Source organism: Trichechus manatus, unplaced genomic scaffold (genome assembly GCF_000243295.1).
Source record: "Trichechus manatus latirostris isolate Lorelei unplaced genomic scaffold, TriManLat1.0 scaffold00025, whole genome shotgun sequence".
Taxonomy (NCBI): domain Eukaryota; kingdom Metazoa; phylum Chordata; class Mammalia; order Sirenia; family Trichechidae; genus Trichechus; species Trichechus manatus.
Window position 1 is genome coordinate 456,806 of NW_004443961.1, and position 71,448 is coordinate 528,253.

Below are 71,448 nucleotides of genomic sequence, written 5' to 3' on the forward strand. Positions count from 1 at the left end.
CCACCTCCCTTGGGACCCTTCCTTTCCATTGCTGCCCTGGACCCTGAAGGTATTCGAATTTGTGGCCTGGGTTCCCGACCTTTGTCATCTTCTGATAAAGACTGCACGTTCATTTGCGTGCAATGACTTTTTCTGCTGGAACCCACCTTTCTACAGGCACTCAGGATCAGATATAAACTACTTTAGCAAAAGATTTACCAAAACTGCTTTATAAAAGAAGCTGTGTTCTTACTGGAACACAGCATTTCTGAAATAAAATTTAGCAGATTTTTTTTTTTTTTTTTTGCAGTGATCAAGGAAACAACATTCAGATTCTTTTCCTTGGTTTAATTCTTTAGAAAAAGTCTTTTCACATTAATACTTAGTTTGGATTATAATAATGTGACTAAATAATACCAGAATTTTCTCAAAACTACAGAGAATAAAATTTCTCTATTAAAGCAAATGATAAAACAAGCCTAAGGAGGTTGTGGGGATGATGGAAGTATTCCAAAACTGGATTGTGGTGATGATTTGCATGACTGTATAAATTTGCTAAAAACTCAACTAACTGTACCCTTAAAATGAGTGAATTTTATGGTAGGTAAATTATATCTCAGTAGAGCTGTTTCTAAAAAAAAGACCAAAAAAAAGGAAAAAATAGGCTCCACTCAGATCTCTTATCCCTTAGAGGTGGCGTTGGGCAAAGTCATTTGGAGTCTTTGGACTCGATACTTCACAGCATCTGGCGCTTGAACCTTTGTTCTGAGTTTGTTATTCCTCTTTGCGTCCGCTTGTTTATTTGGTATGAAACAAGCCCAAATGAGTCCCAGGGTGTCAAAAAGTTTAATCTTTGGAGCTTCACACAGAAAAATGTCTGTCCTAAGATAATCATTTTTCAATCATCCAGCCATAGTGAGAGGAGGGTGGGCTGAGAAGGTAAGTGGCATGAGGTAGGGGTGTTTGGGATTAAGATGAACCAGCCAAGCTAGACAAATCCAGTAGCTTCTTGTAAAACTCTGCTGTCTCCACGCAGCTGTCCCTGGTTTGAATATTACAAAGCCGCCTGTTGAAAGTCCTCCCTCATCACCAATGACCTCTGTGCTATTGTTTAGAACTGGCTTTGCTTGTTTGCCCTCTGATGAGGCCAGTAGATCTTGTTCCTCTATGGCCCGGTGACCCAATGTATTCAGACAGAGGTGAAGAAAGGGTTAAAAATAACTTTGCAGTTTATGGTCTTTTTTTTTTTTTTTTTTTTTGAGGTGACAAATTTAAACCCTCAGAAGGACATAAATGCCTCTTACTAATTTTTAAAAACAGAAACAAAAAGTTGCCCCAAGATATTGTCACCCAAAACAGAATGCATTTGTTTGGGGGAACTCATTCTGCATCTGAAATCATGTGATCCAGTTTGGACAAAAAGTTTAAGGGAATAGGGAGAAAAAAAAAAAGGCTTGGGTTTGTGATTGACAAGTGGTGAGTGTTTTTAGCCTTCAGATTGCATGTTGCATTAAATGAGAATAAACCAAGAGAAGGAACCGCGCGTCTCTAGCCCACCCTGGGTTCGGTGTAAGACTGAATCATTTCCTTCGTAAACCGGCTGCTGTTCTAATGGGGCCTTACAGGAGTCAGCAGGAAGCAGGAGGGAACGTTCGCTGCCTTCTCATCTAAGTTCATCTAGAATGAGCAGGTTTACAGCTGCGTTTTGGGGTTAGTGTATCATGGGCCTAAAGAGCGTGCAGGTAGTTTGAAGAACTGGAAGAGGATGAGCAAGGTATGTCTTTGCTGCTTTTTTTTTTAAGATTCTTCCTGGCAGTTTGGTTCCTTGGTCTTTTTTGCTGTCTCACGGACGGACACCAAGAGTGCTGGAATTAAACCTCGTGGCCAGCAGGCTGTAGGTTGGTCAGGAAATTCCAAATGGGTATAAATAAATTCTCCGCAACAGCTCTTGGGCGCTTGGCCTGCTCATGTGTGCAGTCTCTCTGATGCCCAGGGAAGCATGCCTGGGGCTGAATTTCCTGCTTGCTGAAAATCACAGTTATTTTGTTTCTGGGTGGGTAAGAAAGCCTGAAAAAAGAGAGAGGGGAGGGCGGTACGCGTGGGCTGGGGTGGGTGAACAGAAACTCAAGCTCTGTGTGATGAAAAATATTTACTTTTATTACAAGCTGGGGAGCCTGACTTGGGATGGGACTTCTGGTTCAGTGAAAATTTCAACTTTAGCATAAAGATGTCATTGTTGTCCGAGTGAGAGGTTGTACCTATGTGCAAAGCTTCGCAGTTTTGAGTTTATGGGTTACTTAAATTCCAGAACGTCCTTTCTGGTTGCTAAATCTTTGGCTATTTGTTTTCATCTCTGTTTTTCTAGAGGGGAGCTGCTCAGTATGCTTTAAAGCGGGTTTCTTTTTCTTGTATAAATACTATAAAACAAAATAAGGGCTGGGTTTCCTATGAATACTATAGCTATTTCCCCCACTCCCCCCCCCAAAAAAACGAACAAAAACTGTACTGTTTTGTTAGAAAAGCCCTTTCTGTCCCAGAGTCCTAGCTTGTGCCACATCTCTGCTGTTCACGAAATTGCCCTTTGAACTCCCACATTTCCTAGGCATGCTTACAGCGTGCTATTTTGGGAGAAAGTTTGGGAAAAGCATTGAGTCCCCAAGCTAGTTCTCTCTGTACACGCACGACACATTCGGGCTGCATTTCAACAGTCATTCTGTGCATTAGGCGGTAGACAGTGGGAAAGAGCAGCACGCCCTAGGCTGCAGGAGAGCAAGCACTGTAGAGCGTGGGGCATCTTGGCTATTTCAGGACAGGCTCTTGGGGGTGAAGAGTTGCTGCGGCTTGTAGTTGGGGCTGAGAGCTGGAGAAGAGGGCCATTGTAACCCCCAAGGCCTCTCTATCCATCACATGCCTTCTTAATACAGTATGCCCTTTATTAAGACATAGCCCACTCCACTCCCAGAACAATCAGCCTTTCCTTGTTCTGCCCCCTCAATCCCTCACCTGCAGCTGGCTTCTGGCTTCTGGACTCTTAGGACATGCCCACATTAGAACTGATAATACAGCCAGACGGAAACTGCATTTGAAGATGGTCAGGTTGTGCCAGGAGTCCTGGGTGGTGCAAATGGTTAACACACTGGGCTGCTAACTGAAAGCTTTGTGGTTCGAGTTCACCCAGAGGCGCCTCAGGAGAAAGGCCTAGTGATCTACTTCCGAAAATTCAGCCACTGAAAACCATATGGAGCGCAGTTCTACTCTTGACACACAGGGTCGCCGTAAGTCGGGGTGGGCTCAATAGCACCTTTCTTTTTGTCGGTTGTGCCAGGTGTTAGGCTGTACCTGGGAAGGTGCTGCCAGATGGGACGAGCAGAGGGCAAGGCATGGAGCACTGTCTGCTGGAGCTCATCTGGGCTAGCATGGCTGTACTGGGCTTCTTTTCATCACTTGCTCACATGGCGTGTGATGTTATGAAATTTTGTGTAAAATACAGTCAAAGAAGCATAGGCTGGAAGCGACCCTTGGAAGTCGTCGAGTCCTCCCCACGCCCTCATTTTGCACAAGCAAGCCTCGCTGATGCATCATGCTGCCTACTGTTTGTCTACCAACGAGGAAACAGTCACAAGTGCTGTTCTTATTTTATGGTAACCGTGACTTCTGGCGCCACCGTGTCTGTCAGAGTAAACTGCTCCATAGCATTTTCAGTGGTTGTGACCTTTAGGAAGTAGATCGCCAGGTGTTTCTTCCAAGGTGCCTCTGGGTGGATTTGAACCTCCAACCTTTCAGTTAGCAGCTGAGTGCGTTAACCATTTGCACCACCCAGGGACTCCAGTTTGTTTTGTGATCCCTCCCCCCCAGTTCAGGCAGACCTTCTGGATGGTGGCCACGGCTGTGCTCCATGGTTCTGTAGGGTGCTGTCTCTGCAACACGCGTTAGAGTCCTCTGCTTCATTAGAGGCAGAGATATGAGGTTGTTCAGAAAAATCAGCGCATATCTTCATCTTCTTATCGTGAGAGGGAAATATTTTCACTTGCTCATAATATACTGTTGAAGGCTGAGGAAGGTTTGTCTGTGTTGGCTTTTGTTTTGTTTTACCTTTAGCACTGAGAGCTCTTTCCCAGGCGTGATTGTTGCTGGGCTAGAGCTTCCCCCTCCCAGCCCTGATAGGCATGCACACACATGGGCACACATACCCACACACATGTACACAGGCGCGCACACGTACACAGGCACACGTGTGCACGCACACACATGCACACATACACTGGTACACATACATATGCACACATGCGCAGGCATACATGCATGCACACATAGGCACACATGTGCATACATACACAAGCGCACATATGCTTGCACGCATACAGAGGCACATCCTCTCCAGGGCCCAGCCAGCATCTTCTGACCCACTCTAGGAGGCAGAAATCCTGAAAACAAATCTCAAGATCTTCTCCAACTCAAACTTGATTTTGAACAAGTATCATGAACACCTCAAAACCTGGCTTTATAGTGGGAAACAAAAGTGGGGTGGTCCTTACCTCACATTTTTAGTCCCCACGGTTCTCATCTTCTACCCACCCACCCCCGTTGGTCAGTGTGTCGTACTGTGGGGGCTTGTTTGTTGCTGTGATGCTGGAAGCTATGCCTCCAGTATGTCAAATACCAGCAGGGTTACCCATGGTGGACAGTCTTCAGCGGAGCTTCCAAACTAAGACAGACTAGGAAGAAAGGGTTGGCAACCTAGTTCCGAAAATTAGCCAGTGAAAATCGCATGGATCACAAGGGAATATTGTCCCAGTGCTTCCTTTGGATTCATCAGTAGATTCATACCTAGAGGAGGACATCGTGTTTGCTGAAGTGGAAGGGCCCTCGGTGAGATGGATTGGCAACGTAGCTGCAGCGATGCACTTGAGCATACCAGCCATCATGACGATAGTGCCTGACTGGGCAGCGTTCATTCTGTTTGCATGGGGTTGCCGGGAATTGGAGCCCACTTGACGGCAGCTATCTGTATATCTGTTCCCGTAAATTGTTCCTCCGTTTCAAATACTGAGCGAGTCTGCTCTTAGCGTCTTAGTGTGCTGAATCAGAGCCTGAATTCCCCAGATGTCCTCTGTCCTTCCTTCCTGCCGTCACTCATACCACATCTGCCCCAGCTTAGGTTCCCTGACTGTAATGACCTCCAGAAAAGGAAATCCCATAGTGTTTCTCTGCATTGAGTCATCCATCGGCTTAAAGAGAAACATGTTCTTTTTAAACAGCAGAATGAGCGGATAGAAGGAGCCTCGGAGGATGAGGCCAGGGGTGTGAAGCTCAGCCCGGGGCAGCTGAGAAACAGGGTGCCAGGCTTTCTAGTGTCCTCCTCGTACTGGGGGAGAGGATGGCTAAAGTGCTGGCCAGCTCCAGGTTCTCAGTATCTCAGCGAGTAAATGAAACTCAAACGGTGCGAAGAATTTATGCTACCAAGGGGAAGATGCATCAGACTCAAACAATCCATAGAAAACCCAGTGGAGGACGTGAGAGAGTTTTAATACGCCTTCTAGCACCTAGCCAGAGCAATCTTATTAAAATGGAAATCAGATTGCTTTGTTCTCTGCTTAAAACCAAAAAACCAAAGCCTTGCAGTTGAGTTGATTCTGACTCATAGCGGCCCTATGCGACAGAGTAGAACTGCCCCATAGGGTGTCCAAGGCTGTAATCTTTACAGAAGCAGAGTACCACATCTTTCTACTGTGGAGTAGCTGGTGGGTTTGAACCGCCAGCCTTTTGATTAGTAGCCAAGTGCTTAACCACTGCACAACCAGGGCTTATTTCCTATTTAAAACCCTTCAATTCCTTCCAGTTGTACATAAGCCCCCACAATCCTCTGAAGGATTCCCAGGCCCTGTTTGATTGGGGCTAGATCAGACTGGGCCCTTTCTTTATCAAGCAAAGTCAGCTCCTCAGTTCTGAAAAATGACAGGTTTTGCACATGCTGTTTCCTCTGCCTAGAGCTTTGCACATTCCCTTCCCCCTAAATTCACCCCCCACACACACACACTCTACCTGGTGGACTCTTCAAATACCGTTCCCAGGGATAGACTCCCTCCCGCTGGCCTGGGTGCGGCCCTCTGCCCTGCCCCAGTGTGTTGTTGTTCTAGTTGCTATTGGAGTGGATTACACCTCAGCGTTCAACTACTAGCCAAAGGGTTGGTGGTTCGAACCCACCCAGGGGTGCCTCAGAAGCCAGGCCCAGCAATCTCCTTCCAAAAGGTTACAGCCTTGAAAACCCTATGGAACGCGGTTCTGCTTCGCACACATGGGGTCGCCATGAGTGCCCTAATGTCCCTGCAGTGTTTTACTTTGATAGCACTTATCAGTCATTTATTTATCTGTGAAATCACTTGTCTGTCTTCTATAGTTTGTAAGTTCCACCCAGCCAGGCTCTGTGCCTGATTTACTTCACTCTTAGCCGTGTTTTTCACATGTTGTTTTCATTGTTGTTAGGTGCCGTCAAGTCGGTTCTGACTCATAGCGACCCTTTGTAGAACAGAACGAAACATTGCCCGGCCCTGCACCACCCTCACAATCATTGTTATGCTTGAGCCCTTTGTTGCAGCCACTGGGTCAGTCCATCTCATTGAGGGTCTTCCTCTTTTTCGCTTACCCTCTTCTTTACTAAGCATGAGGTCCTTCTCCAGGGACTCGTCCCTCCTGATAACACGTCCAAAGTATGTGAGACGAAGTCTCGCCATCCTTGCTTCTAAGGAGCACTCTGGCTGTACTTCTTCCAAGACAGATTTGTTCGTTCTTCTGGTAGTCCGAGGTATATTCAGTATTCTTTGCCAACACCATAATTCAAAGGCATCAGTTCTTCTTCGGTCTTCCTTATTCATTGTCCAGCTTTCGCATGCATATGAGGCAGTTGAAAACACCATGGCTTGGGTCAGGTGCACCTTAGTCCTCAATGTGACATCTTTGCTTTTTAACACTTTAAAGAGATCTTTTGCAACAGATTTGCCCGATGCAATGCATTGTTTGATTTTTTGACTGCTGCTTCCATGGGTGTTGATTGTGGATCCAAGTAAAATGAAATCCTTGACAACTTAATAACTACTGAATGAAAGGACAAATCCATCTTTCCGTCTGACAGCTGCGCCTGCCCTAGATCACCGTTCCCTTCATGGGGTGTGGAACTAGTTAGACTCGGAATATGGAGCTAGTATAGAAAGGGGTAGCGATGAGAGACAGCAGAAGAGCTAGAGATAGTGAGCAGATTTCCCATCTCTGGGAACAAGGGAAGAAGGTAGAGATGAAGTCAGCTGTGAGAGGAAGTCTGAAGATTTAGGAGGAGAAGCCAAAAGGAGTTACGAATGTGAGAAGCACCAGCACGTTATAACTTGGCCGCAGAAACAAACGCAGCCTGTAAAATTGCCGTCGTGCCACCTGTGACGTGTCAGCTGCCTGTTGTTTCCCCTGAACTCCAGGCACACGCTTCTGCTTGCTCAGTGCTGCCGTTTTATTTACATGAAGTATTCGGGCAGTTGTTTCAAACATCCACAACCTGAAAAGTCTTGGTGAAATTGAGGTCGGTGGTACAGGGATTCAGGCTTCCTAAAACCAAAACCAAGCTCGTTGTCATCAAGTTGATTTTTGGCAAGTGGTAGTGACCCCATGTGTGTCAGAGTAGAACTGTGCTCTGCAGGGTTTTTAACAGCCGTGATCTTTTGTAATTAGATCACCAGGCTTTTCTTCCAGGGTGCCTCTGGGCGGGCTCGAACCTCCAACCTTTTGCTTAGCAGCTGAGTGCATTAACTGTTTGTACCACCTGTGAGTGCATTAACTGTTTGTACCACCTGCATATTATTTCAGTCTTCCTAGAACAGGCCCTACCTAACGCCTGACGGGCACCCGTCCTGTGTTGAATGAATGAATGGATATGTTAGCTGGGAGGGAAAATGAGCAGGTCTTAAAATAACTCTGGTAAAACACAGGAATAAGATAAAATCTCATATGGCATACATTTGGGGGGAAAAAACAGAACAAAGAACACCTACATTATTGTCCTTTTTCAGTTACTGTTGAGTGTTCTCTAGCAAATGGTATTTTCTCACCCAGATTTGGAATAGGGAAGCTCCTGGAAGGTAAAGAGCTTAATGCTGACAGAGTCCTCAGGAGAACCTTCCCGTTCAACCTGTTCAGAGGGACGCTGTTCCACTGCCCTGTCTTCTTTATCCCACTGTTCCATGCCTGGGAAGGCTGGTTTGCTAGCTCAATTACTTTCATACTCTGAGTAATTAGAATCATGAGAATTGTTCTCTCGCCCCAAGTTCATCCTACTCGTTTTCTTTCCTGCCTCAAGGACTTCGCTGAGTTGGAATCTTTTGACTGCCACAAACAGCAGGATGCTTGCACACTGCAGCTTTAACTGTGGGAATCTGTGATAATTATGTGCTTCTCTGGGCCTGACTCAGCTCTTTCAGCAAAATCTCCATGCTTCATGTAAGAAACAACGATACGTTAGTGAGAATTAGTGAAATTCTTCGCTTTCAACAGTCAGGTAGAAGGCAGGTTTTGCCCGGTTCAGTCATGGCCAGCAAAGCAAGACCCAAATTTTTAACATATGGGTGAATCAGAACGGGAAAAATTATGGGTGGAAGCCCTGCTGCAAACTTAATCTCCCTCTTAGAAAACAAGGGCAGCATTCCCGTTGCATAGCAACCAAATCTCTTGACTGGCAGATTCAGAAACAGCAGTGTCCCCCCTCAAAGACGGAAGCTGACCTCACCGCTTTGAATGTGTGTCGCTCTCCACAGTCCTGGCAATAATTCAGTCTTACCCATCAGGTTCCTGAAAGGGCTCACTACACCTCTTCTGAATCTTCTATTCCAAGGCTTCAACCTGTAATTCTTCCCATTCCCGTTATCATTCCTCTTTACCCAAATTTTTAAAATGCAGGTCTGTTCTGATTTCGCTTCATCTGCCATGACTGAACCAGTTTGAACTGACTTGAATTCCTGGGTAGAAGATCTGGTGAAGAAAACCTCATCAACAGTGTGTGAAAGTTGTGGCACCTGGGTACGATTATTTATCATGGCACCATTAGTTAGTACTTGGGCCTCAAGTGAGCAGTGAAACCAGAACAAAGAAGTCAGTGTATCCTAATTAATAGATAAAGTCAGAATGTCAACAGTTTGTCCATATAAAAGGCCAGCGGGGTACAGTATTTTAGAAACCTCCAGTGCTTTTTGCTCACAGCTTACATGGTGGAGTACATAGAGAAGTACTCAGTGCCCGGCAGTAAAGAGATGCTCTTTATTTTATCATAATTTTTTTAATTGTGCTTTAAATGCAAGTTTACAGTTCAAGTTAGTTTCTCATATAAAAATTTATACACACACTGCTATGTGACCCTAGTTGCTCTCCCCATGCTGTGACAGCACACTCCTCCTTTCCACCCCAGAGTTCCTGTGTTCATTTAACCAGCTCCTGACCCTCTCTGCCTTCTCATCTTACTTCTGGACAAGCACACTCTTCACAAGTATCATTTTATGTCTTATAGTCCAGTCTAATCTTTGTCTCAAGAGTTGACTTTGGGAATGGTTTTAGTTTTGGGCTAACAGAAAGTCCAGGGGCCGTATCTTCCAGGGTCCCTCCAGTCTCAGTCAGACCATTAAGTCTGGACTTTTTATTAGAATTTGAGTTCTGCACCCCACTTTTCTCCTGCTCCATCAGGGACTCTCTGTCGTGTTCCCTGTCAGGGCGGTCATTGGTGGTAGCCGGGCACCATCTAGTTCTTCTGGTCTCAGGCTGATAAAGTCTCTGGTTTACGTGGCCCTTTCTGTCTCTTGAGCTAATACTTTCCTTGTGTCCATGGTGTTCTTCATTCTCCTTTACTCCAGGTGGGTTGGGACCAATTGATGCATCTTAGATGGCTGCTCGCTAGCTTTTAAGACCCCAGACGCCACTCACCAAAGTGGGATGCAGAACCTTTTCTTAATAACCTTTGTTATGCCAATTGACCTAGATGTCCCCTGAAACCATGGTCCCCAGACCCCTGCCCCTGCTACTCTGTCCCTTGAAGAGTTTGGTTGTATTCAGGAAACTTCTTAGCTTTTGGTTTAGCCCAGTTGTGCTGACTTCCCCTGTAGTGTGGGTTGTCCTTCCCTTCACCTAAGATAATTCCTGTCTACTATCTAGTTAGTGAATAACCCTCTCTCTCCCTCTCCACCTTCATAACCATCAAAGAATGTTTTCTTCTGTGTTTAAACCTTTTCTTGAGTTCTTATAATAGTGGTCTTATACAATATTTGTCCTTATGCGACTGATTTCGCTAAGCATAAGGCCTTCCGATTCCTCTGTGTTATGAGATGTTTCATGGATTCATCGTTATTCTTTATTGTTGTGTAGTATTCCATTGTGTGACTATACCATAATTTATTTATCCATTTGTCTGTTGATAGACACCTAAGTTGTTTCCATATTTTTGCTGTTGAAACAGTGCTGCAATGAACAAAGGTGTGCGTATATCTATTCGTGTGACAGCTGTTATTTCTCTAGGATATATTACAATGAGTGGGGTTGCTAGATCATATGGTACTTCTATTTCTAGCTTTTTAAGGAAGCACCAAATCGATTTCCAGAGCGGTTGTACCATTTTACATTCCCACCAACAGTGTCTGAGTGTTCCAGTCTCTCCAAAACCTCTCCAACATTTATTATTTTGTGTTTTTTGGATTAATGCTAGCCTTGTTGGGGTGAGATGGTATCTCATTGTAGTTTTGATTTGCATTTCTCTAATGACTAATGATCGTGAGCATTTTCTTGTGTACCTGTTAGCTGCCTGAATGTCTTCTTTGGTGAAGTGCCTGTTCATATTTTTGCCCATTTTTTAATGGGGTTATTTGTCTTTTTGTATTTTATCATAATTTTTTTTAATTTAATGTAAGTTGAGGTAGAGAAACAATTTTTTTTCACATGTGTAACTAATTGTCCCAGTACCACTGATTGACTAGCATACCCTTTCCCCTCTAATTAGTAAGGCCACCTTTATAATAAATTTAAATTAAATGGAAAAAAATAGTACCCTGTGCTCGCACATGAAAAAGTGATGTTTGTGTCACCCTGTCCTTGAGCACGATGTTACGCTACACTGAGAATTGGAAAACTTCAAGACCACAGCTTAGGTGGCCAAAGTCTCAGTGACTGGATATGAATCATTCCTCTGCACGTTGTCTCTAGCACAGAGCTGCTCGATCTCGGCGCTGTTGACATTTGGGGCCAGATAATTCTTTGTCATGGCAGCCGTCCTGTGCATTGTAGGATGTTGAGCAGCATCTATGGCCTCTGCCCACTAGATGCCAATAGCACCCCACCCCCTCCAGTTGTGACAACCAAAAAATGTCTCCAGGCATTGCCAAGTGTCCCCTCATGGCACAGTCACCCCGGGTTGAGAACCACAGCTAGCAGGCTAGTAGTCCCAGACTAGTTTCCTATCATTTACCTTCTGTCTCCTAGTGAGTACATTCATTTATTTTTTCTTTTCTAATTTTATTTCATTGTGCTTTAGGTGAAAGTTTACTGAGCAAATTAGTTACTCATTCAAAAATTTATACACATATCATTTGATGACATTGGTTGCAATCCCTGCAATGTGTCAGCACTGTCCCCTTTTCCACCCCAGGTTCCCCATTTCGTTGTCCAGTTTTCCTGTCCCTTCCTGCCTTCTCATCTTTGTTTTTGGCCAGGTGTTGCCCATTTGGTCTCGTATACTTCGTTGATGTAAGAGTACATTAATTTTTATGTTTCCCCAAGCCAAATATTATTTGGACAGCAAGTTAGTTTCCTTGAAATGTCAAAATCATATAATACCTTATGAATCCAAATGAAATGATTTTTCAAACATCCATGTCTCTGTTTCACTTTGTTATGGCAGAAGAATTGTAAGGAAATTTCGGATTGTTCTTGAGGCCATAAACTGGGCCCCTCTTACGGAGCACTGAGTTTTACAGGCCCTAAATATAGAAAAGGAGTCCCTGGTGGTGCTAACAGTTAACGCGCTCGGCTGCTAACTGAAAGGTTGGAGGTTTGAGTCCACCCAGAGGTGCCTTGGGAGAGAAGCCTCGCGATCTACTTCCGAAAAATCAGCCATCGAAAACACTGCGGAGCACAGTTCTACTCTTGCACACGTGGAGTTGCTATGAGTTGGAGTTGACTCAACGGCAACTGGTTAGCTAAATATAGAAAGAGTAAAATTTACCATCAGTTTGTTGAATTTGGCATGTGAATTTGAGCTGGGCTTAGGGAGTTGTCTTCAATGGATGCTGTCACATTTGATGTTTTGGTACACCAAATTGAGGACTGTATACACTGAGCCGGAAGAAGGAAAGAGGAGCGAGACTCTGTGATCTCTCGGTGTCTAGGAGGTAGGTCAGCTCAGAGATGATACCAGCCTGAGAAGCCATGGCCGTATTAGCGGCCCATCGATTTACCATGATGCACAGGTATAAAATCTGGAGATTCTGACACCGACGTGGTGGCTCTTAGCTTCACTTCTGCCTTGCATTTAATCTTGTTTATTCTCTGCATCTTCACCCCCACTCAACTGTGAGCCTCATGAGGACAGGAACTTTTATCTATTTCATTGACACTCAGGTACCCAGCTCCCAGCACAGCTATATAGTAAACAAGGGGAGATGGATGGATGGGTGGGTGGATGCATGGATGGATGCATGAATGGGTGAATGGGTGGGTGGATGGATGGGTAGACAGATAGAAAGATTAGGTAGGTACAGAGTTATAGTTACCTAGCGTTGGCTGCAACACAAATACTACAAGTGGGTGGCTCTAAAGAACGGGAATTTAGTGTCTCACAGTTTGGGAGGCTAGAGTCTAAATCTGGGCATTGGCTGGATGGGGGGAACGTCCATGTTGGTAGTACCATGCTTTCCTGGGCTTGTCCAGCGACCTTCACCTGGCGTCTCTTTCCCCCCGTGTGCCTCTCTCTGCGTCTCCACTCCCCTTTAGAAGACACCACTCAGAAGGGATTAGGTTTAGGACAAACCCTACTTGACATAACCTCATTAACATAACAAAAGGAAAACCCCATTTCCAAACAGGGTCCCATTTACAGGTGCAGCAGGCTAAGACATCGTCATTTTGGGGGAGACACAATGCAATCTATAACATAGATATTATTAATATGCATTTATTATTGATATCGATTATAAATGTAAGTTGAACGCATGAATAACTTTTTATCTGGCCCACACTCATGCTTGATTTTAGCTGGTCCTTGGGGATTTAATCTCTTTCCCTCCCTCCGTCTAATCCACACACGTCCGGACAGTCTTCGTTGGCACCTCCTCGCCCTGGCACAGGGCCCGGTGTGTGACCCAACAGTGACTAAGGGGAAATGGTTCCGCCGCCCCGGGAGCTGGCTCTGGGGGCCTCTTTGTCCTCATTCAGCCAGCAGCCGGCCCTCTGTCCGTCCAATCTCATCTTCTCTTGGGCTGTACTGACAGCCGCTACCAGGGCTCTTCCCTGCCTAGCCCTCCTTCCCCTTCACTGATTCATCCCTTGCCCTGTCCTCCAGCTTGTCTCCTTCAGGAACCTGCCCCTGCTCAACTCCGTCTACTCACTGGTCACACACTGTCACGCTGTTCCCGTTGCTAATACGCCTTTGTGAACGCTCTCGGTTTGTGTTAGGGTTAGGGTGTTGGGCATGTGTCTCCCAGCGAGACTCTCTCTCCTCGTTTTCTCTTATAAATTCTTCCTCCTCTTCCTTCCACTGAGTAGAAGCATTTTCTACACCTAATCAAGCCTCCTTAAATGCTGCATAATGAAGGCGTAGGTGGTACCAGGAGCGGTCCCACCACTGCCCTTCCAGACATTGAGAAAATTCTTGTGAACACCAGGGACAGCCCTCAAGTCTGGGATATTTTCGTTGGAAAGCTGTTCCTTTCAAGATTCCAGTTGCAGATGCAGCCTGTGGGTTTTGACTGCGTGAGAGCAGGCATGGTTGCATTGCTCAGAAAAGGCCTTTCGGTTAGTCAGGATTCTCCTTAGCACCCACTTTGAGAGTTTTTAAACTGTTGCTGTTATACTTCCTTGGAGCCTGGTGGCACAGCGGTGAAGCGTTCAGCTACTAACCAAAAGACTGACAGTTCAAATCCACCAGCTGCTCCTTGGAAACCCTACGAGGCAGTTCTACTCTGTCCTAGGGGGTCGCTATGAGTCCTAGTTGGAATCGACTCAATGGCACCATTTTCTTTTTGGTTTTTGGTTTTATTATACTTCCTTAGTTATTCTTAAACTGACCAGTTTTTTATAGTGAAAAAGTTTGTAGCATCTCCCTGCTTTATTATTTAGTATTTCTTCTGTTCAAGAACTAGTCTTAATTTTTTGAGGGGGGGAGGGGGTTGTGGAGGAGACTTGTACCCATTAGAATTCAGTGTAGCTGTTAGTAGCAGAGACCCAAAACAAACAACAGCTAAAGCAGAACAGAGGTGTATTTCTCTTTCATGTAGAAGTATAGAGAGAACCTCTCCCGGATTGGTTTGGAAGTTTTGATCCGTGAAGCCCTTAGAGGCCCAGGTGCCCCCATCTCCAGAGTGTGACCTCATGGTCCAAGATAGCAGCTAGCGTTCCATTCATCGCCTCTGCATTCCAGGCAGTAGGATGGAGGAAGGAAGAATGAAGGTCAGATAGCTATTCCTTCCTTACCAAATTTCTGTTTTGTTTTTTTTTAAATTTTGGTGCCATGTGTTTTCAGTCTTGGAATGCATGCTTGCTAATTGAGTGTGTTTAAATTTTTGGTTGGTAATATAGATTTTGATAAATATGATCTGGTACTATTGGTAATACCAATAAGGCGAGTGGCAGTCTGGCTCCACCGATCTGTGGTATGACAATATACCAATAAGAGCTAGATGTGTAATTTACTGCGAATGCCTTTCCATTACGTTACATGGGGAACCTCTGGTTTTCCAAATATGACACAGAAAAATCAAAACAAACCCATCAGGGCTCCCTAACTATCACACAGAAAAACCGTAATTATGCTTGCAAGCCTTATCTCACAGAAATAAAGGACAAAAGGCAAATGTTTACAAAACTAACACATCCAGGAAGCATCACCTAACAGAATGCTCAACCTACACAACAATGAGGCTCCAACTCCGGTCTGCTGAGCTGCACGCATTTCTAAAGACCCCACTTTGACACATGCGTTAGAACCAGAATACACCTTACCTCTGAGGTGCAGAGGCATAAAAAGTGGCTGGTATACCGTTAAACCAATAGTAACTAAAGAGTTAAGGAAGGACTTAAAACTCCTGGGAGAAGCTACATGACCTGTTCTTACAGTTATGACCCTACTATCAATAAAGGAAGCTGGGGAAACATAGCCTTTCTATTTGCCCAGCTAAAAATAGGGGGTTCTGTTAGCATGGAGGAGCTGCTGGGTAGAGCAGTTAACACACTCGCCTGCTAACTGAAAGGTTTGAGGTTCGAGTCCACCCCAAGGCGCCTCTGAAGAAAGACCTGGCAGTTTACTTCGGAAAAATCAGCCATTGAAAACCCTGTGGAGCACAGTTCTACTCTGAGGCACGTGGGGTCGCCATGAGTCAGAACTGACTCCACAGCAACCAGTTTCTGGTTTGTTAGCATCAAAGAACGGGAGGACGATTATTGAGACCATCTAGCTGTTTTTTCACGACTGCCTCCATTTCCCCCCGCCACATTAACTCTCTCAGATCTTATTTCAATGCATTCCACTTGCCTTCCAGACAGTGACTTCTTGTAGTCATATTTTTTGAAAGACTAATAACTGTGTGTCATAAAATTATATAAAACACAGAGAACAAAATGAAAACCACCCATAATTCCTCTACCTAAAGATAACTACTGAAAAGCATCATGCAGGAAACACTAATATAAAATGAGCACCTTGTGTCTGCAGACCTTGAGATTCTTTTCAAAGTTCAGGATATCATACGTTCAAGTATTTATTCCTTCAGGAAACATTTTGAAACATCTGCGTTGTCCCCAGCATCATCTTGTGAATGGGTACGTGGTTGGGAGGGCACGGTGATGAAGAGAATTTTAAACTCAGCTTTCAGCTCTCAAGATGCTTTTATTCAAGCCCAGGGAGACATACAGGAAGCAGCTGGAAAATGTAACTGGGCCCCCTAAGTGGCATATGTATGTTAGAGTGTGTAAAAGTGCAGTAGAAAGCAGGAGATAAAAAATAATGGCCCTGGATGTCTTTATTTAGTTGTAGAATATACCACCGACAGCTGTTTGTAAAGCTTACACCTTGACAACACACTTGCTCTTTCTGTTGATGGAGAATGAAACTTGGATTACAAATCCTCAGGATAGTCTGGTGTATAACTCAGGGGTCAGGGAACCTCAGCCAGGTTCGGAATGGATCTGGTGCAAGCAGTATTAGGAAATACTAAAGCCCGACATGGTTAGATTCAAACCTTTACCCATGCCCAGCTTTGAGAGTCCAAAGTTCATTTGGAGATAATTCAGGGGACCTAAACCTTTTATGATCTCTGTGAGTTGAACTTCAGAAAGAACTAAGGGTGGCCAGTTAATTTTGGCTGTAAAGTGTGATGTGTTTTGCCATGCCCTAAATCCTGAAATTTTATCAGTTCATTTCATTTTTCAAACATTTTTTTGAAGGGAAAAGGAGAACCAAAAACCTTTCCTATAGAAAATGCTTAACTATAAGGTTAAGTGGGAGAGGCAGCTGTGAAGAAATACACAGAGAAACCTCAAAGGAGTTATGCCCGAATATTAACATTTGGTGCGAGGTGGTGAGATTCTGAGTGACTTTTTTTCTTCTTTGGTTCTGAAAATAGTTCTGAACATGGCACTTTTTTTTTTTTTTTAAAGTATGCACTGCTTTTGTAACTGGGGGTGGAGAAGTTTTCTTATTTGGTGGTTTATTTGGTTTGGTTTTTAAGACTGAAAGAAGACTTTCACCAACGGCAAAGCTCCGTCGAGGTTAATCCTACAGGATAACTGCTTGTTAGCAGCCATGTTGAGAAGAGTGGGTCGCGTGCTCTCCACCAGTGGGTCCTGCCGGGGCCTTTTCAGAACCTGCGAGAACACTGGGGCCAATTGTGTCCCTGGGCTTCGTTAGGTGACCCAGGGCCAAGGCCACTTAGCTTTCCACACCAGAACACAAAGTCTTTCATGAAGAAGTGACTCGTACAGGAGAGACAGGGCCCCTCTGTGGCGGCGTTTAAATTGCTGGCCTTATTTTCACTCCTGGCAACAGCGCACTGGAGCACACGCGTTTTCAAAAGAGCCCGGCTTCCTGTTTTCATTAAGTAAACAGGGAATGCCGAACAGCTGACTGTGCCGGGGGTGGTGTAACCCAAGCCGCAGGGGGACTCCATTGGTGAATGCTCGGCCTATGGTGTGTGTGCGTGGCCTGGCTGACATGAATGTTGAACCTCCTTTCCTTATGGGGCGAGGAACGCGGGCATCCGAGGCCGAGCACTGGTGCGGCGAGCTCGCGGGGTGCAGCGCAGCAGGGCGGACTGGCCGCAGGCTCCTGGTAGGTGCGCAGGCGGGCGAGTACGCGGCGCTGGCAGGCGGGCGGGCGAGTGAGTGGCGCAGGCCGGCGGGGAGTGGAAGAGTGCAGGGCCTCAGCACTGCTGCCTGAATTCCCCTGTGGCCCGGGAGAGGCCCGGGAAGAAATGCTGTGAGCCCAGCAGCCTCTGTACTGCAGAGACCTGGTTGGTCCAGAGGGGTCTACTGTAGACTCCCGGCTCACAAGCACAGCCCACGGCCCAGAGACCTGTCTGCCTCCGTCTGTTACCCGAGCCTGCAGTTTCTCTTTGATTATGGAACTCCATACAGCCCTGGAAACAGGTCTGGCTGCATACTTTGAGTGAGCGTTTTCTCCAAGTGGAGTTGAAAACTTAAAGCAAGAGAGAAAGAAAGACAAGTTTCGTTAGCTTGAGTGCTCATTTGCCGGCCAGGCACTCCTGCTGGGGGCACTCATTCTTGGGGTAGAGTGCGTCTTGCAAATAGAGTTCTATTGCCACGTGTTTGGGAATTAAAATCTAGTGCTTAATTTCTACCTGCTAGAGCAGTTTAGGAGCCCTGGTGGTGTAGTAGCTAAGAGCTTGGCTGCTAACCGAAAGGTCAGCAGTTTGAATCCACCAGCTGCTCCTTGGAAACTCTGGGGCAGCTCTGCTGTGCCCTATAGGGTCACTGTCATTCAGAATTGACTCGATGGCAACAAGTTTATTTTCTGTTTGTTTAGAGCAATTTAATAATGTTTTAAATCCAGACCCAATGAGTATGTAACCCTTTTGTTCCCCTGTTTGGCGATGTTCTTTTAGTACTTTTCATTGCAGCATTGAAGAGGAAAGTGACTGGATGGAGGCAAAACTCTTAACATTTATTCAAAGTATTTGCTCTGTCAGGTGTTAACTGTTCAGCTTGGGAGTTGGGAGGGCAGGCAGGAGACCCACGACCTTGACAGCGATCACATGGGTTTGTATACCTAGGATAAGGGACAGAGGGGGTACAGGTGACTTACATTTTCTCTGGTTGCTTTTATGTCCTTTCCAGAGCTCTAAAAAATGTAAAGCTTGTTGGTATGACTCTAGGAAAACACATTGCTTGATCCTACAATTTCAGCCAAAAAGCCTTGCTTTTCAGTTTTGAAAGGCATTGCTCAGGTCAGCAGCAAGGTCTATGTTTTGAAGAATCCTTCTGTTTTCGTTGTATAAATGTTTGCTTTGGCCAGAAGTAGCGTTTACCAAATGCCACATACCCAATGGTCAAAGTCTAGGTTGGCCCTTGCTTTCATTCTCCTTTGCATCTGTTTTGATTCCTCCTGAATAAAAAGCAAGGCGTGTTTGTGGGATAGTGAATGTTTTGTCCAAATAAGTCAAAGAGGAGGAGACTTTTTTTCAAGTTGGGAAAGGTTTTTGGTTGTTGTTGTTTTTAAACAGGGAGATAAATTGAGAAATGGATGATACAGATAGAGTTGAAGTCTGTCCTCTGGCTGTGTTGTTAACACCCATGCTGCCAGGGTTAATCATTCAGTGTCCTCTGTGTCACCCGCTGTCTCAGCAAGGAAGGTGTGGAGGCAAGTTGTGATCTTGCACTTAGGCACTAGGGGGCGCTTGGCTGCTGTTTAGAAAGAGCAGGCGCTGGAGAACTCTCGCCTCCCAGGGTTCTTGGTTCTGCTGCCGACTTGCTCTGTAAGACTTAACCTTTTGTGCTCAGACTTCACTTTGTAAAATAGGAATCAACGTCTACTACCCACGTTCAAGGGACTGCAGAGAACCAAAGCAATGACGTATTTGAAAAGGCTTCCAGGTCTTTTTAATGCATTCTTTAAAAAAAATTGAACTATTTAGTAAAAACTTACTATGTATTTGGCGCTTTAAAATCACTGTATCATTGCGTTCTTTTAACAACTTTATGAGTTAAGTACTTGTATTTTCCATTTTTCTTAGCAAGAAGTTGAAGTTCAGAGAGGTTTATTAACTCGCTCATCTAGCTGGTAAGTTGCAGATCCAGGATAAGAACGTAGGTCTGTCAGACTCTTAAAGTCATGCCAGCTTGCCACACTGCACCCTGCACACATGTTCGTTTTCACCGCTGTGTATATCACATGGCGTTATAATATTCTCTCCTCTCTCTCTCTCTTAGGAAAAGCAGGTGATGTTCTGAATGGAGACCATGACAAGGAAGAGAAAGACCCTTATTTTGTGGAGACCCCCTATGGTTATCAGCTAGACTTAGACTTTCTCAAATACGTGGATGACATACAGAAGGGAAACACCATCAAGAAACTGAACATCCAGAAGAAGCGGAAGCCGTCTGCACAATGCCCAGGAGCCAGGGCCACACCCGGTCAGCAAGGCGTGTGGACCTCTACTGAGTCCCTCTCCTCCTCCAACAGTGACGAGAACAAGCAGTGCCCCACCTTCCTCCTAGCCAGAAGCCAAGTGACGTCAACTCCAATCCCAAGGCCACCTGCTCCTCTGGAGACCTCTCCCACCTTCCTTACCATCCCAGAAAGTCGACAGCTGCCACCTCCCTCACCCCAGCTTCCAAAGCACAACCTTCATGTCACCAAGACACTGATGGAGACCCGGCGAAGACTCGAGCAGGAGAGGGTCACCATGCAGGGGGCACCGGGGGAGTTCCGAAGGCCCAGGCTGGCCAGCTTTGGAGGCATGGGCTCCACGAGCTCCCTCTCCTCCTGTGTAGGTTCCGGAAGTTACAATCCTGCTGTGCACCAGCTTCAGAATGGATTCCAAGGCAATGGGGACTACAGCAGCTATGCACCGGCTGCAGCCACCACTTCCTCCATGGGGGGCTCCATTCGCCACAGCCCACTGAGTTCGGGGGTCTCCACGCCGGTCACCAACGTGAGCCCCATCCACCTGCAGCACATTCGGGAGCAGATGGCCATCGCCCTGAAACGTCTGAAGGAGCTGGAGGAGCAAGTGCGGACCATCCCCGTGCTCCAGGTCAAGATCTCCGTCTTGCAAGAGGAGAAGAGGCAGCTGGCCTCCCAGCTGAAAAGCCAGAGGGCTGCCCCCCAGAACGACGTCTGCGGTCTGCGGAAGCGGTCCTACAGTGCTGGCAACGCCTCCCAGCTGGAGCAGTTGTCCCAGGCCCGGAGGAGCGGCGGGGAGCTGTACATTGACTACGAGGAGGAAGAGATGGAGGGCGTGGAGCAGAGCACGCAGAGGCTGAAGGAGTTCCGGCAGCTCACGGCAGACATGCAGGCCCTGGAGCAGAAGATCCAGGACAGCAGCTACGAGGCCTCCTCGGGGCTCAGGGAGAATGGGGAGTGCCAGCCTCAAGAGAGGCGGTCTGTGGCGGTGGGTGCCGACGAGAACATGGACGACATCATTGTGTACCGCAGGGGCTCCGGGTCCCGGAAGGATGTGGCTGTCGGGACAGTCACTGAGACGAGGAATTCTGGGGTCAGCGTGACAGAGGCCATGTTAGGAACGACCACGGAGGCCGACAGAGAAATTGAGTTGCAGCAGCAGACTATAGACGCCTTAAAGGAGAAGATCTACCGCCTGGAGGTGCAGCTTAGAGAAACCACCCATGACCGGGAAATGACGAAACTGAAGCAAGAACTGCAGGCCGCCGGATCGAGGAAAAAAGTTGACAAAGCCGTGCTGGCCCAGCCTCTTGTCTTCAGCAAGATGGTGGAGGCTGTGGTGCAGAGAAGAGACCAAATGGTGGGCAGCCACGTGGACATGGTGGACACCTGTGTCGGGACCGCTGTGCCAACACATAGCGTGGGCGTCTCCTGCCAGCCTGATTGTAAAAGCGTCGTCGTGGGGCCTGAGCTGCCCATGAGTCGGTGGGTTGTTAAGGAGAGGGTGGATGTGCACGACCGATGTGCTGGGAGGTCTGTGGAGACATGTGACAAGAGCGTGGGTGTGGACGTCAGTGTCTGTGAGACAGGCAGCAACACAGAGGAGTCTGTGAACGACCTGACACTCCTCAAGATGAACTGGAGTGTCAAAGACGTGCGGTCTATTGGTTGTGGAGATTGTTCCGTAGATGTGACGGTTTGCTCACCGAAGGAGTACACCTCCCGGAGCGTGAACACGGAGGCTGTTGGCCAGATGGAAGCTGCAGTCATGGCGGTGCCTCATACCACAAGCCAGCACACCAGTACGGTTTGGGAACAGGTAGACCAGTTCACCAACACCGAGATGGCCACCCTTGTAGAATCCTGCACCAACACCAGCCTGAGCACTCTGGACAAGCAGACCAGCACCCGGAGCGTGGAGATGCGGACGGTGGCCATAGGAGAGGGCCGTGTCAGGGACATCATCTCCTCCCCTAAGATGCGATCCATTGGTGTTGGAACGTTGCTTTCTGGCAGTTCTGGGTTTGACAAGCCATCGGCTGTGAAGACCAAAGATTCAGGGGTTGGGCAGGTGAATGTTAACGACAACTATCTGGTTGGTCTCAGAATGAGGAGCATAGCTTGTGGGCCCCCACAGTTGACCGTGGGGTCGGCAGGCAGCAGGAGGAGTGTTGGTGTTGGGGACGAGCCTGTGGGAGAGCTCAGGGAGACCTTCCAGCCCCGGGCTCCCTCTGGAATGATGGCTGGCTTGGACCACTACATCGAGCAGATCCAAAAGCTGCTGGCAGAACAGCAGACGCTGCTGGCTGAGAACTATGGTGAACTTGCGGAAGCCTTTGGGGAGCCTCACTCACAGATTGGTTCCCTCAACTCACAGCTCATCAGCACCCTGTCGTCCATCAATTCCGTCATGAAGTCGGCAAGCTCTGAGGAGCCGCGGAGCCCCAGCTTCCAGAAGACCAGTCTGGGTAAAACCACAGGTAGGCCACACTCTGAGGGACCTAGGGGTGGGGAAGGGCAGGGACAGAGTATTTCCAGGAGTTAAGGGTTTTTTTAAAGAACCATTTTTTGGAACCATGGAGAAAGTTTTAGAGCAGTAAACGGTAGAGTGAAGACCAAGAATCAAAATCCGTAAGCCACTCTTCTGATTCCCATTACCTGGGGGCTTCGGTGGCATCTAGCTGAGGGTTAAGGCTGGAAGAAGAAAAGTCAGCTAGCTTTGGATGGCCGAGAGGTGGTCTTCTGCCCTGCTGGTTTGATACGCTGCTTTATGCTGCGTCTTCTGGTTACTGAGTTGCTCACGTTATACTGGACTGCCTGAAAGAAAGTCTACACTGTACCTACTATTGTTGTTGAAGCTAACAATGTCTCACTGATTAGCTTCAATTTAAAGACAAGCAAGGGTGAACAGGAATCTCAGTGAATAAGGGGAGGGATGAGAAAGACAAAAATATAAGTGCCTATTATGTTAACAAGAAGCCCTGGTGGCACAGTGGTTAAAGCTCTTGGCCGCTAACCAAAAGGTCAGCGGTTTGAACCCACCAGCCGCTCCAAGGGAGAAAGATGTGGCAGTCTGCTTCTGTAAAGATTTACCGCCTTGGAAACCCTATGAGGCAGTTCTACTCCGTCCTGTAGGGTCGCTAGGAGTCGGAACTGACTCAACAGCTGTGGGTTTGGTTTGGGTGTATTGTTAGTTGCCGTTGAGTGAGCTCTGACTCACAGCGACCTGGTGGACAACAGAACGACGAAACATTGCCCAGTCCTATGCCACCTTCACCGTCGTTGGTACACTCAAGTCCATTGTGGCAGCCACTGTGGATGTTGAGCGCCTTCCAACCTAGGGGGCTCATCTCCCAGCACTACATCAGACAGTATTCTGTTGTGACCCATAGAGTTTTCATTGGTTAATTTTCAGAAGTGAATCACCAGGTCTTCCTAGTCTATCTTAGTCTGAAAGTTCTGCTGAAACCTGTTCACCGTGGGTGACCCTGCTGGTATTTGACATACTGGTGGCATAGCTTCCAGCATCACAGCAACACACAAGCCACCACAGCATGACAGACTGACAGACGGGTAGTGGGGAAAACTGTATGATGTAGTTAATCTTCTCTAGTGAGCCTCCCTAAAGTTACACTTTCCTCGTTATCGGTTGTACTGTGTCTCGAATGGTGACGTGTAAGGTCACCCTAGGACTGGAGGCAGACCAGCTGGTCTCCAGTCCTGGCTCTCCGCCTCTCACTAAGCAGTGTGACCAGGGACGTCACCTTCTTTACACTTCACTTGTACAATGGAGGCGTGAGTAGCTCCCAGCCGCAAGCTTGTGTGTGAACGGCATGTGTTCATCACTGGCCCTCTGTAAGCACCGGCTCCTGTCTGTTCTGATTGGTGGTGGCAGTAGCAGCTTGTCAAGTGTGGTTTCTCTTGTTAACATGCGAAACTCTGCTGTGAGATTTGGGAAACCTACCAAAAATACACACACACGCACACACACACACACACACGCACACACACACACACACACACTTTCCACTCTGGCCAAATGCTTCTTGAAAAATGTATGCAAATGTGTCATATAACTAGCGTGCATTAAAATAATCTCATGTGAATATATGCAGTATAGACTGAAGTGTCAGTAAGCTGTTACCAGAATGTCCAAGTCTTCCTGTTTCTCTTTGTAGTGTGAGAGGGTGCTGATTAAAATGGACGGAAATAGACTGTTTTTATATCTTCCTAGGTTTCCACTTTAAACCTGAATTCGTATCAGTTTTTAGTAACTGTGTGCGGGGGGATAGATCGTTTATTATGGGAGGAAAACACGCCACGGCAGCTGATGTGTAGGTTCTGGCCTTTGAGAATCAAAGGGCTCTAGTAAATGTACGGGGACCCATCTGAGAATAAACAGGATTAAAATGCCATGTGGACTGAAGCGAAGTCTTACTTAAGTAACTAATAATATGTCTGCTTCTACATCCTTTTGAAAATCATGATGTCAGATGTTGGAGTCAAAATAAAATTCTTGAATACCTCCAGGCCCAGATGCACAGGGATTCATCCATCCTAAAAGTGCTGTCCTCCCAGCCTTCCTCCTGCCTCCCCAGACTGGGGTTTCTATTTCACATTCCTGCCAAAAACGTTCAGCTGTAACATTGCAGTAATCTGTAGCACACCCTGACGTGGCTGTGTGACAAGGTTTTTGGGTCTATTTCCAGCCTGCCTGACATTCCTCACACCCTGCAAATGTACACCTAATTAATCAGCTAAATGCCTGAGACCTCCCGCATCTGTGAACAAAAGAATACGTATTTTTACTAGCACTAATTCAGTCACGAGGCACTGGTGGTTCAGTGGTGAAATTCTCACCTTCCATTGGGAGACCTGGGTTCGATTTCCGGGCAATGCACCTCTTGTGCAGCCACCAGCCATCTGTCATTGGAGGCTTGTTTGTTGCTATGATGCTGAACAAGTTTCAGCAGAGCTTCCAGACTAAAATGGACTAGGAAGAAAGGCATGGCGATCTACTTTCAAAAATCAGCCAATGAAAACCCCATAGATCACAATGGTCCAACCAGGAACCAATAATGGGGATGGTGCAGGTCTGGGGGGTGTTTGTTCTGTTGTGCACGGGGTCGCCATGAGTTAGGGCCGACTCAGCTGCAGCAAACAACAACAGTTTAGCCACAGCGGCCACTCCTTTCAGAGCATGCAGAAATGACTCAACAGAAGTATCTCTGTAGTTCACATCACATTTCTATTTCAGTCATTATGTTTTAAAGTTCTCATGAGGCAGGAACTAGGTTAAGAACTCTCCTCAGGGTTTTAAATTTTTGTTTTCTGGTGTTTGTTAGAAGAGCTGAAAATGAAAGCAGCTTGATATAGTCAGGGTTTTAGGCGTAGACTGGCAATGCCTGGGAGCTGTGCAGAGTGGAGAAAGCACCAAGATTGCTGTGCCCCCACATAACATAGAATATTGTTCATATGCAGGCTCAAATCCATTCCTGTACCGAAGGGTGTACTCAAGTACACTTTCTCCTCACTTATAGACTACATCAGTGTCTTAGTTATCTAGTGCTGCTGTAACAGAAATACCACAAGTTGATGGCTTCACAAAGAGAAATTTATTCTTTCACAGTTTAGGAGGCTAGAAGTCCAAATTCAGGCACCAGCTCCAGGGGAAGGCTTTCTCTCTCTGTCAGCTCTGGAGGAAGGTCCTTGTCATCAGTCTTCCCCTAGTCTAGGAGTTTCTCTGCACAGGGACCCTGGTTCCAAAGGATGTGCTATTCTCCTGGCTCTTATTTCTTGGTAGTATGAGGTCCCCACGCCTCTGCTTGCTTCTGTTTTATATATCTCAAAAGAGGTTGATGTAAGACACAGCCTAGTCTTGTAGACTGAGTTTTGCCTCATTAACATAACTGCCTCTAATCCTGCCTCATTAACATCATAGCGGTGGGATTTATAACACATCAGATGACAAAATGGTGGACAGTCACACAATACTGGAAATCATGGCCTAGCCAAGTAGACACACATTTTGGGGGGACACAGTTCAATCCGTGGCAATCATTATCTGACATTTCACATTTATGTCAATAGTAAAAAATCTGCTATCCGACTATTTGGTGCATTAACTACGTGTGTCTGGCAGTAACGAATGCCGAGGTGCGAGGTGAGTGGAGTAACGCTGGCTGTGATGGTTCAGGTTATATGTGAACTCGGCTGGGCCATGAGTCTCAGTGGCTTGGCAGTTATGTAATTATGTAATTTGGCAGTTCTGTCGTGATGTAGTCATCCTCCATTTTCTGATAATGACCTGGTCTTTGGAACCTAACCATTAATAAGTGAGGAGAGGGCGTATAGAAATTTCAAACTTAATTTCTTCCCTAAATAAAACGTTAGGGAGTTTGCATTTGACACCTACCAAAACACAGCATATAAATAATCTCGTGTTTAATATAAATAACTTAGTAATTTAATATAAAGAAGTCATTAAGTGTGGGCTCCCAAGCCAGATAAAACCATTTGCCATTAAGTCGACTCCGACTTATGGTGACCCCATGTGTGTCAGAGTAAATCTGTGCTCCATAGGATTTTCAATGGCTAATTTTTCGCGAGGACCTGGCCATTCCTCCAAGACACCTCTGGGTGAACTTGAACCTCCAACCTTTCAGTTAGCAGCCAAGCACGTTAGCCATAACCATTAGCACCACCCCCAGGGACTCCAAAGCCAGAAGGATGGGTTCACATTCCTTCTGTAGCACCAGGACAAGGTACTTAAGCTCATTGTGTCTGTTTCCTCACAGGCTGTGGTGGAGACTGTGAGTCGATGTGAATAAAGCAATCGGCGTGGTCAACGGCAGAGTACAACTGCTCAGCCAAGGCTGGCACATTGTGACTTTCCAGAACTTCAGAGGCGCAAATGTAGCTAGAGAACAAATGGCCAAACAGAATTTGTACAAACGGTCCTTTGTTTTCAATCCCAATTTTTCAGAATTTTGATAAATGGTTCTCCCCCCAAAGATTATGCCTCCCCAGCTAACAGTGTTATTAAGATAAAGAAATAGATAAAAATGAGAAAGCACAAAATGGAGTAGATACTCAGTCATTTAGAGTCAGCATCAAAGCTGAAAAGCAAAGTCAGATTTAATTAAGTGTTGTTGTTAGTTGCTGTTGAGTGGATTCTGACGCATGACGACCCCATGTGTGCAGTGTAGAACTGTGGCCCGGAGGATTTTCAAGTCTGTGACCTTCTGGAAGCAGATTGTCAGGCCTTTCTTCTGAGGTGCCTTTGGGCGGGTTCAAACCGCCAGCATATCGGCTGGTGGTCACATGCTTCACCATTTGCGCCCCCCAGGGACTCCTTAATGGAGTCTGTTAGTGCTCAGTCCATAGAATTCTGTTTATTTTTCCCGAGGGTTGAAGTTGGATGGTATTACTTTAGTATGTGAAAGAGCGTTATTTTTAACAGCATCACAATGCCTAAATCTGCTATTCAGTTTCTAAAAATTATAACTAGAGTATGTGCTTGTAACAGATGGACGGTTCAGAAGAGCATAAAATAAAAAGGAAAAGCCTCTTTCACGCAGCCATTGATGCCTCACCTGTGTTTGGCGTGTGCACGTGTGCTTGTGTGTGGCTCTGTATTATAGAGACATGTTTTTTTCCCAAACAAAAAATTGAATCAAAACTTACATAATCTACATGTATTTATTTCCACATAAAATGTCACAGACATTTTTCCAGGATTTGAGAGACAGTGTCACAGCATCGATACAGCTGGAGTTTGGTGGTGACCAAAGACGTTCCAAAAAGTGTTTTTAAATTCTTGGCAGGGTGAGCTTAGGAGCCGTGGGTGGCGCAAATGCTTAAGTACTCAGCTACTAATCGAAAGGTTGGCGTCTGAATCCACCCAGAGGCGCCTCAGAAGAAAGGCCTGGCAATTTACTTCTGAAAAATCATCCATTGAAAATCCTGTGGAACACAGTTCTACTCTGACACACACGGGGGCGCCATGAGTCAGAAGCAGCTTGAGGGCAACTTTTTTTGGTTTTTTTGTAATGTGAGTTTAATATACTTACTATTTTCTTTCATAGGATAAAGACTTAATAAGTTTCTGTTCTAACAAAAACCTTAGGGAGAAAATACATACTTTTTTTTTTACTGCAAAACAATTGGATTAGTTTAAGGAGTAAGTTAGTGTTTCTTTTCTTTCCTCCCCCCGCCCCCTTTCTGGAGAGAAGGGAGGAGGAGAGAAGTCTAGACAAATGACTTGTAGTTACAAATATGTAACTTACAAACGTCTCTGAGCACATACAAACAAAACCATCTATAACAGTGGAATTTAACTGCCTGCCCCATGATTTATAGGAAATGCATCTGTTACCCTTAAACACAAACAAAAGAACTGCTTTTTAAATCAGCTTCCACGTTTGCACTCGCAGCTGTCTTGGGTTTGTTAAAAAGGCTTATGAGCTTAAAGTCATTCCCATAATTGTGAAAGCAAGTTTGCAGACAGAGACCTGAGCCAAAGGGAAGCCTTGTGCAAAGTCTTCACAAATTACCCCTTAGAGTCTTCTGCTAGCTCAAATAATATACCAGTTACTTGGCATAGTAGCCGTTTTTATAATCACAATTTTTTAAAAATAAATGCTAGGAAAGCATCAGAATAATGCTAAACAAAGTGTTTCCGGAACGCTTCAGTCTAGGAAGGCGTCATGCAATGGAAGTCCTACTGACGGGGAAGTCAGGTGCGTGGACTCCTGGTAATGGCCGCACAGGTAACTTGTTCACTTTAGAGAGGCAGGTTCTGGGCTTCTGTTTCCTGAGGTGCAAGTGAGAGGGCTGGCTTTGATTTTTCTCCTTGGGCCCCTTTCAACAGGATTATCCTGTAAAAAAGGAGCCCTGGTGGTGTAGTGGTTAAGCACTCAGCTGCTACCTGAAAGGTTGATGGTTTAAACCCACATGGTAGCTCCTGGGCAGAAAGAGCTGGCAGTGTGCTGGTGTAAGGATTGTTGTTGTTGTTATTTTGTTGTTAGGTGCCATCGAGTCAGTTCCGACTCGTAGTGACCCCACGTACAACAGAACGAAAATCTTCCCAGTCCTGTGCCATCCTCACAGTTGTTGTTATGCTCAAACCCCTTGTTGCAGCCACTGTGTCAGTCCGTCTCATTGAGGGTCTTCCTCTTTTTTGCTGACCCTCTACTTTACCAAGTATAGTGTCCTTCTCCAGGGACTGATCCCTCCTGATAACATGTCTAAAGTATACGAGACGTAGTCTCACCATCCTTGCTTCTAAGGAGCATTCTGGATGTATTTTCTCCAAGACATATTTGTTCGTTCGTTTGGCAGTCTATTTAAGAATTACAGCCTAGAAACCCCTACGAGGCATTTCTGCTCTGCCATGTGGGATCACTATGAGTCGGACTCTACTTGATGGCATCCTGTAAGAGTAACTCTTCCCCAGATACCCATCAGATTCACCTGGGAACTTTTTCCAAATTAATAGGTTTCCTGCCTCCACCCACCACTTCCCAATGAGCTCGCCCAGTTCTGTGTCAGTGAAATCTTGTTGGAATAAACGGCCTTAGGGCAGGGCTTCTTAATCTGGGGTCCATCACTTTATGAACCCTTTTGTGTTTGGGCGTTTTGGGAAGAAAGAGCCCGTAACTTTCATCACAGTCTCAAAAGGGATGGCTGGCCCTCAGAAAAATTTAAAATTATGAATTTAGGAGCTCTGTTACAGACCTTGGGGAAAAGGACTTCAGCCCTGAGAAAATCTTTTCTTCCAAAGACTTAAAGTCTGTCCACCACCTTTACGAGCCCTTGGCACTTGTTTGAAACCCTTGCTTTTAATTCAGTGCTTTATCCTTTTAAAGGGGCACCCACTAAAACCAGTTGCCATCAAGTTGATTCCAGTCATGGTGACTGCACGTGTGTCCAGGTAGAGCTGTGGCTGATTTTTCTGATGTAGATTGCCAGACCTTTCTTCCAAGCCACCTCGGGATGGACGAACTTCCAGTCTTTCAGTTAGCAGATGGGTTTGGTAACCGTTTGCACCACCCAGGCACTTGTACACGGGAACTACCCATTGAGCCCGTTGCCGTCGGAGTCGATCCTGAGTCATACTGACCCTGTAGGACAGAGTAGAACTACCCCATAGGGTTCCAAGGCTGTAATCTTTATGGGAGCAGACTGCCACATCTTTCTCCCATGGAGCGGCTGGGGGGGTTGAACCGCCAACCTTTCAGTTAGCAGCTGAGCACTTTAACCACTGCACCACCAGGGCTCCTAATGGGAACAGTTGAAATGCACACGCACTCTGGAAGAGCTGCAGGCTGACTTTGTCCCTTTCGCTCGGAGCGAATCCTGAAGTACGCAGCTGGTTTCAGCTGAAGCCTGGGACTGGGTAGCTATGGAGATCTGCAACAGCTGTGAGCTCACAGATGCCCAGTCATAAAGGAGGAAGGGAGTCATTGCTGTTGGAAGACAGCTACAGCTGATTATTCTACAATGAGCAGCAAATCTTTCACTCTCCATCAAGGTGTTTAAGGTCTGCTCTGTCCCCATTTTTATTCCTATCAGTTGATAGCTATGTATTTAATGGTGATGCAGTAGTTAAGCTCTCAGCTGCTAACCACAAGGTCAGAGGTTTGAACCCACCAGCCCCTCTGGGAGAAAGATGTGGCAGTCTGCTTCTGTAAAGACCATGGCCTTGGAAACCCTATGGGGCAGTCCTACTCAGTCCTATAGAATCACTATGAGTTGAAATTGACTCAATGGCAACGGGTTTATATGCGAAGTAAGGAGCCCTGGTGGCACAATGGTTAAGCTCTCATCTGCTAACCTAAAGGTGTATGGTTCAAACCCACCAGCCACTCTGTAGGAGAAAAGACCTGGTGATCTGCTCCTATAAAGCTTACAGCCTAGAAAACCCTATGGGGCTGTTCTACTCTGCCACATATGGTCAGATTAGTCGGAATCAACTCAGCAGCACACAGTAACTTATGCAAAGTGGTGTCCCTGGGAACTGAAGGGGTGGAGGTTTAAGTCTACTCAGAGGTACCTTGTAAGAAAGGTCTGGCAATCTACTTCCAAAAGTCAGCCCTTGAAAACCCTGTGGAGCACAGTTCTCTGATGCACATGGGGTCACCATGAGTCAGAGTCAACCTTACTGCAAATGTTTTGTTTTGTTTTAATATACAAAGTGTGGTGTAATGATGGAGAGAAATGTAAAGTGGTCTATACCTTAAAGAACTTGCATCCAGTTGGAAAGCAGGGACATGGACTCCAGAGATGTGAATGATAACCCATGGCTGTATGTGTTAGGTACCAGATAAAGTGCAGCTAGAAAGTGCGGGAAGAGTGCAGCTGCCCTCACGCTCTGGGAGGTCTGGGAGGTGAGCTTAGGGATGCATTGGAGGACTTCCGCTGTCTCTGGAAGAACACAGAGCCATCTACTCCACCAGCTCTCATTAAGCAGGCAGTCAGTGTGGGTTTTCTGGGTCAGGCCTTGGGAGGATGTATAATTAACTGTGAGCAGGGTTGTGGTGAAGGAGAACCTGATCCTCAGTCCACTGTAGCATTTTAATTTCTAAATGAGAGCTCACTCTTAAAGACGTTATGACAACTGTCCGCTGCGTTCCCAGGAAAAGATCACAATGGCCCTGTTGTTAGGAGCCGTCAGGTAGATTCTGATGCATAGTGACCCCACGGGACAGAGTAGACTGCCCCATGGGATTTGTTAGGCTGTCATCTTTACTGGAGTAGATCATCAGCTTTTTCTCCTGCTGAGCCACTGGGTGGGTTTGAACAGGCAATTTTTTGGTAAGCAGCCAAGTGCTTTGCTATTGTACCACCAGGGTTCCAAGCAGTGATTAAACTGCAGCTCTAGAAATTTTAGTTTCTTTTTCCAGTTGAAGTTGACTGCTAGCTGACTGCTGGCGCAGTGGCTAAGCCCTCTGCTATTAAGTGAAAGATCAGTGGTTTGAACCCACCAGCTGCTCAGCGGGAGAAAGCTGTGGCAGCCTGCTTTCCTGAAGATGACAGCCTAGGTGACCCTATGGGGCAGTTCTGCTCTGTCCTGTGGGATCGTTATGAGTCGGAATTGACTCACTGGCAACAGGTTTGACTATGTTGGTGGCCACATACATGGGCGTTCCAGCAGTCTGAGAGTTGAGCCTGGAACAGGAAGGGTTTGTCCTTTCTCCTCCATCAAAGCTCCATACTTTTCTATGTACCAAAAAAGGAGCGACCCTTCATGAAAATCTCTACTGTCTATCCCCCAGCCGACATTTGGGCTTGAAAGGGTGAATTTATGCATAAGCCCTCTTTCTTTACGAAAAATCAGAAGTGTCCTTGTAGAGTTCTTAGCTAAACTTTGGGAAAATATCTATAAACGGTTGCATAGCCTCCATGATGAATCGGAAATTGCCGTCCTACCTATTCTTGACAAGTAAGTTAAGTGTTCTATAAAAAACAAATTGGAATGCCTAACTGAAAATTTGGTATGGTGACATGGTTAGTTAACTGGCCGCGTTGTTCCTAACCGTGTTTTCAGAAAGCCCGTGGCGTAAGAAACAAAAACTTGAGTCAGCACGCCAGAACATTGGAATATGGGAACATAGCATCTTTTAAAATCCATTTAAATATCTTTTCAAAAATCAATTTTCTAACAAATTTAGAAACACATTGCTGTATACCAACAACTAACACCCATTCTAAGGAGCCCTGGGATGCAATGGTTAAGTGCTCGGCTGCCAACTGAAATATCAGTGGTTCAAACCCACCAGGCGCTCCCACGGGAGGAAGACCTGGCAGTCGGCTCCTGTAAAGATTACAGCCCAGAAAACCCTATGGGGCAATTCCACTCTGTCATGTGGGGTTGCTATGAGTCGGAATCGACTTGATGACACCCAACACCACCACCCATTCTAGAAGGATAAACATCACAAAGAACATGGGAGAAGATGAGCTCCTTCACGCTCTTCCAGCTCTGTTATTTACTGAATCATTTTTCTTTTAAAACAGTTTGTTTCTGACATTCCTAAAGTCAAGGACATAAAAAGTTTTTAAGTTAATTTTCATTATAGTTTGCCTTATCTGTTATAATTATCCATATGTTGTGAAATGTGAACATAAGTGCCCCTTAGAGTCAGAATTAATGCATCAAGGGTGCTCGTAATTTCCAGAACACTGAGATATCTGTTACTTGCCATCTTTTATTCATCACTAATCTGGCCAAGTCATACAGTGAGGCTCACGCTCTATTGGCGTTTATGGCAGTTATAAGTTTGAGTTAATGACTGAAGACTTTTCACAGTTGTCTGCTCCCCTGTTCGCCAGTACCCCAGTGTGCCTGTGGAAACCATTGCCCCCGGTGGCCAAGTGAGTTTCTAGGCAAGGGTGCCAGAATTCTGAAGGTGGTTTGTGGTTCTCCTATTGTTTTATCCATCTTGGATGGGTAGCATTTACTCTTTTTTTTTTTTATATTGTGTTTTTGGTGAAGGTTTACACAGCAGTTTAGGTTTCCGTTAAAAAATTTTTACACAAGTTGTTCAGTGACATTGGTTACATTCTTCATAATGTGTGAACATTCTCGTTATTTCCTTCTGTTTGTTCTGTTTTCCATTAATCTAACTTCCCTGCCCCCTTACATTCTCATCTTTGTTTTAAAGTAATCGCTGTCTGTTTGGTCTCATACAGGTGATTTTTAAAGAAGCACAATACTTATGGGTGATACTCATTAATTTTGGGCCAATTGGTTATTCAGCTACAAGGTGATCTCGGGTTAGTTTCGGTTCGAGGTTTGAAGAGTATCTCAGAGCAGTAGTCTGGGGGAGTCCTCCAGTCTCAACCAGTCCAGTTGGTCTGGTGTTTTTTTGTTTTTTTTGGTTTTTTTTTTTCTTTTTAGAAATTTGAGGTTCTAGTCCACATTTTTATCCCATTCTATCAGGGTCCATCTGTTGTGGCCCTGATAAGAGCAGTCGGTAGTGGTAGCTGGGCACCATCTAGTTCTTCTGGTCTCAGGGTAGATGAGGCCATAGTTTGTGTAAGTATTTACTGTTCGTCATGAACTTCTAACACCAGTGGTCCAGGGCTGCTAATTAAACCACCAGTAATTCCTAAGAACTCACGTGGATCTAAGAGGATAGGTTGAAACCAGAGTGGAGTCAACTCTTATTTTTAACAGTCAGGCTTTATATAGGTTCATTTAATTCAGTGGTTCTCAATCCTGGTGCACATCAGAATCACCTGGGGAGCTTTGACAAAACACTGCCACCTGGGCCTTATCTGCAGGTAGTTAATTGTATCTGTATTTTTTAAAGGCCCACCCCCAGCTCAGGAAGAGTCTAAACGGCCGCCAGAGCTGAGACCATTGAATTATGTTGACCACTTCAATTGATTTTTGGCCCCCTTGGCTACACCTTTCCTCTGTTTTGAGAAAACACAGCAGTCACATGTCAGAGTCATATCTGGTATGTGTGTCAGCCTGTGTGTGGCCTACAACTACAGGTGGGTGTTTACCAAGTTCAGATAATCATTTATAGGCCATTCAGAATCAGCCACAAAAACATGTTCTGGTTATTTTACCATCACGCTGACTCCAACTTATGGCACCCCCGCGGGTGTCAGAGTAGAACTGCACTCTACAGGATTTTCAATGGCTGGTTTTTCGGAAGTTGATTGCCAGGCCTTTCTTCTAAGGTGCCTTTGGGTGGACTTGAACTTTCAATCTTTCAGTTAGCAGCCGAGCACATTAAACATTTGCACCACCCAGGGACTCCAGATTACAAATTCCCTCTGACTTGAGCAAATGAGAGATAGTTTAATGTTTGATGTTGTTCTTGGCCTCACCAGTTAGCCTTAGCAGAGTCCTCACGGCTTCCAGGTGAACTACACAGGCGTTTATTAAAGGCTTTCTCTTGTCCAGCACTGTCCAAAGCATGGAAGAGGATCCCAAGTAGGAATGTTTGGAGGACTGGATTTGGTCCTGTGTGTGTATGTGTGTGTGTGTGTGTGTGTGTGCGCGGTGTATATGTGTATGTGTTTGTGTTTGTGTGTGCGTGAATGTATGTGTGTGTATGTGTGTGTGTGAATGTATGTGCGTGTATGTATGTGTATGGTGCGTATATATGTGTATGTGTGTGTATGTATGTGTGTATGTAAGTGTATGGTGTGTGTATATTATGTATGTGTTTTGTGTATCTGTGTGTATGTATATGTCTGTGTATATAAGTGTATGGTGTGTGTATATATACATGTATGTGTTTGTGTATCTGTGTGTGGGTCGGAGGGAGATGCATTTGTGCAGTCACCTGGGGAGCTGCCCACCCCTACAGAGGAGGGAGGGGGAGCTAGGTGCTATTGCTTGTGGACATAGTACTAGACCCAGAATGAGGAACCATGCGTTCTTGTCCAGCTCTGTGGCCTTTGGGGTTCTTTGGTGGGAATGTGAGAGTTGAAACATTAGATGATCTCTAATGCCTCACTTTGGATGGTTTGCCTCCCTCTTCCTAACTTTCTTTTTTTGTTGTGGTGGTTGTAAGCCAGTACATTCCAAAGGGGGCTACCTTCCTCGAAGTCTGAGTGGCAGAAAGCTTGGCCATGGGAGGGTGGGGAGGAGGGCGATCCAGGTAGGAGAACAGAAGAAGCTAAGGCATTCTCTCAGGAAAATGAGGGGCCCCACATACACAGGGAGTCGGTCCATTTACTGGGGCATCAGCCCAGTCCCGCTGAGGAAGGACCGCAGGAGCAGTGGGAAATAAGGTTGGAGAGAGAAGCAGGTGCCGGGGTAAGGACAGTTTGGGTGGCTGGCTGAGCATGTGGGCTGCATTTCCTGAGTGGTGGGAGAGTTCAGGTTTTGTCTGATTTTGTTTAAGCTGGGTGCATGATGGGATTGGAGTCCCTGGGTGATGCTAACCGTTCACATGTTCCCCTGCAAACCAAAAGGTTGGACATTCGAGTCCACCCAGAGGTGCCTCGGAAGAAAGGCCTGGTGATCTACTTCTGAAAAATCAGCTTCTCAAAACCCTAAGGGGAACAGGACAACCAGAACACAATTAAAGAGAATGTTGACACATAGTGAAAAATGTAACTATGTCACTGAACAATTTGTGTAGACATTGTCAAATGGGAACCTAATTTGCTGTGTAAACTTTCACCAAAAAAGCAATACGATATTATTTTTTAAAAAAAAACTATACATAGTCAAGGAAAAAAAAAACCCTGTGGGGCACAGTTATACTCTGACACACACGGGGTGCATGAGTTGGTGTCAGGGCGACGGCCACTGGCCGTTCAGAGGTGGGATTAGAGCTGACTGGCAGCATTACTCAGCAGCTGTGGTGAAGGAAGCTGGGCAGTCAGGAGGAGAGGTAGTGAGAGCCAGCGCTGGGCGGTCACGGCCAGAACAGAGAGGAAAGAAGAGGTGGTGTGAGTTGGTCTGACAAGGCTCGGCAGGTCCAGATGTGGTAATAACAGGAAGCAGTTGAGAGCCAAAGAAGGATTCGTGGGTTTAAGCTTGGGTGGCTGGGACAGTTGTGCCATTTATACAGATACAAAACACACAAGGGAAGCACTTGAGAAAACAATGAGTTTACTGGCATCTTTTATAAAAAACATTTAGCCCGTTTTGTTCAGTCTTAGCATCACAGATGTGGTGATCTATGCCGGTAAAGATTACAGCCTTGGAAACCCTACGGGGCTGTCCTACTCTGTCCCTCAGGGTGGATAGGAGTCAGAATCGATGACAGCGGGTTAGCATCACACATTGCTAACACCCTTCTCGTTCCTGACAGGAAGTAACCTGGAGCATGCCTGTAAGCATGGAGCCCTACAGCCCGGAACGCCATTGAGAACCCAGATGTCCCTGCCTGAGCAAGAGGTCGGGGCCGCAGAAGGGAAGCCCATCGGTGGCCAGGATGCCTTCCCCGCTCAGGAGAGTGCACTGTCTCCAGTGAACCTGACAGACGACCAGATTGCGGCTGGCCTCTACGGTAACATTTCTTAGCATCAGGATGCTGGGGCCCCATGGCCAGCATTCCCAATTTAAGGCCAGTTTGCCTTCTAAGTTCACTTGGAAGAAAGATTACACAGTTGTTGGGAAGTGTCTTAGTCATCTAGTGCTGCTATAACAGAAATACCACGAGTGGATGGCTTTAACAAAGAGAAATTTATTCTCTCAGGCTAGGAGGGTGGAAGTCCAAATTCAGGGCACCAGCTCCAGGGGAAGGCTGTCTCTCTCTCTGTTGGCTCTGGGGGAAGGTCCTTCTCATCAGTTTTCCCCTGGTCTAGGAGCTTCTCGGCACAGGGACCCCAGGTCCAAAGGACGCACTGTGCTCCCAGTGCTTCTCTCTTGGTAGTACGAGGTCCCCATGTCTCTCTGCTCACTTCTCTCTTTTATATTTCAAAAGAGATTGGCTTAAGACACAACCTAATCTTGCAGATTGAGTCCTGCTTCATTAACATCATAGAGGTAGGATTTACAACATATAGGAAAATAACATCAGATAACAAAATGGTGGACGATCACACAATGCTGGAAATCATGGCCTAGCCAAATTGATACACATTTTGGGGGGACACAATTCAATCCATAACAGGAAGGTAGGCCTAGAGTGTCTTTAAAAAACTTGTTGCCGTCGAGTCAATTCCAACTCATAGTGACCCTGTAGGACAGAGTAGAATTGCCCCATAGGTTTTCTGGGAGCGACTGGTGGATTTGAACTGCCAGCCTTTTGGTTAGCAGTCAAGCTCTTAACTAGTGCACCACCAGCGTTCCAGAGTATCTTTAAGTGATTACTAAAGAAACAAAATGTGGGCAGTGATGTTCAATGGTAGAATTCTCATCTTCCATGCGGAAGACCAGGTTCGATTCCTGGCCAGTGCGCCTCATATGCCGCCACCACCTGTCTGCCAGTGGAAGCTTGTGTGTTGCTATCATGCCGAACAGGTTTCAGCAGAGCTTCTAGACTAAGATAGACTAGGAAGAAGGCCTGACAATCTACTTCTGAAAATCAGCCAAGGAAAATCCTATGTATCACAACGGTCTGATCCACAGCTCATCATGGGGTGGCGCAGGACCGGGCAGCATTGCACATGGGGTCGCCATGAGTCGGGGGCCGACTCAGAGCACCTAACGACAAAGAATTAAAGGTGTGGAATCCCCTTAAGAAAACGTATCTGATGTTGCTCATTATGAAATAAACAGTGTTTAACAATCCCTGTCTGTCAGGGATAAGTTTTCCCAGGTCCAGGTTCTGGGTTATCTTAGCTGAAGAAAAAGAATAGTAATCTTTCCTGTCTTCATGCCTAAGTGGTTTTTGAGGATCGAGTGAGGCACAACATCACTTTATCAGCAGTAAAGCCGGATACCAAGGCTGGTAGTCACTGCTTTTGTTATGTCTGGAAGTACTGACGGATTTTTTTTTCCATTTCAAGAAAGTTATTCATGGAACTTTGAATTATTTTCTTTGCATCCACACCACTTTCCAATGGATTTGTGCAAGTTTCTCTTTATATACGTGCCAAGAGCTACATTTAGATGAATGAGAAAAAAGGAAACTGTATGTGAAGAAAGATAACCTGTTGATTTAACTTTTATGGGTATGTTGTTTTTAGGTGCCACTGAGTCAGTTTAGACTCACAGCGAACCCATGTGACAGAGTAGAACTGCCCCTTAGGGTTTTCTAGGCTGTAATCCTTACAGGAACAGATCGCCAGGTCTTTCTCTCCTGGAGCCACTGGGTGGGTTTAAACCACCAACCTTTCAGTTGGCAGCCGAGCACTTAACCCTTGAGCCAGCCGGGCTCCTACGTATGGGTATGAGTTATGCTGATTTTCATCACCTCCATGCACTTTTTCACAGCATATACAAATAACGAAAGCACGCTGAAGTCCATCATGAAGAAGAAAGACGGAAACAGAGACTCCAACGGGGCGAAAAAGAACCTCCAGTTCGTCGGCATTAACGGAGGGTAAGAAAGATGGTGGATCTGGAGTGTGTACGTGGTCTGTCTGTCTCCTTTACCTCCTGTGGCTTCAGTCATGTTTAAAGATACCTAGTCTGGGATGCTTCCACCTGGGGTGACGGAAGAGTGCCCCCAGAAAGGTGCAGTGGGCTTCTCTTCTGTCCCCCTGCTTTCTGAACGGAGTCCTGGGGACGCTGAGCCATTTGCTTCCCCTGATCTGAAAAGCATAGTCTACAGCAAGAGCGGCAGGCAGCAGTTCCCTGTGCCGTGTTGGAGAGTGCATCTTACCCCTCTCAGAACTCGGATATAAGCGGAAGGAGACCAGGAGCATCCCCCACTGCTTCCAGTGGGCTGCTTTGCTTAGCTCTCCACATTCCCAATCAGAATTCCAGGGCCTTTCCTCCGAAGAGTAACCAAGCCACGCCATCAGTTCTTTGCTTTCTAAGTAGAATATTTATTAATAGTTTATTCCTTCTCTACCACTTGGCCCAGGTAAACAGTTAAGCTTGTCTGCCCTTCTACAACTGAACCAAAGCAATGAATCAATGAATCAGTACATGACCTCCGGAAGAGAGCAGTAATGCAAAGTTAGCTGAGATTCTGTTTGTAGTAAAGTCTGCCGGAAAGGCTCAGCCTGGTGGTGACTGCTTCCGAAATCTTAAAGGTTCCATCAGGTGAGGTGGCCCAGGAGGTTCTGAGGGCAAACACCAGAGGGACTGTTGGTACTTATGTAATCTGTTCATCTTGGCACTGTGAGGATTAATGGAGCAAAATAGGAAGATTAAAAAAAAAAAAGGGAACAGAGATAAAAATTGAGCAACTGCAGACCTGGTTTCCTTTAAGTGTCCCCTTGGTTTATACTAAGCCCGGGGTGCCCTGATTTGTTTTCACAAGTGACATGACACTGGTTGCTACCCTGGGTTGTCCCTTTTAAGTCAGAACCCACCCAAAACCATCATCACCAGCAGTTACTGCTGAGTCCATCCTGACTCATGGCGCCCCATGTGTGTCAGAGTAGAACTGGGCTCCAGAGGGTTTTCAGTGGCTGATTTTTCAGAGGTAGATCGCCAGGCCTTTCTTCCAAGGTGCCTCTGGGTGAACTCCTCCAGCGTTTTGGTTAGCAGCTGAGCATGTTAATCGCTTGCACTGCCGAGGACCTCCCAGTCAGAGCCACTCAGCATTTCAGTAGACTACGTTGAACTCCTGAGTGCAGGGTCTGTAACCACTGGTGACATTTCAGGAGTCAGGTCACAGCTTTTCCCCTCATGGCAATTTCTAAGTGTCGCTGGGTCTTTACGGGTACACCTTGCACCTCCTGAAATCCCAATTGCCACCTAGGTATGAGACAACTTCCAGTGATGATTCGGGCTCGGATGGAAGCTCTTCCTCCGAGTCAGATGACGAAGATGACGTCATCGAGTGCCCTCCTGAGGACGAGGAGGAAGAGGAGGACGAGGAGGACGAAGACTCACGGGCAATGGCAGAAGCGCACCGGGCCATTAATGTGGAAGGTTTCAAGTCCGCCAGGGTGGAAGCTGAAATGCAGGTTCAAGAATGGGAACCTGAGAAGGTGGAAATCAGAGAGAGGTGTGGTACCTTTCCCTCCCCTCCCTGGCCCCTCCCACGGTGAACGGACTTTGGCAGTAGAGTCAGGAGATTCTGCAATCCCATCTGTTTGTTTGATCTTTTAAAGGAAAACTAACCTTTGTCTGTTCCTCAGAGGTTTACGCATCTTTTCATGCTGCTGGTAAACAGAATTGCAAAGCGTGATAACGCCAGGGCTCTCTGAGATCCTGGAGAATGGCTTGATACCTGGTCACCTTTTTTTTTGAAACTTCTTTTGCTATCTAATTTTAAATGTGGAACTGCCATCCACAAAACTAGTACCAGTTGCCATGGAATCCATCTGACTCCTGTCGACCCCATATGTTGCAGAGTAGAACTGGGCTCCATAGTTTTCAAGACTGTGACCTTTCAGGAGCAGATTGCCAGGCCTTTCTTCCGAGGTGCCTCTGGGTAGGTTCAGACACCAACTTTTGGGTTAGTTGTCAAGCCCTTAACTGTTTGTGGCACCCAGCAATTCCATTCAGAACTGGTAAGCGTCACTAAAGTTTCCATGGTTTGAACCCCCCACCTTGTACTGAAGGACATACTGGGATTTCTTGGTGACCAGCACACCTTTTTTTAAAGTCTCAGGCTGTATTTTATGTTGAGGCAATGGCAGTCCTGTTACTACAGGATCACTGTGTGAGGGAGGAACGGTTTTCTGGGCCTCAGCCAAAGATGGCTTTACTGTAAAGATGCTGTCTGTTGGTCACATGTCTATATTTTGTTGCCCACTGGGTGATCGGGAACACCACAAGGCTGGATTTGGGGTTATCATAAATAGCAGCTGAAATGAAATATGAAATAAAAGCCCTAGTAAGTTGAAACACGTACCCAAAAATGCTGTAATGTGAAGTCCATTGGCAAAATGGAATTGATGCTTGTAAAGCAGGAGAGAATAGGATAGCGCCTCAGTATGGTTTTTCACTATGAAAAGTATGAACAGAACACCTCCAAAAACTCACCTCTATTTAACTTGGCAAATGAAAGTTTAACCACATTAACTAACACAAGGTAAGTGGCTCAGTTTATGTTTGCCAGTGTCGTCAAATGGCTCAGGATCTTGTCCTCTGATTTTTTAACAGTTTTATTGAGTATAACATATATACCATATGTCATCTGATCTTTAGGTTTATTTTTTCATGTGGGTTCAGCCAACACTTCTCATGACACCGCGTGTGGTTGCAGATGTGTGATTTACGGGTTAGCATATTGGGTAGACGGGAATTCAGACCTGGTCAAGCACTTAAGAGTAAAAATAGTTTGAAGAACTTAGAACAAAAGGAGCAAAAAAGCTCCAATTGTTAATTCATATCATCACAAAGGCCAAAAGTGGTGAATCGGAAAGCTGCCCTCATGCAGAGGCCCTGAGCCCTGGCTGGAGGGGCTGGCATTGATGGCAGCATGGGTCCTCGAATGCTGAGGCCACGTCCAGCCGAGCACCTTCCCCCACCAGGACCTGCCTAGCTTGGCTTGTCTTTTAAAAACCAAACTAAAAAAAAAAAAACAAAAAAAAAAAAAACCAAACCCATTGCCATCAAGTTGATTCTGACTCATAGCAACCCCATAGACAGAGTAGAATTGCCCCATAGGGTTTCCAAGGAGCGGCTGGTAGATTCAAACTGCCAACTATTTGGTTAGCAGCCAAGCTCTTAACCACTGCGCCACCAGGCCTGATATAGAGATGAGTATAAAAATGACTTTCCTTTTGTGGCCAATCATCAGTTCTGTTTCTTTTATCTTTTTTCCCCCTTTTAGGTACGAATTAAGTGAAAAGATGTTGTCTGCATGCAACTTACTGAAAAATAATATACATGACCCCAAAACTTTGACCAGCAAAGATATGGTGAGTCGGACCTACGGACACTGTCCCAGGCTGTACCAAGTGCCCAGTGGGCACAGTTGTCCAGGCTCTGCAGCTGCCCCTGGGCTGTGGTTGCTGGCTCACATGGGCCGAGCGTGCAGCTGCTGTTAAGCTCACAGACCACCCTGTGATCACTGCCCTCGGCCCAGCCTGGAGAGCCCCGCCCCAGCCTGCACTTTTCTTGGAACGGAGGCATCTGTGAGTGTGTCGTTGCAGCTGGGAGGGAGGGTACGGTACCCATTGCCATCGAGTCGATTCCAACTCACAGCGACCCTATAGGACAGAGTAGAACTGCCGCATAGGGTTTCCAAGGCTGTAATCTTTACACGAGCAGACTGCCACGTCTTTGTCCCTCAGAGCAGCTGGTGGGTTGAAACCGCCAACCTTTCGGTTTGCAGCCGAGCACTTAACCACTGCGCCATCAGGGCTCCTTGGGAGGGGAGGAGGAAGGGTTAATTGCAGTCCGTTGTCGTCTTTCTGCGTGTTCTGCATCTGTTTTCGGAACCTTGTGAGCCAGGGAGCCGACTCCCAGCATTGCTTTCAAGCTAGCGTGTGTTTTTAAAAGAAACCTATCTGAGCCAAAGTCTGTGTTCCTGTCAGTGATGAAACTGCATATTATGTTCCCGTGTGCAATGCAGGCTGCCACTATTTTTAAACAGGAGAAGAACTGCACTTGGCTTCTTCTCGCTGTTTGCGAGATTCAGAGGCAAACACCAGAGAGGCTGAGGGTTGCCTTGGGGATCATAACATAAGGACAGATAAATATTTCTGTGATGATGGTTCATCTGGCACCGCTGCCAACTCCGCTGCTGTCTTGTGCGTTGGTGAAATTTTAACATGCAGCTTCTCTCTTAAGCCAGACCAGCTCTGCAGCTGACAGCTCTGTCTTCGGTGCATTGAGAAAATGTAGCTCTTCACAGGGATTTGGATAGAAAGGCACATTTGAGTCTTTGCGTGTTAACAGCAGATTTAATATATCGACACTTCATGCTGCATAAATTAAGTCTGCAGTGGGTGGAAATGTTGATTTACGAGGCTCACGGGATTATAGAGCTATGTGAAAGCAAAATGGTTTGGACTAGAAGGGAGTTAGGAATTATCTGGAAGGACAGATTGTTTTCCTCTTGTGTGTCAAACCCAGTCTGAAGATAGTGGCTCCCTGGCATGCTTGTCACAGGCGTGGGCAGACATGCGTGGCTGCGTGTTCCTGGGGGCTACTCTGTTCCAGTCCAGCCTGTTTTAACTGAGGGCCTAAAGATTACATGTTTTGTCTATAGTGACAGCTCCTAGTTAGTGCTGGGACTAGATTATATGTACCTTGACTACTGGCCCAGGTTCTTGTTTATCCCAACTAAAGAAAAAAAGTTGCTGTTGAGTCAAATCTGACTCAAGACAACCCCATGTGTGTCAGAGTAGAACTATGCTCCATAGGGTTTTCAGTGACTGATTTTTTGGAAGTAGATTACCAGGACTTTCTTCTAAGACACCTCTGGGCAGATTCGAGCCACCAACCTTTCCATTAATAGCCAAGCACTTAACCATTTACGCCACCCAGGGACTTTATCCCAACTAAACCCAACTCAATCATATTGCACTATTGCCATATTTTTATGCAAATAACGCGAGCCTTCTAGGTCTGTTTGCTGACCTTGCCCTCTGCCTGCAAGGTATTTTTGTAAGCACACTATGCTAATTTTTTTAACAGCAACATGGGGAAAAAAATTGGCATAGCAGCGCTTACGGAAATAACCTCACGAGCAGGCGCAGTTGGCAAACACATATGGAGGATGTGTATTTTTGCGTAATAGTGCAGTACATAGCATCATTTTTTTAACTTATGGTTTCTTCCCATATTTGTTTACATTGCTATAGAAACTTAAATTCATCAAAGCTAGCTGAGCCTTGACATTCAATTAGGGTGCTGAAGAAGGAACATGGCCGTGAAGACACCAGGGTTTCCAATCCATTTGTTCTGGTTTGAGCCCCTGCTGAGAGAATTTGCATTTCTAACAAGTTCCCAGGAAGTTATACATAAGAATCACCAGGGGGTCTTGTTTAAAATGTAGATTCCGATTCAGTATATCTGGGGTGGAAATGCAAATTTTCAGCAGGGGTTTGAACCAGTATATAAAGCCCAAAAGATACAGAAGGAAATACTAACTAAGATGCCTGGCCTGGGAGAGACACAGAACTGCAAGCCAAATGTAGGGCTGTACCTGGGTCACAAACAGTAAAAACCGTGTTCCTATTGCCCTCCAGGTTTAACCTGAATATTGACGGATATAGGGCTAGTGTCTGAGGACCCATTTTCTATAGCCATCATAGGCTGTTTCTCTTGCCCGTCTCACAATATGAGGTTATATGGTCCCCAGGAGGACTTGACATTTCTCTGTTCCCCAAATCACCTGGCGTGGGGTTGCTCGGTAATCAGAACATCTTAATGGATTGAGTTTTCATTCAGTGAAAAAGTATTTAAAGAATTTTGCTGGAAAAAGTAATACAGAGGACGGCCCAGGATGGCAGCTTAGTCACACACACCATGCTGTCCCCCTACAACAACAACAAAAAACTGAAAACCTAAGTGAAATAGATACAGATGACAATCTGGGAACCCAGAACAGCAAACGGAAGGATGAAGAATTAGAGTGAACACTGAAGGGAGGAAGAAACTGAATGAAAACAGCAAACGAGGAGACTTACAGATTGTAGGCACCCTGCCAGCCAGCCCAGCACAGTGTGGCCGTCTTGAGACAAAGCGAGCAGCATTCCCAGGTGAGGAGCACAGGAAGGCAACCCACAGGAATCCCCAGTAGGAAACAGAGATACTATGTAGACAAACTCAAGCAAAGCAAGGTGAGCAGAACATGAACCAGATCTAGGGAGGGGAAGTGCAGGAAGGAGGACCAGAGGCATAGGGATCCAGGCAGTCATATAGCAGGGAGCAAGCCAGAAACAGGGACAGAGCTACTCAGCAGCAGCAGTTGTTGATCATTTGGGTGGGTGGTTCTGGCAGACGGGAGGATTTGGAGTGGCAGCTAGACATCCCCTATCAAACAAAACTGAAAACACATGAATGACAGAAGATAAATTAGATAACTGAGACCTCCTAAAAATTAAATACTTCTGCTCATCAAAACTAAGAGACTGAAAAGAGAACCTACAGACTGGGAAAAAAATCTTTGGCAAAGGCATATCTGATAAGGGTCTAATCTCTAAAATACGTAGAAAACTTCATCAACAACAAAAAGACAAACAGTCCACTCAGAAATGGGCAAAGGACATGAACAGACACTTCACCAAAGGGGACATTCAGGCAGCCAACAGAAACATGAAAAGATGCTCGCAATTACTAGCCATTAGAGAGATGCAAATCAAACTGCAGTGAGATACCATGTCACCCCTGCAAAAATGGCAATGATCAAAAAAACAGAAAACAGCAAATGCTGGCAAGGTCGTGAGGGGACTGGAACTCTTCTGCATTGCTGTGGGAATGTAAAATGATACAACCACTATGGGAAACAGTGTGGTGCTTCCTCGGCAAGCTAGAGACAGAAACACCATATGATCCAGCAGTCCCACTCTAGGTGTGTATCCTAGAGAAATAAGAGCGGTGACACGGAGAAATACATGTACGCACATGGTCATTGCAGCATCATTCACAACAACAAAAAGATGGAAACAACCTAAGTGTCCATCAGCAGATGAATGAATCAACAAAAGGGGGTACGTGCATAACGGCGGAATACTTTGCAACTATAAAGAATAATGAGGAGTCCGCAAAACAAAACACACATCAATCTGGAGGACTTTGTACTGAGTGAAGTAAGTCAATCACAAAAAAGACAAATATTGTGTGGTCCCTCTGTTATAAAAAGTCCGGAATGAATATACACACAGAAAGCAAAGTTCTTTGGTTACCAGGGATGGGAGGAAGAAGGAGGGGGAAACACTTTCTAGATAGTAGACACTTGGTACTTTTGGGGATGGGAAAGGCAATCCCAAATATGGGTGAAATCAGTACAACTTGACCAAGGTAAATAAAGACCCTAAGAAATACACGAGAAAAAGGGACAATTTTGGTAAATGCTATAACATACACAATTTTGCAGCAGTGGTAAAAACATCCAAGAAATATGTGCTTATGTAGGTAGATATGGATGCGTGTAGGTATATAGGAAGGCATATGCTAGTAAACAGACGTGCATGTGTAGGTGTAACTGTAGGCGTATGTATAGGCGTGTTTGGGTGCGCTGCGTATATATCCATATATATAACAAACCACGTAGGGTGCACAGTTACAGAGCCTTCCGAGACATATCCAGACAACTCGTGGGATTTGTTTACTGGGTCAAAAGGCCTGAGACCATAGTCTCGGGGGACAGGTCAGTCAATTGGCATAACATAGTTCACAAAGATAATGTTCTACATCGTAGATTGGTGAGTAGCATCTGGGGTCTTAAAAGCTCGCGACCGGCCATCTAAATACAGCTCTTGGTCTCTACTCATATGGAGTAAAAGAGAATGAAGGAAATCAAAGGCTTAAAGAAGAAACTAGTCCATGGGACTAATAGCTCACACAAACCACAGCCTTTTCTAACCTGAGACCAGAAGAACTAAATGGTGCCTGGCTACCACGCCGACCGTTCTGACCAGGGACACAATAGAAGATCCTAGATAGAATCAGAGAAAAATGTAGAACAAAACTCAAATTCCTAAAAAAAAAAAAAATAAGGCCAGACCTACTGGACCAATAGAGACTAGAGCAACCCCCGAGACTCTCGTCCTCAGATACCCTTTAATCTTGGAATTGAAGCTATTTGTGCAGGTCACTTTTCAGCTAAATAATAGATTGGCTTATAAAATAAACATATTGTCCATGAGCAATGTGCTCTCTTAAACAGTTAACTATATGAGACCAAATGGTCAACATTTACCTAAAATCAAAGATGAGAAGGCAAGGAGGGGCAGGGAAGCTAGATTAATGGAAACAGAACAAACAGAATGGAAATAATGAGAATGCTGACACATTGTAAAAATAGTAACCAATAGCATGGAACTATTTGTATAAAAATTGTTAAAGGGGAACCTAATTTGCTGGGTAAACTTTCACCTAGAACACAATAAAATATTATTTAAAAAAAAAATAGTAGAAATGAGAGCACAATGCTGGGGCCTTGTAACCATATCAGGATACCAGTTATTTAGTAGTAACAGAGTTAGAGAGTCCCCAGGTGGCACAAATGGTTAAGCGCTTGACTATTAACCAAAAGGTTGGCGGTTTGAACTCGCCCAGAAGTGCCTCGGAAGAAAGGCCTGGCGATCTATTTCCGAGAGGTCACAGCCTTAAAAACCTTATGGAGCAGGTCTGCTCTGCACACATAGGGTCACTGCGTGTCAGAAGTTGACTTAAGGGCAACCAACAACAAAACAACAGAGTTAGGATACCTGGAGGACATAATTTCCCTTGCCTCTGTGTGATGACTCCGGAGAAATAGAAATCTTTGTAAGAGTGAGCAGAAGAAAAGAAAAACTTAGATGAAGTCTTTCCTAGCCAGGAACTTTTCCATTGAGTGGGTCGCAGGAAGATAAGAGATGGACACACAACAATCCAGACCCCACCCGTTCTATAGAGAGAAGGCTTCTTGGGTTTTGGTGTTGTTGACGTAGGCTTTTTATCTTTCTTCAATACACTTGAAAACTTTTTTTTTTTTTTTGAGATGTAATTCACATACCATAACATTGACCATTTTAAAGTATACAATTCATTTACTTTAAAATATCCACAAGGTTCCCATAACCAAACCAAACCCATTGCCATCAAGTCAATTCTGACTCAAAAGCGGCCCTGTAGGACAGAGTAGAACTGCCCCGTAGGGTTTCCAAGGCTGTAATCTTTACTGGGGCAGATTGCCACATCTTTCTCCCAAAGAGTGGCTGGTGGGTTTGAACCACCAACCTTTCAGTTAGCAGCTGAGTGCTTAACCACCATGCACCAGGGCTCACAAGGTTAGCGCAGTCTTTCTAAAGAGCCCTCGACTGGGAGTGAATAGCACTCATTCTAACTTTGTTTCCACCACTCTGAAATAAGATCTCAGTAAGTGATGAGTGATTTCATTACACTACTTCCCTGAAATGTACGTTATAAGTAACAAACTAATGCTATTAATTAACTGCACATTTTAGAGGTGGAAGAGATCCTTCATTTTAAAAACTTTTAAAGAGTAAGCACTGCGCAAAGGAATGGTAAACTCAGACAAAAGGAGGCTGTGAGAAAGCCTGGCAGGCGTCCCCACCACCAGCACTGTGCCCAGTCCAGGTTAAGCTTCACATGGTCCACGCTCTACTGGCCTCAGCCGTGAAACCAGCCCCACCATTCGCATGCCCGCGGCCTCAGGGAAGCCCAAGTGGGGCCGATGGTCAGGGGGAGAGGCTCCTAATGGAAACTGTTTGTTCCAGACCTGCTTTCCATTCCCTTCCCAAGACTGGACGTTATACGTTGGATTGGGGTGGGAAGTAAGTTGGCAACAAGCTCATGGCCTCCCAGCCCAGTGCTGGGGAGGAGTCAAAGGGAAGGTCGCTCGAGATAGGAAGGACGCAGCATGATTAAGTGTGGGTGAATTAATGTCTTCTGTCCTGATTACTGTGAAAATCCATCACACGGTTAGCTGGCATCACTGTGTAATATGGTTGCTGTTAGCTGCTGTCGACTGGCCCCAGACTCATGGCGACCCCACGCACAACAGGATAGATCGCTGTCCAGTCCTGTGCCATCACCGCGATTGGTTGTGTATCAGACCTTTGGGATCCATAGGGTTTCTATTGGCTGAGTTTTGGAAGTACATTGCCCGGCCTTCCTAGTTTCTCTTAGTCTGGTTTCTTTGGAGGAGTTGGAATATACATGTGTAGTCCTGGGTGATGCAAAGGGTTAACACGCTCGGCTGCTAATCAAAAGGTTGGCAGTTTGAGTCCACCTAGAGGTGCCTCAGAAGAAAGTCCTGGCGATCGATGTCCAAAAAATCAGCCATTGAAAATCCCATGGAGCGCGGTTCTGCTCTGACACGCCTGGGGTGGCCGTGAGTCAGAGTTGACTCCACAGCACATGGTTACCATTATCCCGCCCTCGTCGGCTTGCGGTTACTGCTGCTTACGTGCACTTAGGACCCCTGGTGGTACAGTGGTTAGGTGCTCAGATGCTAACCAAAAGGTCAGTGCTTCAGACCCACCAGCGGCTCTGCAGGAGGAAGGCCTGGCGATTTGCCCCCGTAAAGATTGCAGCCTTTGAAACACTACAGGACAGTTCTACTCTGTCCTGTAGGGTGACTGTGAGCCAGAATCGACTTGAGAGCAACCGGCTTGGTTTTATTATTATGTTAAGAGAAAGGAGCGCTGGTGGTGAAGTGGTTAAGTGTTCGGCGGCTAACTGAAAGGTCAGCAGTTTGAACCTAGAGGCTGCTCTGTGGGAGAAAGACCTGGTGATCTGCTCCTGTAAAGGTTACAGCCTGGAAAACCCTATGGGGCAGTTCTGCTCTGTCCCATGGGGTTGCTATGAGTTGGCATCGACTCAACGGCACCCAACAACAGAATGTCCGTGTAGTTTAAAATGGGGAGGGGTGTCCCAGCTTCTCTCAGGGTGCTGGGTTTCATTTGTTGTTTGAGAAAGCAAATTCTAAGTGCAGACACTTTGACTATAAAAGGCCTGGTTCCTTGAGCCGGGGCCAGGCCCAGCAAAGTCTATAAACAGGTGCGCTGACGGCCACCGTGTTGTCCTTGGCAGCGGTTCTGCCTGAACACCCTCCAGCATGAGTGGTTCCGTGTGTCCAGTCAGAAGTCGGCCGTGCCGGCCATGGTGGGGGACTACATCGCCGCCTTCGAGGCCATCTCCCCAGACGTCCTGCGCCACGTCATCAACATGGCCGACGGCAACGGCAACACGGCCTTGCACTACAGTGTGTCGCACTCCAACTTCGAGATAGTGAAGCTGCTCCTGGACGCGGGTACGTGGCCGCCGAGTCCCCCCTCCAGCCAGAGGCTGGATGATCCACCCCTGAGGTCTTCTTTTAGGGGGGTTAAAAAAAAATGTACTGCCGACATCGAAAACTGAGATATTCTCACAAAATCCAGGTTTCTGGCTTCTGTTACAGGAATCGGGGATCTGGTAATACTAGGACTGACTTCTCCAGGGACCGCTGTCAAGCCGAGCAGTAGCCAGGTTATACAATGTAGGATGGTAGGGGCTTTTTCGTAAATCCGACCCATATTACCTCTTTTGTGTTACCAGCCCGGCCTTTGAGTTTTGAGACTCCTGTTTGGGGCTGAGACAAGGCTAGACAAGACTCCAAAGGGAGCGAAGGATTTTTGGTGCTGTTGTTCAGACAGCCGGAATGCCCTGGGGGTTTCCTGGTAACCCCCGGGGATTCTGTGAGCACGCTTAGGTCCGTTCACTGCCGATTCGCAGGCTGCAGCAGCGTTTGGTTCTGAGTCACTGGTGAGAGGCACGAGCTGACACAGAACCGGGAGGCACAGATGCCAGGTCTGTTTTGAGGTGAAGGTTTGGGGATCTTCTCACTGCAGTGCAGCTGCGTCCAGGCAAGGGGTATCCCTGTGGTGAAGGCGGCTCAGGGGCCCTCCTGAGTGGAATGACGCTGGCAGGGCTGGGGAGCTCTCGGGGGCAGGTGCTGCCGGAGGGCCCGAGTCACAGGTCAGAGAGGGGTGGGCCACTTGGTTTGTCCCTGCTGTGCAACCACCACACAGCTACCTTGCAAAGGTGGGAGTTTCGTCAGCTGGGGACGGAGCAAAGCCACGTAATGGCTTCTCATGGAATTAGCACCCTTCCTTCCTAAACGCACTCTGTTACTGGGGACTCCATGGAATAAAGAAAGCATCATTTCTGTATCTAACTATAGCCATGAGTGAACATTCTTGTCTATAAATGGGAGTTGCCATCCCAGAATATACCCGGCAGATGTGTGAAATGTGCAGTGAAGGAGTGGTCCGCAGAAGGGTCCCCCTGAGACAGTGAACTGTTAACTCTCTGTTCAAACGGACCAGGCTAGTGGTACATAGAGTCCCCAAATCACTTTTGTTTTGCTTTTAATTGTGGTAAAATATACCCATACCCGTTGCCATTGAGTCAATTCTGACTTCTAGTGACCCTGTGGGACGGTAGAACCGCCCCATAGGGTTTCCAAGGCTATGATCTTTACGGAAGCAGACTGCCACATCTCTCTCTTGCGGAGCAGCTGGTGGGTTCGAACCGCTGACCTTTTTTCCAGAACTTTCTCATCACCCCAAACAAGCTTCTGTTGCTTCAGGTTTGATGAAATAAGGGAAAAGAAATTTTTTTTTTTTTTTTTGTCTCTTTGGTGTAAAAACATCTCTAACATTTCCTTTCAAATCACTGTTGGCCTTTGATGCCCCCTGACTGGGCTCTTCAAATAGCACACCTTGAGTTCAGATGCATAATTGCTGCTATTGCGAGATGGCGTCTTCTGGTTAGGTGCCGTTGAGTCAGCTCCAACTCCTGGCGACCCCACATATAACAACCAAACACTGCCCGGCCCTGCACCATCCTCACAATAGTTAGGCTTGAGCCCATTGTTGCAGCCACTGTGTCAATCCTGTTGAGGGTCTCCATCTTTTTCGCTGACCCTTTACTTTAGCAAGCATGATAACCTTCTCCAGGGACTGGTCCCTCCTGACGATGTGTCCAGAGTCAGTGAGATGAAGTCTGGCCGTGTTTCTTTGCAGACGTGTGTAACGTGGACCACCAGAACAAGGCGGGGTATACCCCCATCATGCTCGCAGCGCTGGCCGCCGTGGAGGCCGAGAAGGACATGAGAATCGTAGAAGAACTCTTTGCCTGCGGGGACGTGAATGCGAAAGCCAGCCAGGTCAGCGGGCTTGTGTCCCGTGCCCACTAGAGCTGCTCCCGGCGGCGGGCAGCAGACAGGCCTGGTTTCTTGTTGTTTGTCTTTGAATTGGGGCAGAAATATATATAACAAAACATTTGTAGGTGTACAGTTCTCAGTGACACTGGTTATGTTCATCACATTGTATCCTTTTCCAAATTCCTTCACCACCAATAACAGAAGCAGCTGAGTGGCAGGTCTGTTGTGCATGCTGACCGTGTGGCCCGGTCCGCTCCCTTCCCACGACGCTGGCTGCTCACTGGCCCACCCCAGTTCACGTGGCTGCCTGATCGTCCTTGTCCACACACACCCGTGGCATATCTGTTTACATTTTGAATCAGAAACTTCTCCCCCTTTGCCCTGAGTTTCCTCTGTGTGGAGCGGTTTGTCGGAGCTGTGTGAATCTGCCTGTATGTACAAGACCGCGGGGGCGCCCCGTCACACGCCGTGTCTGTTGCTTCTTGAATGTCTCTGTATCTAGAGCCTCGTGCCAGGCACAGCATGTCCCTGGTCCAGACATGTTCACAGTGTGAATTTTAAACATCCGAACTTGCCAGCTCCTTTCTAGAATAAGATCCTCCAAGCTAAGGTGAACTAGCTTCTCATTACTTTACAGTCTTACTTAGCTCGTTTGGCTCTGGTGGCGCAGTGGTTAAGAGCTCGGCTGCTAACCGAATAGTTGGCAGTTTGAATCCACCAGCAGCTTCTTGGAAACCCTATGGGGCAGTTCTACTCTGTCATATGGGGTTGCTATCAGTCGGAATCGACTCGATGGCAACGGGTTTGGCTTTTTTGGTTTTACTTAGCTCGTAACGAAAAACTCAAAACCAAACCTATTGCTGTCGAGTCCATTCCAACTCATGGCAACCCCACGTGTTACAGAGTAGAACCGCTCCATGGGGTTTTCTTGGCTGTTATCTATTACAGAAAGGAGACTTGGTGGCGCAGTGGTTAAGCGCTCAGCTGCGAAATTAAAAGTTGGTGGTTTGAACCTACCAGCAGCTCTGTGGGAGAACCTGGCGATCTGTTCCCATAAAGATCACAGCCTAGAAAACCCTACAGGGAAGTTCTACTCTGTTCTGTAGGGCCGTTACGAGTCAGAATTGACTCAGCAGCACCCAACAACAGCAAAATCTTTACAGAAGCAGATTGCCAGGCCTTTCCTCTGAGGCACCTCTGGATGGGTTTGAACCACCAACCTTTAGGCTAGTAGTTGAGCACAAGCCGTTTGCACCACACAGGGACCTTCCTTAGCTCACAGCTCACCAGAAGTGAGTCTCCTTCCTGCCACCCCTGCCCCAGTGATCCCACGTCCCGACCCTCCTGCTGCCCCCAGCACAGCCCCGCTGCAGGCCCGGCCCTGCCAGGCCTGCACGTGTCCTCTGATGTCAGTGTTCTGTCTCCGCACAGGCGGGACAGACGGCCCTCATGCTGGCGGTCAGTCACGGGCGCATAGACATGGTGAAGGGCCTGCTGGCCTGCGGGGCCGACGTCAACATCCAGGACGACGAGGGCTCCACGGCCCTGATGTGCGCCAGTGAGCACGGACACGTGGAGATCGTGAAGCTGCTGCTGGCCCAGCCGGGCTGCAGCGGCCACCTGGAGGACAACGTAAGCCGTCACCACCTCGGGACCTCCGTGCCAGAGGACTGGGGGGGCGCAGGGAGGGGCCCCTGTGAGTTCTGCCCCTCTTATTCTCCTCATACATTTGTGCTGCCATCCAGGCCACCCCCATTCACTGCCCAGCTGGACAGTGTACAGACAAACACATCAAAATCTTTACCTGAGTGTGAAGCAGAACACACACCATACCTACCACGTGCAAACGGTTACGTTAAAAACCCATTGCACTCGCGTCGGCTCCAGTCCCTGCATGTCAGGGTAGAACTGTGCTCCATGGGGTTTTCAATGGCTGGGTTTTCAGAAGTAGATCACAGGCCTTTCTTCCGAGGCATCCCTGGGTAGACTCAAACCTCCAGCCTTTCAGTTAGCGGCCGAGCACGTTAACGATTTTTACCACTCGGGGACTCTGCCCAGCACTCTGAGGTCTCGGTTTCCTAAGGACTGAACAGATGGTTAGATGGACATTTGGGAACCTGGTCAACTGCTAGAAGGAGTTTTGCTCTTCCGCCTTTTGGCTGTCTGGAAGTTTCGGAAACCCACCGCAGCTTGTTCTTTCCACCTTCAGGATGGCAGCACTGCGCTCTCCATAGCCCTGGAGGCAGGACACAAGGACATCGCGGTTCTTCTCTACGCCCACGTCAACTTCGCAAAGGCCCAGTCTCCGGTCAGTGCCGAATGTTTGGCCTTTGTAAATAGGCTGAAGTCCCCCAGATGGGTGGGCCCCCTTCCACCCGGAACTGACAGGAGGCACGGGCTTTATGAGGTTCTGGAAATGAAATTTTGAGTCTGCAACTTAGGAGGTAATGGTTGTTTGCCCACCCGAAGGCCAGGGCACTGAGGGTCAGCCCTGCTTGTCCTTAGAAGACAGAGCTCTCGTCTGTCACACGGAGATTTTTATTCCCAGCAGAACTGTCCCAGTGGGCACCCTGAGCACACGCATCCAGGCTGCCGTGTTCCTGGCATTTTCCACAAAGCAGAGAGTGGGTAGCCTCTGGGTGGACTCAAACCTTCAACCTTTCAGTTAACAGCCGAGAGCTTAGCTATCTGCACCACTGGAGCTCTCCTGGCTCTGCAAGAGGCAGGGGGTTGGTTTTATTACGTATGTATTTACCGCAATAAGAAAAATAAAGGGACTGGAACCGTCTCTTTAAAATGAAGCAGCATGGCAGGCAAAATGTGAACCAGTGTGTTGGCAATGTCTCTGGGGGTGAATTTTAACCAAGGCTGTTGGTGAGAGCCAGGTGCGTTAGAGACACATCACTGTTTATATTTTACTTAAACATTACTGCGCTCAGGAAAGAGGCCAGAGGATGCATATCACCCATTTCCCCGGCATCCTCTCCTGAAAATGTGTCATCCTATGCTCACATCTGAGAACCCACTCTGACTGGGAAGGGGCCGCCCTAGAACAGTGGGAGGGCACTGCTGGGGGTCCTCAGCCGCAGCTCTCTGGGCTCTGGCTCACCGGCGGTTGGCAGCTGTGGTGGACCGAGTCCTGTGTCACGTAGGACACAGCTGCCTGAGGTCACGTGACCAGGCCAGGTGTGGCGCTGACTCCGACTCGTGGCAACCCCACGTGTGTCAGAGTAGAACTGCTTCATACGGTTTCTTCTCTCTCTCTCTCTCTCTTTTTAAATCAAAATCAGTTTACCAGTTATTAGCACAAAATAAATTATCAGAATGCAATACACCTAATTCTGCGTATTTTTTGGTGAAACTTCTGTTTCACGTGGAGGGAGGTAGTGTACTCACAGTGATGTAAAATATGTTTTGGGGAGTTTTTTGCCAAGTTTTTTTCTTTTTTTAAACTTCTTGTTGAGAATATACACAGCAGAACATACAGCAATTGAACAATTCCACCATGTACAATTCATTGACACGGATGACCTTCTTCCAGTTGTGCAACCATTCTCACCCTCCTTTTCCGAGTTGTTCCTCCCCCATTAACATAAACTCACTGCCCCCCGAGGTTCCTGTCCAATCTTTCGAGTTGCCGTTGTCAGTTTGGTCTTATGTCGATAATTCTTTAAAAGAGCACAATACTTAAGGCAGACATTCTTTACTAGTTCAGCTGAGCTATCGTTTGGTTTAAGGATTATCTCAAGGCAGTAGTTTTGGGGGTTCATCTACCCTCAATGGCTTATAGTGTTTTCAGTGGCTGATTTTTTGTAAGTAGATTACCAGGCCTTTCTTCGGAGGCACCTCCGGATGGATGCGAACCTCCAACCTTTTGGTTAGCCAAGCATGTCCACTACATGCACTGCCCAGGGACTCCAAGGTCACTTATTAACCCCCCATTTTTTCCTTTCCTGGTCTCTAGGGCACTCCTAGGCTTGGAAGGAAGGCGTCTCCCGGCCCCACCCACCGAGGCTCCTTTGACTGATTATGTGCACGTAGCCCTCCACGGATGTGCCACCAAAGAGCTGCTAAGTGTTCCTGTTTGCGGTGACAGATCTGAATGTATTCATCTCGGGCCTGAGGTCACCAGCAAACGGAATACACAAAGCCGAGGGCTGAAGGAGAAGCTTTCCAAGTGGAAGCCGCTGCAGAAGATGGCCAAGCAGGGCACCCAGCGCCCCCTTCTGGCCAGCTGCCGTCTGTGCAGGACACACCTTACCCCGAGTCTGTTGCAGTTGAGTCTCTGCTCTGTTGTGTACAGTAGGAGGGAATTGTAACCTGACTGGAGCGGGCAACTGAGGAACACTCTCCACCCCCAAGCAGTGATGGGTTCCCACTGCCATCGGGATACCTTCATTTTCCACCGATATTTATATGTACTGAATGTAGGGCCATCGGAAAACTCCTCCAAAACTCCATTCCAGGAGGATTCTTCTGTTGTCTTTACATTTTTAAGTAACAAAGGTGAGATGACCTTGGCCATCGGCATCTTGGGCCCCGCCTGGTGGGTTTGTGGTTTAAAATGGAAGCTGGAACTCTGCAAAAGTATGAAATTCTCAAAAGGAGCCCTCGGCAGTTGGTTTTTTCTCTAGGTGGACGTATGCTAGGACTTTTTATATAAGAGGTATCTATATAAAGTTGACACAGTATTTTCAACCTTTATATTCCATAGTAGCTAAAGACGTGCAGAACTACATGTCACACGACCGTATTTTTATGAATAATTGCACAGCCCCACCTGTGTCGAATGCTGACGGCTGAACTCTGCTAGAGGAACTGGCTCTGCGTTTGCCTCTAGGGAAACTTAGTGTAGCTGTCTGTGTATTTATGGAGTCCCTTCCACCTTGTCACATGTACTTTGATCCTGTATGTATTTAAGTATTTGAAGTGCCTTAGACTCTTGCCATATTTTCAAAATAAAATTTCATTAAGCTCCTTCCCTGATGCCCTGCTTCATCTCTGACAGCTGTCTGCCGCTATCCCGTTGACTTACAGTGGCGGCAGCAAAAGCTGATGGATGGATTGGCGGGCGGGCGGGTGTGCTTGGCTGGTCTTGGGCTCCAGCACGCAGGAGGCGTCTTCGGAGAGCATTACCGGTTGCCACAGCTTTGCTCATTACTCAGGTGGCAGGTTATGGGGCTGAAATTTAGGGCTTTATTAGGGAAACAGTTCATCACACAGGGTGTCTCTATCGGGAGCCTCTACGTAGACTCTCAAGTGCAGGAACACAAGTCCTTGATGGTAATTTTGGGTGCGACTGCTGGGTGATGGGTTGAAACCCGGAGTGATGGGAAAGGAGAGGGGAAGGCTGATAGACCCTTTACTTCAGCAGCTGTTTGCAAGTCCTTTTTACAAAATAGAGGAATGATGGAAAATATGGGGAACGGATAAGGGGGAGGGTTGAGCGACATGAGGAACAGAAGTTAAAGTCACTGAAGTGTACGTGTGACGACTGTAGAAGTGGCAAATGTTTCATTACATATATATTGGTTGTTAGCTGCCGTTGAGTTGGTCCCCAACTCATGGCGAATCCACATACGAAGTAATCCGACCATTGTGATCTGTAGGGTTTTCAATGGCTGATTTTTTGAAAGTGCATTGCCAGGCCTTTACTCCTAGTCTGTCTTATTCTAAATGCGCTGCTGAAACCTGACAGATGGGCAGTGGCTGTGCATGAGGTGCAATGGCTGGGAATTGAACCCAAATCTCCTGCATAGAAGGCGAGACTTCTACCACGGAGCCACCAATGCCCACTACAGGTATATTTACCACCAAACCACACCCACTGCCATCGAGTCGATTCCAACCCATAGCGACCCTGCAGGACAGAGTCGAACTGCCCCATAGGGTTTCCGAGGCTGTAATCTTTACAGAAGCAGACTTCCACATCTTTCTCCTGTGCAGCGGCTGGTAGGTTCGAACCACCGAACTTTTGGTTAGCTGCCAAGTACTTTAACCACTGCGCCACACAGGTTCCTATATTTACCACAATAAAAAACACAAGGCGTGGAACCGCCTCTGTCAAACGAAGAAGCAGAGCAGGCACAGCGTAAACAAGATCTTCAGGTGCTGTTGCTGACGGCGAATTTTAGCTCAGGCCGCTTGGGGGAACCAGGTGCAGTAGAGAAATAATCACTCAGGTGTTTCTTTGAACATCTTTCTTTTGCTTTTTAAATATTTTGCACTCAGGAAGAGGCCAGAAAATGCATATGGCCCATGTTCCTGGCATTCTTTCCTAAAACCCGTCACCGTGAGCCCGCACCTGAAAGCCTGTCTCACAAGCTCAGAGTGGGCATCTTGTCGGACAGAACGTGACGTGAAAGCTGTGTTGGCAATCCAGAAGGACGGGGTGGGCAGCCAGCCCTCACCCAGCACCGTGCCAGCACCGTGAAAGCGAGGTTACAGCCACCTGGAGCCCAGAGGGGTTTTTTCCCTCCCAGGACAGATCTCCCAGCTCTGGGATTTGGGCTAAATTTGGATCCAGGGAGTTAATGCCAGCCCAAGGTCCTGCAGACCTGAAATGGCACAATAAATAAAAGCAGAAGCGTGGGCTTTTGAAGAAAAGCGGCACCAGGAGTGTTCTGCGCCTTAATAACTTGATGTGCTTTCTGAGCGAGGAGGCCTGGGTCCCAGGCGGCCTGTGGTCCTGGGAATTCTCTGCGTTCCGCCTGGGAAGGGAATGGTGTTTGTTCTGTAGACGCACAAGAAAGCGAGTGCTTACGTCCGAGTGCTGCATTTCAGATTTCTAGTGCTGAACGTCGAAGAGGGAAGTGAGTGCTGTGTTACCGCTGAGTGAGGTCTCCGGCAGCGTGTACCTGACCTCTGCATGTACCCGGCTCTCCTGGCGTGAGCTTTATCTCGGGTCCTGGCTGACGGCGGGAACACGCCTGCCCTCCCCTGCCGTGCGGCTGCGATTTATAGGGGTTTGTGGCAGGAGGCCTGGGCAGGTCTCCAAGCAAGGCCCCACAGGGTTGGGGACTCCTGATTTTATTTTCCAGTTTAAGTTGAGAGAAGGCTAAACCTTGGGGTGGCACTTAGTTTCCCAGACCCGTGGCCCTGGAAAGTGAGAAGCTGCAGGCTGGAGTCCATCCCAAGACAGCAACAGAAATGGAGCAGTGCGAATTCTGAGACATTAACGATGAGGAAGTCAGACCTGTCCTGCCAGGATCATGACTTAGCAGACTAAGCCCCTCCCTCACCATGGGGGTACGGGGTCGCAGAGTTTCCATCAGGAAGAATTCAGCCTCAAGCGCTTTCCTGTAAGTTGCCCACACTTGAATGAGAACAGTTATCTCCCAGATTTGCATAATGGTGCTTCTTCTTGTTAGCTGCCCTTGAGTCAACACCAGCTCGTGGCGATGCCATCCACGTAGAACAGAACAAAACGCTCGGTCCTGCACCATCCCCATGATCCTCTGCGATCCGTAGGGTTTTCACTGACCGATTTTTAGAAGTAGATCTCCAGGCCTTTCTTCCTAGTCCATCTTAGTCTGGAAGCTCCACTGAAGCCTGTAGAGCATCATAGCAACACACAAGCCTCCATTGACAGACTGGTGGTGGCTGTGCGCGAGGTGCATTGGCTGGGAATCGAACCCAGGTCTTCTGCATGGAAAGGCTAGAATTATAACACTGGGACACCACTGCCCTGGAACAGTGCAGATACGTGATCCTCCTTGCAGAGGCAGGCAGGTAACAAAGCTGCTATTTCGCTTCAAAGGAAATATTGAGTAGACTAGTGAGCTATGGCTGCTAACCAAAAGATCGGCAGTTTGAATCCACCAGCCACTCCCTGGAAACCCTATGGGGCAGTTCTACTCTGTCCTCTAGAGTCAATATGAGTCGGAATTGACTCAACAGCAAGGGGTTTGGTTTTTTGTTTGTTTTTTTTTAAACTTTGTTTAAATCCTGATGTGGCCTTTTGGAGGGGAGCCCACCGAGTTCTTTCCCAGTTTGGCCTTGGAACACGCTGCAGGTAGAAGGACTTCTCGTTTTGTGATACTTCCACGTGAGTCTCCTCTTAACAGCATGCCTAAGGATCTCCTGGAGAAGATGGGGAGAAATGTGAGCTTGGCCCTGCCTGCCCCAGAGAGCCTGAGCCTGTCCGTGTGGCCATCTGCATTTCTAACAAGATCCTGGGGGAACTCTCAACATGGCCTTCAGTCCACATGGAGAATTTTATTATTCCCAAATTATGAGACACTGCATGTATTAGGGTTCTCCAAAAAAAAAAAAAAAAAAAGAACTGATAGATCAATAGGTATAGATATGTGTATAATAAGTGCATATGTGTGTGTGTGTGTATATACACATATATATGTACATTTGTTTTTGTTAGGTGCTGTTGAGTCAGTTCTGACTCATAGTGACCCTTCGTACAACAGAACGAAACATTGCCCGGTCCTGCACCATCCTCACAATCATTGCTATGTTGGAGCCCAGTTTTGCAGCCACTGTATCAATCCATCTCGTCGAGGGTCTTCTTCTTTTTATCTGGCCCACTACCTTACCAAGCATTGATGTCCTTCTCCAGGGACTGGTACCTCCTGATAACATGTCCAAAGTACATGAGACAAAGTCTTGCTGTCCTCACTTCTAAGGAGCATTCAGGCTGTACTTCTTCCAAAACAGGCTGGTTCGTTCTTTTGGCAGGCCATGGGATGTTCAATATTCTTCACCAACACCATAATTCAAAGGCATCAATTCTTCTTCAGTCTTTCTTATTCATTATCCAGTTTTCACATGCATAGGAGGCGATTGAAGATACCATGGCTTGGGTCAGGCACACCTTAGTCCTCAAAGTGACATCTTTGCTTTTTAACACTTTAAAGATATATACATATATATCTTTAAAGATATATATATCTTTAAAGTATTATATATATATATATATATGTATATATATATATGATACCAGAGAGAAAGACAGAGATTAACTGATTGATTTTAAGGAATTGGCTCACACAATTGTGGGGGCTGGCAAGTCCAAAATCCAAGGGTCAGGCAGGCTACAGAATCCGGCAGGATTTCCATGTTACAGTCTTGAGGCAGAATCTGTCTTCTCTTGGAAACCTCAAGGCCTCCAACGGATTGGATGAGGCCCACCCACCTTATGGAGGGTAATCAACTGATTGTAGATATTAATCACTTCAACAAAATCCCTTTACAGCAACAACTAGACTAGCGTTTGACCAAACAACTGGGCAACAGAACCTGCGCAACTGACACATAAAATTCACCATCGCGCTCCCTGGACTTTCTTTCCCACACAGGCTGGGGGTGGCGGACATATATCAAGACAAGAAACGTTACCTTTTTTCCGTCTCAGATGTGCTATTGATCAAAGCACCACCCACTGTGTATGCCTTCACCTGTGCTCCTAGCGTTATCTGCATCTTCTTCAGCAGTCATTTCTAGAAGGCCGGGCGCCATGGCTCCCACAGATCCATTTTCCTGTGCTTACACAGGTGGAAGGGGAGTCCCTGGGTGGTGCAAACAGTTAATGCACTCAGCTGCTAACCAAAACGTTGGAGGGTCAAGTCCACCTAGAGGTACCTCAGAAGAAAGACCTGGCCATCTACTTCTGAAAATCCAGCCATTTAAAACTGTGGAGCACAGTTGAGCAGGCAGACAGCTCTTGGAGTATTTCCCTAAGAGTATCCTTTCCTTTGCCACTTCAGGTCGGCTGCTGCTCAGGAAGAAGACCATGAACCGTTGCTTTGGTTTGGGAATAAAGACAGCTTTCTATTTTCTTTTTTACTAAAAGCACAGTTTTTGGAAGGTCTGCGCCTTAGCCAGAAACCGTTTCATTCTACTTTCTGCCGTAAGGAAATTGCTAATCATTCTGTTTACTCTGTTCTTATTCACATGCCTGTAATTTAGAAGCCAGCTGATTACAAAGATATATTTAAAGTACATTTTGCTGGAGACTTTTCGCCCCAAAAGGATGTGGCTGAACCATTGGCACAGTGTTCCAGAAGACACAGGCTCGCCTCCCTCCCGTCACAGCTGGTATCTGTTTCCTGAGGAGGGGACAGGGACTCGCAGTCAGCTCCACCAGGGGGAAGGACGGAGCTAGTCAGAACTTGGAAATGATATCCTTGGGATTAAAAACAACAAGAAAAAAAAACAGTTGCTGTCAAGTCGATCCCGACTCCTAGTGACCTCATCTGTTAAACAGAGTAGAACTGAGCTCCGTAGAGTTTTCATGGCTGTGACCTTCCAGAGGCAGATTGCCAGGCCTTTCTTCTGAGGTGCCTCTGGATGGACTCCAACTTCCAACCTTTCGGTTAGTGGCCGAGTACTTATCCGTGTGTGCCACCCAGGGACTCCGTCCTTGGAATGTTGTTGTTAGGTGCCATCGAGCTGATTCCAACTCATAGCGACCCCATGTGACAGACTAGAACTGCCCCACAGGGTTTTCTAGGCTTTAATCTTTACGGGAGCCGATCGCCAGGTCTTTCTTCCACGGAGTGCCTGGGTGGGTTCAAACTACGGCCTTTCGGTTAGCAGCTGAGTGCGTAACTGTTTGCACCACAGGGCTCCTTATCCTGAGGATGCCTGGCCTGGACTCTGGGAAGGATTCTGTAGAGAAGTTGGAAAGCAAAGGGCTGTTTTTTACGGGCAAATGGTTGTACAGCCTGTCTGATATAGGACATTTGGGAGGGGCCTGCGTTTGAGGACACCAGTGGGCCATTTCCTCTCCATTGTGACCTTTGATAATTTAATAGCCGAGAGGATGGGAAGTATATCCCTATTGTTTGGATAATGGGAACTGCATGAGAAATATTCTAAGACCAAATGCCAATCTTGTATTCGAGCCAAAATAACTCTCAGACGTGTTCCCCGCTCTCCAGCCCAGAAGGATCCTGTTTACCCAGCCACAGAACCGCCTGGAAGGGGAGAGTGGGCCTGGGAGGAAGAAAAGGTCCCTGAGCTGCCCATGGCGGCGGTGCCGTGTAAAGGTTCCTCGTAGGAGACCAAGTGCCAGCTGTGGGGGGGGCGGGGGCACTTGCTCCTCGTGAGTCTGGCTGCAGAGAGATCCTGGCTGCAGGCCTGCGGCTCTGTGTTGAAATACTGAATGTGCTTAAGTAAACAGTGATAAAGACATTATTCATCAATTAGATGGAGTCCCTGTGAGGCCAGAGACCTCACATACCCCCCTCCAACCAGGTAACCAGTTGCTGTCGAGTTGATTCTGACTCATGGGCGACCCCAGGTGTGTCAGAGTAAAACTGTGCTCTATAGGGTTTTTCAATGGCTGGTTTTTTGGAAGATCACCAGGCCTGTCTTCTGAGGTGCCTCTGGGTGGACTCGAACCTCCAACCTTTTGGTGAGCAGCTGAGTGAGCAAAGGGTCTCCCTTTGGGGAAGAAGATAATGCATTACCCGCAATGGATGCTTTGGGGCCTTAAGCACTAAAGCTCTTTGGGAAAGAAAAACTATCTGATGGGCTTGTAGCTCTCAAACTTCAGTGAGCCTCAGCATCACCGGGGGGCCTGTGAGAACACAGCCTGCTGGGCCCCACCTGCCGAGTCTCTGACTCAAGAGGACTGGGAAGAGGCCCAAGAACGGAGTTTCTAACAAGTTCCTGGGTGCTGCTGATTTTGCTGTCCAGAGACCTGCTTTGAGAATCACTGGCCTGGGGGAAGAGGTCTTGTAAGTAGACCTTCCCTTGGACTTCAACTACTAGTACCTTCTGGACAGGAGTCCTGTGGCTGTTATCGGCTGCCGTCGAGTTAGTCCCGACTCATGGCGACCCCATGCCTGCAGAGTAGAACTGCTCCAGAGGGTTTTCAAGGCTGTGACCTTTCAGAAGCAGATCGCCAGGCCTGTCTTCCAAAGAGCCTGTGGGTGGGTTCGAACCGCCAACCTTTCGGCTACTAGTCGAGTGCTTCACGGTCTGCGCTACCCAGGGACTCCTATAGGAACCCCATGTGTCTGTACGCTTTGATCCGGGCGTCTTGTTGTGGTTGCGGGTGACTCAGGACCCTCTGCTCCCCTTGCCCCCCACCTTAAAACAAAGAAGCTTGCAAAGATGCCATTCCCCGATGGGGAGTCTCTCGTCCTACAGCTTGTATAGTACATGGAGTGTTTACAAACCCTGTATTCATCCAGAATGGGGCTTTAGAACGTAGCCAGAGGACTTGACTTGAATCACAGCAGTCTTGTAAGTAAAATGGCCCACACATCACACTGAGAAAGAAAGAAATCTTTATTGGTTCTGAGCCCCTGAGGTTCTCTTTGTGCGGGCTGATTCCCTAGTGAATACTCACGTGAACACCCCAGTCTCCTTTGAGACCCCAGGGAGGCGGGGGGAGGGGTGCCACGTGCCGTGTCCTCAGCTGTCCCCTCGGAGTCCCTCTGTGCTCTCCTTGTGCCATCGGGCAAAGGCACACAATGGTTCCAGTTTACAGAGCCAAGACAGCACTCATCCGAATGACCACACAAGGCCTGAGGGGCACACGCATGTGCGGGAAGGCCACAGGTGCTCATGGGACCGGGGACCAACGCACGGGCCCATCTCAGGGCGCCCGGTGTGTGTCCCGCTCCGAGGTCGGAGTCACAGTGTAGACGAGAGAGTGGAGAAGACATCGGTGTTTCACAGGGAAACTGGGGGCCCTTGTTCACGTCCTCCTCGCCTATGAATCCATGTCAGCCAGACGAGACTCACTTTCAGGGAGTGCACTTGCTGACACTGATTGATGGAAGGCCTCGGACGCCCAAAGGATCGTCAGTGAAGCCCTCCATAAGCTCATTCGGTCGTTGTCAGAGGATATGTAATACATAATCAAAGAACCCAAGCTTGGGGTCCGTCTTACAGACCCTGCGATATATTCTGGTCAGTATGATATGCAAAAGGTAGAAGAGTCCGTTTACTTCCTTACTTGCTGTCCTAGTTTCTTGGCGCTGCTGTGACAGAAATACCACAAGGGGGTGACTTTAACAAACAAATGTGTCTTCCCACAGATTGGAAGGTGAGAAGCCCGAATTCAGGGCACCGGCTCTCAAGGCAGGCTCTCTGTCCCTTCTGGGGGACAGTCCTTGTCTCAGCTTCTCTAGCAGTTTTCTCAGGGTTCCTTGGACATCTCCACTTGGCATCAGTCTTTCTCCCATTCTTGCTTCTTTACTTCTGTGTTTAATCTGCTCTTCGTACATCTCAAAGATGGTTGGCTTAAGGCACACCTTACACTGATAATGACCTCATTAATATAACAAAGGAAAACTTATTCCCAAGTAGGGTTACAGCCACAGGCACAGGGGTTAGGATTCCAACACATATTTGGGGGCGACACAATTCAATCCATAACACTTACTTAATTACCTTATTCACCTTTACTTACCTTACTTACTCACTCATGCACTCACTCACTCCCTCAGTCACTCACTCATTCACTCGCTCACTCACTCAGTCACTCAGTCACTCGCTCACTCAGTCACTCACTCACTCACGCACTCACCCACTCACTCATGTACTAACTCAGTCACTGACTCACTCACGCAGTCACTCACTCACTCACTGAGTACCTTCATGTGTCCAGCCAAGGAGGCCAATGATCCTACAATTCCTATAGCACAACGAACTTGGATTCAGGAATTTTTTTTTGTCAGATTCTTGTCTGTACTTCTTATCCATATTAAAATTAGGAAGTCCATACCCTGCCATTGCCTACCAATAGGCCTTGTTAAGATGACCTTTTTCATAATCTGTACATACACTGTAGTAGAGTTGTATGGAGATGCCAGTATGATGAACATTAACTGCTGCAAACAACCTACCACACCTGGGTAGCAAAGTCCTGTATTATCTGGATCTCTGGGAATATATGTTTGTTGCTGGTGTTGTTAGTTGCCTTCGAGTTGATTCTGACTCATGGCAACCCATGTGTGCAGAGTACAACTGCTCCAGAGGGTTTTCAAGGCCGTGACCTTTCAGAAGCAGATCGCCAGGACTGTCTTCCGAGGCACCTCTAGGTGGGTTCGAACCACCAACCTTTCAGCTAGTAGTCAAGCATTTAACCATTTGCACTACCAAGGGCAACCCTGAAGTATAGGTAGGAGACACTTTCCTTGACTTTGCTTCTCTCCCCTCTGTTCATTTGATGCCTCATAAAGAATCACTATTCCCTTCTTGCTGTGGTTTCTACCATGATATTAAACACATCTGTAGAGCTGAAGAGATACTCTACAGTATGGAAGATGCTCATGGAAAATGCAAGTGAAGAAGCAACCTGCTAGGACCCATTTTGCTTCATGGTGAAAATTCAATAACAATAGTAATAATAACTCTTCAAGGGGAGCTTCCTGCTTGTCTTAGTCATCCAGTGCTGCTGTAACAGAAATACCACAAGTGGATGGCTTTAACAAAGAGAAATTTATTCTCTCACAGTCCAGTAGGCTACAAGTCCAAATTCAGGGTGCCAGCTCCAGGGGAATGCTTTCTCTTTCTGTCGGCTCTTGAGGAAGGTCCTTGTGATGCATCAATCTTCCCTTGGTCTGGGAGCTTCTCTGTGCAGGAACTGCAGGTCCAAAGGACACGCTCTGCTCCCAGCGCTGCTTTCTTGGTGGTATGAGGTTCCTGTGTGTCTCTGCTCGCTTATCTCTTTTATATCTCAAAAGAGACTGGCTTAAGACACTATCTAATCTTGTAGACCTCATCAGTATAACTGCCGTTAATCCATCTTATTACAACATAGTGATAGAGTTTACAACATATAAGGAGATCACATCAGATTACAAAATGGTACACAATCATACAACACTGGGAATCATGACCCAGCCAAGTTAACAGATATTTTTGGGGACACAGTTCAATCCATGACACTGCTCTAATTTCTAAGTAGGGGTGTCAGTTACTGGGGCCACACTGAAGCCACGGAACAAGCATCTCTCAGAGCCTCAGCGGCATACAACAGTCAGTGTGTATGGGTCACACGTTTGGATGCTGGCCAGATACCTCTGCTGGTCTTGGCCAGCTTCCCTCACTGGTCTGGCTACTCCAGATCAAGGCTGGCTTCGTCAGGCTACTGCAGAGATTCTGCTGTGTTCCACCTGACTCCAATCCTCCTGCCGATCGTCCAAGCATGTCCTCATGGTGACACAGATACAAGTGGACAAGTGGACAAGGCTTAGGCTCAGAACTGAAGCCCATCACTTCCATGGCATTGCAGTGACCAAAGCAAGTTGCCAGTCTGGAAGTTCCACTGAAACCTGTCCACCATGAGTGACCCTGCTGCTATTTGAATTACTGGTGGCATAGCTTCCAGCGTCACAGCAACACGCAAGCACCACAGTACCCCTGCTTAATCAAAGATGCAGCAGCCTGGCTCTGGGACACCCTTGCTTCTGAAAGCGCAGTTACTCAGTGTCCAGTGGGTCTCTGAGGCTAACTCCAGCCTACCCCTGCCACTGAGCTCAGCCGGGGGAGCAAGAAATAGGAGAAAGCCTACTAGTAAAACTAACAATGACATGGAATTTGCAGGTGCTGCCAAGAAAATGGAGTCCCTGGGTGGTGCAAACGGTTAACGTGCTCGCTGCTAACTGAAAGGTTGGAGGCTCAAGTCCACCCAGAGGTACCTTAGAAGAAAGGCCTGGCAATCTACGGCCAAAAAATCAGCCATTGAAAACTTTATGGAGCACAGTTCTACTCTGACACACATGAGGTCACCATGAGTCGGAGCTGACTTGACAGCAGTTGGTTTCAGTTGGCCGAGAAAATGTATTATTAAAAGCCTGTGCTCCCAGGGACGCCATGGCCCTGCAGCGTGCCTGGATGCGTCCCCCACGTTGTGCTCAGAGTCAGTGGTCTGGGGACTCCCGATCAACGAGGACAGAGCTGACTGACCTGTTACAGGACTGCAGCTGTGATAAGGCTCCCTTAAAGTACCGTCCCAATGTGGCCAGCTTCCTGTATTTCCTTTGGGGAACCTCAGACTGCTAAAATAGCAAGGGCACATACGCACTGCGATTTTTACATCCAGCCATCTTTAAATTCTCAACCCTACTCACCCACCAGCAGCAAGCAACGTCTCCCGCGTCAGAAGTAAAGCACCATAGACATTGAGGTGAAGTCAGAGACGAGATGGGAGTGACGCACCTACAAGCTAAGGAATGCCAGAGATCGCAGGAAACTACCGGAAGCGTGGAGAGAGGCGTGGAGCGGCTGTCCCTCAGAGCCTCAGAAGGAGCCAACCCTGCTGACATTGTGATTTCAAGGGTCTAGCCTGCAGAACCATTAGAGAATCACTCAGAACTCCGTGAAGATCCATAAGGTTTACACTGGCTAATTTTCAGCAGCAGATTGCCAGGCCTTTCTTCCTAGTCTGTCTTAGTCGGGAAGTTCCTCTGAAACCTGTCCACTGTGGGTGACCCTGCTGGTATTTGAAATACTGGTGGCCTAGCTGAGGATGCTAAGCCATCAGGTTTGTGGTACTTTGTGAGGCAGCCCCAGGGACGTTACACAGATTTTTTTTTTTTTATTGTACTTTAGGTAAAAGTTTACAGAACAAATAGTTTCTCATTAAACAGTCAGTACACATATTGTTTTATGACATTGGTTAACAACCCCACGACATGTCAACGCTCCCTTCTCAATCTTTTTTTTTTTTTTTTGGTGAAAATATACATAGCCAAAGATACACCATTTCAAAAATTTCTACATGCACAGTTCAGTGACATCGATTATGTTCTTCCAGTTGTGCTGCTATTCTCATTTTAGATGAAGGTTTACAGAACAAAATAGTTTCTCATTAAACAGTTGGTACACATGTTGCCCTATGACAATGATTAACAACCCCCTGACATGTCAACACTGTCCCTTCTCAACCTTGGGTTCCCTATCACCAGCTTTCCTGTCCCCTTCTGCCTTCTAGTCCTTGTCCCTGGACTGCTGTGCCTCATTAGTCCCATTTTGTTTTATGGGGCTGTCCAATCCCCGGCTGCAGATATTTAATATATATATACATCTTTATTTAAGTTAACCTCCAATTGAAATTTAGCATTCACTTCAATTATGACTTCAGGCAGCAAACCACAGGAGTAACAGCAGCGCCTCTGAGTCTGTCATCAATAGAAATCACAGGTACTTTCCCATCCCATTACAGTCCTTGCAGGGATTTCAAAGTATCATCTCCATCCTCACTACTTCAAAGTTACAGTAGTTATTAGACCAGCTGCTGGAGTTAAATATTTAATGCTTCCATAAAGAAGCCCATGCATTATCACCAATTGATAACTATTTTAATATAATTACTTTCCTTTATAATCCTATATATACATTTTAAATTATGCATTTTAAAAACGTTATTTTGAGAAAGGGTCCAGAGCTTGCCACAGCGGTTCATGGCACAGAGAGCTAAGATTCCCTGGCTTACAGCTTCTCAAACCGTATTGATTTGCTTGTGGTATTTTTTTTCCTCTGCCAGAAACGACTTTCCCAGCCGCAATTTCTATTTGTTCCATGTCGTTTTGTTTGTTAGCTGCTGCCGAGTCAGCCCCCGACTTATGACGACCCCATGCAAGGCAAAATGAAATGATTCCTGGTCCTGTGCCATCCCCATGATTGGTTGTAGACCGGACAGTTGTGATCCTTAGGGTTTTCATTGGTTGATTTTTCAGAAGAGATCACAAGGCCTTTCTTCCTAGTCTTAGTTGGAAAGCTCCACTGAAACCTGTTCAGCATCATGGCAGCACACAAGCCTCCACTGACAGACGGGTAGTGGCTGCACATGAGGTGCATTGGCTGGGAATCGAACCCAGGCCTCCTGCTCATGGAAGGTGAGAATTCTACCACTGAACCACCGCTAGGCATTCTTGAAGATTAGACTTCTATGTTATCTCAGTGAAGCCCTTCCTGATTCCCCAGGCAGAAACGGCCCCACCTGCCTGGGGCCTGCCTGTAACCTGTGCATTCTCCCACCATGACCCCCAGACCTGCTCCCAGAGGCGTCGTTCCATGCCTGTCCCCCTCCCTAGACACCATGGCCCTCCACAGCAGGCGTAGGTCGAGCAATGAAAATGAGGAAAGGAACGGATAAGAATCGGGGAGTTCTGGCATTATCATCTCATTTCGCAGAGGACGACCCCAAGAGAGATTCATTCCCCAGGGTCACAGCGGGAAGTGGCACATCCCGGGCGAGAGAAGCCTGCTGGCCCCCTCCTCCCTGCCTTGCTGCCCCAGGAGAGACGGAGCCTGCAGGTCTGTTTGCTCTCCAGCCCTAACACCGGTGAAAGCCAGACGCCCTCCCAGCTGCTCTAGCCCACAGCGAAGCTCTCGGGTCGAGCACTTCATTTCTCATAACCTCCCCACCACGTGTGTTCAGTAAGGAGCTGAGGTCCCCGGATTCTCGTGTTTCTGAACATCAAATGTGGGTGTCCATTGCGGAGGAAATGAGCCTGCATGATTCCGAGAAGGATGGCCCGAAAGGCTTATAATGACGGTCTCGTCCGTATCAGTGGATATATCGGGAGATGATAAGGGTTGATTGGGACAATACACTCCTAATAGATCCATTCATCTGGAGGGAAGCGGTCAATGCGGAGATGAAATCCAGTTTAATAAGGGATTAAACACAGGGAGACACCAGCCTCCCCTGCAAGGTTCAAGTCCCAGCTCCATTCTTTCCCATTCTGTGGGTGACAACTTCAGCCCCTCACTTCTCGTTAGACCAAGAGCTTGACTCCCGCTCTGTTCAGGGTCTCTTTCCACTAACGAAGCGTAAATGATCAGTAATCACGGCACTCACTGCCCGTCTGTCGCTGTGTCGTTCCGTGGTGGCTTGTGTGTTGTGATGCTGGAAGCCAGGCCACCACTATTTCAAACATCAGCAGGGTCACCCACAGTGGACAGGTTTCAGAGGAGCTTCCAGACTAAGACAGACTAGGAAGAAAGGCCTGGAGATCTACTCCTGAAAATTAGCCGATGAAAACCTTATGGATCACAACAGAATATTGCCTGACTTGCTTGCTTTGATTTTTGTTTATTTGTTTTGGTTTTATTTAACTTATAAATGACATTCATTAATTTTCTTTTTTTTTTTTTTTTGGATTGTGCTTTAGGTGAAAGTTTACAGAGCAAATTAGTTCCCCATTTGCTAGTTTGTGGATAAGGTATTCCATGACATTGATTGCATTCCCCACAATGTGTCAGCACTCCCCCCACTTCTGCCTTAGGTGCCCCGTTTCCTTTTGTCTGGATTTTCTACCCCTTCCTGCCTTCTCATCTTTCCTTTTGGACAAATGTCCTTTCGAT

The 71,448-nt window shown here is 47.0% G+C and overlaps 1 protein-coding gene across 5 annotated transcripts; it reads left to right on the forward strand.

Annotated features, from left to right (window-relative positions):
• The first annotated feature begins 19,653 nt into the window (after positions 1–19,653).
• On the forward strand, positions 19,654–56,274 carry KANK1 (KN motif and ankyrin repeat domains 1). Of its 5 annotated transcripts, XM_004373466.2 has the most exons (12): positions 19,654–22,323; positions 31,650–31,660; positions 35,531–35,533; positions 36,648–36,831; positions 38,703–38,811; positions 40,144–40,392; positions 42,169–42,256; positions 50,049–50,268; positions 52,022–52,164; positions 53,593–53,793; positions 54,371–54,469; positions 56,126–56,274. In XM_004373466.2, exons 1-12 carry the CDS (start codon positions 20,085–20,087, stop codon positions 56,186–56,188), a joined length of 3,609 nt encoding a protein of 1,202 aa, XP_004373523.1. In that variant the 5' UTR covers positions 19,654–20,084; the 3' UTR covers positions 56,189–56,274. The 5 variants fall into 5 exon arrangements, with proteins under 5 accessions (XP_004373523.1, XP_004373522.1, XP_023584337.1 ...); XM_004373465.2 differs by lacking the exons at positions 31,650–31,660; positions 35,531–35,533 and having other exon boundaries at positions 36,634–36,831; XM_023728569.1 differs by lacking the exons at positions 31,650–31,660; positions 35,531–35,533 and having other exon boundaries at positions 36,634–36,777.
• Positions 56,275–71,448: the final 15,174 nt, after the last annotated feature.

Bases quoted from the DNA above. Each gene is read 5' to 3' on its own strand.
- KANK1 (XM_004373466.2), top strand. From the start codon at position 20,085: ATGGAGACCCGGCGAAGACTCGAGCAGGAGAGGGTCACCATGCAGGGG. The intron at 36,832-38,702 runs GTAACATTTCTT...ACTTTTTCACAG, and splicing joins GATTGCGGCTGGCCTCTACG to CATATACAAATAACGAAAGC. The intron at 52,165-53,592 runs GTCAGCGGGCTT...GTCTCCGCACAG, and splicing joins TGAATGCGAAAGCCAGCCAG to GCGGGACAGACGGCCCTCAT.